This window comes from Sebastes fasciatus, chromosome 12, assembly GCF_043250625.1.
Source record: "Sebastes fasciatus isolate fSebFas1 chromosome 12, fSebFas1.pri, whole genome shotgun sequence".
NCBI classification, from domain to species: Eukaryota; Metazoa; Chordata; class Actinopteri; order Perciformes; family Sebastidae; genus Sebastes; species Sebastes fasciatus.
In genome coordinates, this window is record NC_133806.1 from 26,206,719 (window position 1) to 26,278,807 (window position 72,089).

General features: G+C 38.4%; 2 protein-coding genes and 1 pseudogene across 2 annotated transcripts; all 3 read left to right on the forward strand.

Moving 5' to 3' along the window:
* Nucleotides 1-2,565: 2,565 nt before the first annotated feature.
* On the forward strand, nucleotides 2,566-17,390 carry LOC141779553 (N-acetylglucosamine-1-phosphodiester alpha-N-acetylglucosaminidase-like; annotated as a pseudogene).
* Nucleotides 17,391-20,523: 3,133 nt separating this feature from the next.
* Nucleotides 20,524-42,290, forward strand: LOC141779554 (N-acetylglucosamine-1-phosphodiester alpha-N-acetylglucosaminidase-like). The gene is made up of 12 exons (XM_074654437.1): nucleotides 20,524-20,696; nucleotides 24,080-24,285; nucleotides 24,616-24,883; nucleotides 30,309-30,448; nucleotides 31,967-32,075; nucleotides 34,292-34,420; nucleotides 34,528-34,733; nucleotides 34,897-34,944; nucleotides 36,197-36,325; nucleotides 36,522-36,653; nucleotides 37,876-37,957; nucleotides 40,223-42,290. Exons 1-12 carry the CDS (start codon nucleotides 20,614-20,616, stop codon nucleotides 40,458-40,460), a joined length of 1,770 nt encoding a protein of 589 aa, XP_074510538.1. The 5' UTR covers nucleotides 20,524-20,613; the 3' UTR covers nucleotides 40,461-42,290.
* Nucleotides 42,291-61,599: 19,309 nt separating this feature from the next.
* On the forward strand, nucleotides 61,600-69,223 carry tp53inp1 (tumor protein p53 inducible nuclear protein 1). Its single transcript, XM_074654439.1, is given in 4 exon segments — nucleotides 61,600-61,803; nucleotides 61,806-61,976; nucleotides 67,764-68,283; nucleotides 68,853-69,223. Coding segments are annotated over 4 exon segments (969 nt in total). The 5' UTR covers nucleotides 61,600-61,751; the 3' UTR covers nucleotides 69,079-69,223.
* The last annotated feature ends 2,866 nt before the right edge of the window (nucleotides 69,224-72,089 follow it).

Below are 72,089 nucleotides of genomic sequence, written 5' to 3' on the forward strand. Positions count from 1 at the left end.
TTTTGATTTTAGGTTATTTGTGTTTATAATTCTTGAAATATAATAATAGATAAAACATGTAAAAATACTGATATGAAGTGAACCTGCAAATAAATGTTCATACTGACATGTAATTTCCACTACATTACTAATTCAACTGAAATTATTAAAATTACATTTACATTCTGCATTAGTAAGTAGGCCTATACATCTGTGGTAAGTACAAAGCTATTCACTAAAGTGCTGCATTTCTATTTTGGGTTTGTCATTCCTATTTAAACATACATGAAAATGATGTTCACTGTTGTTCATTTTGGGACTTACCAAATTCAGCAATGTGGCTAAACTGTGACCTTTTCAGGAAACAACAGCAAACCTGTAAACACAAAGCAATAGGTGAGATTTCACATTTAATTTTTTGTTGGGATAGTTAGCATTGTCCATAATTGTCACTACAGACTCTAATTTATTAATTAGGCCTTAGACATACTGGTGGTATTACAGTATACTGCATTATACTGACAGATGAGAGCATGTGATATGAATTCTTCCTCTTTAATCGATACTCATTGTCTAGTACTCAATCCATTCTCATCATTTTTGATTATGCTTAAAAAGAGGAAAAGTAATATTCATACGAGTTCACAATATTTATATTACAACATGTTGTTTCAAGAGCAAAAAGAGCAAAGTCACCATATAAACTAACGTATTCCTCTTAGCAAAACGGTAACTCTGGATTAAAAAATGTGTAGGGCACAGAAAATTGTCAATCACCTGTCGTACTATCAATCCCTCCCTGTGTTGCTTATCTGAGCAGATTCACTGCTTGGAGGGTACCCTGATGGAGGGAGGTGGGGGTCTGGAGGGTACCCTGATAGAGGGAGGTGGGGGTCTGGAGGGTACCCTGATAGAGGGAGGTGGGGGTCTGGAGGGTACCCTGATAGAGGGAGGTGGGGGTCTGGGGGAGCTGCATGGTTTTTCTGGCCTTTTCAGACATGGGATACCTAACTTTTAAAATAAACGAGGTTCCATGCAGTAACCAGAGAGAGAGCTGAGGCTGTAAACAGACCGGCTGTGGATGAGAGACGGCCGGTGAACGTGCGTCACCTCTGTCAAATTACGTTTTGTTTGTTAAACACAAGTTTTAATAAATTGATTTCGTTTTTACTCCAAAGGTTTATGACACTTACAGTAACGTTCATTATGGTCGTCAATTCAGTAACGTTAAAGTGTCCGCGGAGTTTCACCTAGTCCTCCTCACCTGGCTCTGCTGCTGCTGCAGCTCTCTGTGTCTCTGTGTGTCTCTGTGTGAGAGCGGCGGAGGAGCCCAGCCCCGCCCTGGTAGAAACATGTCCAGACCCGCCGGCCCTCTACCCTTCTCCCGGTCTCCCGGTATAACAGCCATGCCTCTCCCGAGCACTTTTCTCATGTGGAGAAAATAACTGTAGCTAACAACATTAGCTCCAGTATTGACTTTGCACGTGTGAAACGTTGGTAAAGAAAGGTTTCTCTCTACATGACACATTAAAGCAGATAACCTGGTTTAGCTAGTGTTAGCTAACAACCGCGCAAAATACAAGAGACAGTGTAAAATAGTTGTCCATCCTGCCACTAACCATAAATGTACACGGAAAACACATGTGCCCCTAAAAACAACACAATTTCTTATTCTTACCTTGTTTAAAAGAGTCTTCTTGAACAGCAGTCGTCCTCTCTGTTGAAGCGAGGTAATGGCAGACAGCAAACTTCACGAAGGAGCGAGCTGATGTGACGTCATGTGGTCACGTGACATGAAAATCTCTGGTTTGAAGTGAAAATACTATTTGAGTTAAATTATTGCTTTACTTTACTCCAGGGGGAGTATTATTTGCTTTAAAGCAAAGTGAAAAAAACTGGTTTAAACCAGAAAGCATGATTTTCAATCAGACCAATATAGAAATGCACTTTAAATGAATGACACAGGTGATTGACTTTTTTCAGTGTGTCCTTCGCATATCCACCTCAGACATTCAGACAGATTTCAATGCACTTGTTCAAGCCCAGAGCAGGCTGGATTTTTCCCACTGAACAAGTAAAATGAACTGTAAAACATTAAAAGCATTTATTGCTTTTTGCATCAAGTTGACAATTGCCTATCTTTAACATACTGTAAAACACCTATTCAGTATTTGGGAAGATTAACATGTTAAAAATAAAATGAAACACTGATGCAATTATTGTTTTTACTGTTTGTTACTTCTATAGGAGTATTTTCCTATATGACCTACACCACAATTTCATATATTTATATAAATATTTACAGAATATCCTTATTCTTCTGATTACCAGTAGCAACTAATCAAAAATATATAATTTAATGCTTTTTACAATGGGGAAAATTAATACTGAGCAGAATTAAGTTCAAGTTATTGTTGGTTCGGCCCTCCAACACAACTCAGGTTTCTCATGTGGCCCCTTGTAAAAATGAATTGCCCACCCCTGTTCTATACCATGCTTGCAGGTGGGTGGAGACTTGTGATTTAACACTTGCAGATGCCATTAGGAGCACCTCATGATTTTTTTTCCAGATTACCTGTCTCATGCATTACTGTCAGGACATAGTGACCATTTTATAAAAAAAAATCCTCCATTTCTGCCCACTGCTGCTTTAATACATATTAAAACGTTGATTAATAACCTGCCTCAGGCAAGATTAGACAGTAAATGTGATAGCTGTGGGATGATTTGCGTATGTCTTCAGTCATGGTTGAGGAATGTGGAAGGGAACCGGATCAACGAGAATCCACTGGTGCAGCTTCATTCATGTACCTGTCTACACGGAGAGGACACAAGGACACACCGTCCAGCACACCGACCCCAATATCCATGGCAACAAGCATCCAGTGTGTGGGGCTCGTGGTGATGTGTCTCAGGATCTGGCTGTTGGAGAGCGAGGCAGCGAGGTGAGACGTCAGCAGGTTTAATTAAGTTACCTAGAGAGGTAGACGGAGAATAGAGGGGTGATAGTGCGTAAAAGTGCTCCAAGTGGGCCGAGAGGCTGTACGGGGGCGAGGGGTACAGCTGTCCCCGGGCCCACGGCCAGGGGGACCAAGGCACCAGCAGAGTATCCAACCGGGTCCGACCGGGATCCTTCCACACCGGGCGATCAAATCAATACACGGGCTAAATAAGACCTGGGATCCTTAAAGTAACCGTGTTTATTTCCATTGAATAAGAGAGAATTTATACATTAACCATCATTGTGGCATGTCTTGATAAACACAGTGAAGGTGTCAATAATTAAATAATAAATACGGTCTATGACTCTAAATTAGAAAAGTTCTGATCTGTCAGGAATAGGCGTGGTTTTAAATATTAATAACTATTTACAGACTGGGCTATAACACACTAGAAGCCTGATTCTCCTTTACAATAATTCACTACATGTTTACAATCAGGCAGGCAAACTCATTAAAATACATAATAATTAAGATAAGTGTATATGATGGAATAGTAGCATTAGAATGTACCAGAGGTCACCAAATTTGGGCTTTTATAAAAAAAAAATCTCCGTGGGGGCCTCATGCCCCCGGACCCCCGGGATGGCTACTGTTTCCCTGTGGCTGGCTACTGTTTCCCCCTGGCTGGATACTCCATATCCTTGTGGAAAGCCCTGATTGGGGCCTCAACAAAATAAAAGCCAGGGTAAGAGAACCAGAAAATGAAAGGATTCCGAGAGACAATGACCAGATTTTTGGAGAAGCAGCAGCTATAACAGGCAGTGCCAGCGTTTTTGCGCCACACCTCATAAATCGCATGCAAGTAAGAATCTGGAGGCTGTAATTTATCAAAACAATGTTCACATTCTTTTTGTAGAATAATGAGTAAACTGTTCCGTCATCATTTTTTTTTATTTTACAGACATGCCCACTTTATGATAATCACATGCAGTTTGGGGAAAGTCAGAGTCAAGTCAGCACACTGACACACTGACAGCTGTTGTTGCCTGTTGGGCTGCAGTTTGCCATGTTATGATTTGAGCATGTTTTTATGCTAAATGCAGTACCTGTGAGGGTTTCTGGACAATATTTGTTCATTGTTTTGTGTTGTTAATTAATTTCCAATACTTAAAGGGACTGTTTGTAAGAATCAGGAATGCTTGTTAACACCTGTGGCCGTTAAGTCTACGAAAGTCAGCGTTGGGCTCGCACTTGCTCGCTCTACATAGACATGAACGAGCATCGCTCAAAACAATGAGGCGACACACGTCAGCTAAAACCACAATATCACTCTATATTTCAGCTGCTTGGCAGTAATACTAGCTGACCAGACTAAAGCCGTGGGCACACTGCCCGCATGAGGCTCGCGTGACGGCAGCGTGGCGTCGTGGCAGCGTGGCGTCGTGGCTGAGTGATACATACCTAGGCGTGTCTGCTACCTGTCAGCTGTGTTTTTGCTGCTGCTGACAGCCCTTTCTTTCTACATAGAGTTTGCCTTTTAATGGCCATTTAACTTCATGATAAATATAATTTATATTTATTTTAGACAGAGAAAGGTTCAGAAACGTGTGGTAATTAGTAAATAATAGTAATAATCCACAATTAAAACTCAGTACTGTATTCATTTATGATGCTTTCCAAGTCACTGCTTGTTCCACATCACTGTCCGGCACATATTTCAGAATAAAAGCCTCGTGTTAACAAATGAAGGAATTCTGTGCAAAGAAAACCCGCTTTAGGGCTTTTATTTCGAAATGAAAGCAGGAAGTGTTGATTTAAACCCCAAACTTTATCAATTCTTGGAGGTCTCAAAGTGACTGTGTTCCACAGCACTGACTGCTCATATTTCAGAATAAAAGCCTCGTGTTAACAAATGAAGGGATTCTGACTATAGAAAAAACGCCTGAGGGCTTTTATTTTGAAATGAAAGCAAGAAGTGTTGATTTAAAAACAAGTTTACTTAACTTTACTTTTTTTTCATCTCCGTAACATATTCTACAGATAAACCTCGAAACTGTAGTAAAGTCTTGCTGGTATGAAGTTAATATACAGTCACTAGATCACTTTCACTGTCTGTGACATATTCTACAGATGTCTAGACATGGAAACTGTAGTAAAGTCTTGCTGGTATGATGTTCATATACAGTCAATAGATCACTTTCACTGTCTGTGACATATTCTACAGATGTCCAGACATGTAAACTGCAGTAAAGTCTTGCTGGTATGATGTTAATATACAGTCACTAGATCCCTTTCACTGTCTGTGACATATTCTACAGATGTCTAGACATGTAAACTGTATTATGTAGCTGATATGATGTCCATATACTGTCAATAGATCACCTTCACTGTCTGTTGCTGCTGGGACACGCAGCTGAGACGCGAGAGGCTCGCGTGTAAAATAGGCGAGCCTTCTATTCTATAAAATAGACGCGCGTCAGACGCGTGTCTCAGGCGGGCAGTGTGTCCACCACTTAAGGTCTCTCCATGAATCACTGCTGATCCTAGAAAAACGTTATCGTCTCCGACTGCGCCCGCAGGGAGACACCGGCACCCGGTCGGAGAGGATAAAGCTTCTTGCTGCGGAGCCCAGTCACTTCACATGATACGGAAAACCTCTGTTGATCTGGAGGAGCTGCAGCATTTATTTCTGCACAAACGTCCACTGTATATTCACTAGATATTGTCAGAGCTAAACTAACTCTTCTGCAGTGTGTAGTGTGCGCGCATGAACATTTAGAGGTGGAGCGAGAACGAGCGCGGTGTGTGACTAAAGGCAAGCAGCGAAGCAGCGGAGGGAGCAGAGTACAGCAGAGACTCCGGCCCTGGAGACCAAAGCTACGGTCTTCCCCGCGTACTACGACCGCCGCCAACACTGTTTTGCAAGACGGGCTTCACTAGATATAACTTTGAGGTTTTGGTGCTTACGTGTAGTTTGTGTTGGAGTCTAATGGTACGTGTCCACAGAGAGTCTGAACAGCGTAGCCACACGCGAGCGCGCATAGCGCGCATAGCGCGCATATGCGAGCGCGCATGGGAAACCGACCCGGTAGATTTATACCTGTAAAAAGTTACAAACAGTCCCTTTAATATATACATATATTTGCATAAAGCAGCATATTTGTCCACTACCATGTTGATACAGTATTAAATACTTGACAAGTCTCCCTTTAAGGTACAATTTGAACAGATAAGAAATGTGTGATTAATCGCAATTAACTATTTCAATGGATTGACAGCCCTACTAAAGATATATTCTTCCTCTGGATAAATATATTATTGTTTCTTATGTCAGGCAATAATGAAAAATGACAATTTCCTCGTCTAAGGTGGTGTCTTCCAATGTTTTGTCCGACCAACAGTCCAAAACTCCACAGAGATTGGGTTTGCAAAGAACTAAAGCAGCAAATATTCACATTGGAGGAGCTGGAACCAGAAAATATTAGCATTTTTGCTTAAGATTGTGATGTAAACGTAAATTATTATTAGGGCTGTCAATTGATCAAAATATTTAATCGCAAATTAATCTCACATTTTTTATCTGATCAAAATGTACCTTAAAGGGAGATTTGTCCAATATTTAATACTCTTATTAACATGGGAGTGGACAAATATGCTGTTTTATGCAAATGTATGTATATATTTATTATTGGAAATCAATTAAAAACACAAAACAATGACAGCTATTGTCCAGAAACCCTCACAGGTACTGCATTTAGCATAAAACATATGCTCAAATCATAACATGGCAAACTGCAGCCCAACAGGCAACACCAGCTGTCAGTGTGTCAGTGTGCTGACTTGACTATGATTTGCCCCAAACTGCATGTGATTATCATAAAGTGGGCATTTCTGTAAAGGGGAGACTCGTGGGTACCCATAGAACCCATTTACATTCACATATCTGGAGGTCAGAGGTCAAGGGACCCCTTTGAAAATGGCCATGCCAGTTTTTCCTCGTCAAAAATGTAGCATTAGTTTGGAGCGTTATTTGACCTCCTTCATGACAAGCCAGTATGACATGGTTGGTACCAATGGATCCTCTAGGTTTTCTAGTTTCATACAATACCAGTATCATCATTTAACTTTAAAACTGAGCCCTCTACAACCTCTGTTAAACCTCTGTTAAAGAAATTAGTGGCGTTAAAACAAATTTGCGTAAACGCGTTATTATCACGTTATCTTTGACAGCTCTAAAAACTAGAAAAGCAGCAAATATTCACATTGGAAAAGCTGGAACCAGAATATATTTGCATTTTTGTAAAAATCTAATTATTATCCAAATAAGTTGTTGTGTGCTGAATCAGTCCAGAGACCTGTTTGCATTTACATTTGATATAAATTTATCTCCTTCACAGTATCTCTATGGAAGACGACATTCTGCAGCCGTACACCAAAGAACACGGTCCATCCCACTCTCATCGCCAAGTTAGGGACTACCAGTCTGAAACCCACGGCAGCACCACGTATGAGATCTGGCCTTCCAGTAGCCACGACGCACTCCCAGTGGCCGAGTCGACCGTCTTCATATCAGAGACGCCAGGCAGCGTGGGCGCGTCCCGCTGGCTCTACGGTCAGTGATGGTGTCAGCAGTAATGGTGTGTTTTCCCCGCTGGTATAAGTGGATCAAGTGTTTGAGTGCCATCTCATCTTGAAGCATCATTGTCTCTAGGTCACCTGACGGTGGTTCACGACCCGCTGAGGACGTTGTCGGTGTTGGAGCCGGGCGGCCCAGGCGGCTGTGAGAAGAGACCCAGGGTGACAGTGGAGGAGACGGCCATGCCTGCCGGGTGTCTGTACGCCCAGAACGCCGGCTTCTTCAACACCACCTCGGATCGGTGTCTAGGCAACTTGGTGAGCGACGGCAGGATGGTGCAGGACAGCAATGGAGTGCAAAACGCCCAGTTTGGCATCAGGAAGGATGGCAGCCTGGTGTTTGGGTAAGGGAAGTATTGACAAAAAAGCTGCACAAAAACTTTTTTCTGAATAGTTTCTAAAAAAAGAGGCCTTAACGCGACTAAAGTAACACTCCAAGTGTATTTGGTCCAAACAATGTTTGTTTGGCAAAGATTTCAATATTTTAGTTACAAAATCAACGCACAAGAAATTGTATTTTTACTGTATAATATTTTTTACCTTTTTTATATTGAATGTACATACATGACTTTGGATTTTTGATTTTTTATCTTATTTACATTGTTATTGATCTTATTTGTTATTATCTAGGTTTAACTTGATCATATTTCATTATCATAATAAAACTACTCCATTTGGAGTCAAAATTATACAATTTAGTTGTTTTTTATTGATTTTATACTGTGCACAATGGTAGAATGTGATGATGCACAGGGTAAATGTCATGGCCAAAGTCTCCATCGTGTGCACATGGCCTCCTGTAGTGGATATCAGTAGTATTTTATAGCCAGATTCCCTTTCAAAAGGTAGAAAACCAAAGTGGCCAAATGGAGAGTCAGCCTGGTCCTATCCTGACTTAAACCTTTGTAGAATCTATGTGCTTTGTATTATTTATATCTGCTTTTGCATATTCGTAGTCAAGGAGTTGCTGAATGAATTCAGTGGCATCTCTGTGCATGGCATCATTGCTATAATGGTGTTATCCACAGTCTAATCTAGGAAACATTTTGGCGAGGATAAAATGTACATTTTTGCTTTAGTTCATCACAATTTACTCAGGCATAGTAACAGTCACAATGTTACTGACACTGGGGATGAATTCTCTGAGGTCTTACCTATCCATAGAGACCAAGATCATGCATATAGACCTGGTAGTTGTGGATCTATTCTTGATTTATTTTGGGTATGTTTGTCTAGGCAAACCACACCTTCCAGCACCCTAGGGCTTAAGAGGTTAACATAATAAAACCTTACTTATCCAAAGTCAGTGTACCTACAGTCGATGCTGGTCGGCACTTCAAAACTATCCTTTTACCGTCCCTCCAGGTATCTGTGACAGGAAGACGTCTTGGACCAGTCCAACCCATTCGTCCAGCTGGTCAGTGGTGCGGTGTGGCTGTTGAGGAATGGCGAGAACTACATCAATCAGAGCCTGAAGGCCGAGTGCGATAAGACAGTCGACACGGGTAAAGCAGCCGACAAAATGTGCATGGTCCAAAAAGGTTTTTGTAGTTTGTGTGTAAAGTCTCATGTTAAAAAGTGGGCAACATGTAGGCAGCCGATTAGACTGTATCGCTCAGAAGGAATGGAAGAAGAAAAGTTTTGCGGGGAACACAATATTTATTGCCAGAGAATGCAAAAGTAGTCCTCAAAAAAATTATTGCTGTGTCTCTTAAGGGTCTCCGTATAACCCTACTATAATTAGAAAGAAATTGAATGTGAAGATTTTTGAGGATCATTTTTTGAATATTTGTCTTTCCTTTGTTTTAGTGTTGATAAAAACATTTCTTTTATATTCTGACAGAGGTGTTCCGCGATTTTGTGGACGTGCTGGCAGCAAGGACGGTAGTGGGTCACGACGCCAGTGGCAACGTGGTCCTGTTTCATGTGGACGGACAGACCCTTAAAAGAGGGTAACATTTATTTATAATGAGCCTCACGGGGCTGCTAGCATGACTGTAGACTAGTAGTTATTTTACTACACTGGAGCAGCATGTAAAACATGCTTGGTGTTGACAAGTGAATAACTCCCTTTCCTGTTAGTAACCATGATGAGGTGTTTAGTGGTAATAATTCTCTGAACACGTTAGTTAACGCTGGCTAGCATGTATTGTTGGCTTGTTTTTTTTAACACTAACTGAAGAAAATAGTAGTTTCTCTCAATATGTTCTGTCACTCACTCTCCAGGATCACAAGTGTTAGTTAAGAACGTTAACATTAACCAATGAGACCAGATTAGCCGACCCCTACACCGCTGGAGACTCCTTCAGGAGGAGTAGACGGCTGGCTAACGTTAGTTAACTAGCTAGATTGTCTGTCTCTGGAACTGGCTAGTTAGCTAGCTTGCTTGTCCGGAGACTGAAGAGCTAGCTAGCTAACGCCTGGTCTCCACCCGGTGAAGTAGTCTCCTGGCGGCGAGGAGTGAGGCAGAGGGACCGTGACCCAGCACTGTGCGCTGTTGGGCTCATTTTCTGGAGCATTGTGGAATTATGGTAGCTAGCTAACTAGCCAGTCATTAAATGAGTCAAATTCAACAACTTATTGCTTCATCCACACACTCTTGTCACAGTGTAGGAAAGCACAGTGCTATCGCCAGATGAGTGACAACTTTGTTCGCTTCATTGCACTCAGCAGAAGCATTACAGCCCAGAATGAAATTCATGGCACTTGTGTGTTTGTTCATATTTGAGCAGTATGAATCTTTGGGAGGTGGCAGAGTTCCTGAAGAATAACGGGGTGATCAATGCTATCAATCTGGACGGAGGCAGATCTTCCACCTTCTTGATCAACGGCACATTGGCCAGCTACCCACCTGACATATGGTGAGCTAATTAAAGTTGAATTGTATTGTTTTGACAGGAAACCCTCAGAAAAGACAGGATTTCAATTGAGGCGTTTCAGGTGCAGTGTTTCTGTTGGGGAGAGTAACTCCCTTTGCCCTGGACTTTGGGCTTTGCAGACCTTTTACCTACACAAAAAAAGATATAACACACTAAAGGAAAGAGAAAAAGCACAAAAGCATAATGGGTCCTCTTTAAATCTCCATTCAGATGCTATTGAATAAAGTTTATTATCCTGGAGAGTATTTTGTAAACTTGTACAAACTTGTACATTGAAATAAATAAAAAAAAAAAATTGCAGGCTAGTAAATAGGCTAACGTTTATAGTAATATCTTCATTTTGTCTCCACATACTCTCCGGCCCTCGTTCTCTGGTCCCAGTTCATCAGACAGCAGGTGGCGCTGTGCTCGGGCCGTCTCCACCATCTTGTGTGTTCACCAGCGGCGCTGCCAGCCAGCAGACTGCAACGGACACGGAGACTGTGAGAACGGACGCTGTCGGTGTCAGGAGGGCTGGCAGGGCGCCGCCTGTGACTCTCTGGTGTGTCAGCCGCCAGCCTGCGCCCCTCATGGTGTCTGCACCGCCAGTAAGTGTGAAGGTGGAGCTCAGCTGCAGCAGGTTAAAACAAGTATCTCTATGTCAAGTGCTTTGTTCCCTCAAGGATGGGAATGACTTGAATCTTGTAAAGGCAAAAATGGAAAGTCAGCAGTGTCAGCACCTGGCACAAGTTAGTTCAGTCTCCTGAAAATACATCAACCAAAATCTGAATTATTGTCTTTTTAAAGACCCCTCCCATGTATTTTGGCATGTTTATGATATTTCATATTTATTTGAGTCATTTCCTGACTAAGTTGATTAGCCACTTAATTTTGTGCTCAAAGTAAAAAAAGAAAAGAAGGTTCTTTTTAAAATGGGAATATGACGTCTTACTATTATAGAAGCTGCGGTCAAAGGTCATCCTCCAAGCTGCAGGTGCACTCGTTTGAGTCTGAACAGAAAACTGATAAATCTGTTTAGCTGTTCTAGTTAGTTAGCTAGTTAGGTGTAGTTAACTAGCCCAACTTGTTGCATTAGCTAACTGAGGGTTTTCATTTAATTTTTTAGTTTCCTCCACCTTAGTTTAGTGTGTTGTTTATTTTCACCATGGCATTTGTGTGTACGGTGAAATCAACACAGTGAATTAGACAAAATCCCACCATCAGAATTAACACAACACAGTGATTGTCTCTCTCTCTCGCTCTCTTCTTGACTGTCTCCTCCTCCTGATTAAATTAACGGAAAGCCGATACCGGAGGTTTGTGGGCCTCTAACAGGTCCGGACGACGGGGAGCACAACTTTCAACCCAAGAGAAAAAACAGAGAAAAGTCCCATGTAACATCTAAAGTCTTCATCTAACAGCTCACTGTGGCTGCTCCTTCTTCTTCCCTGACATATTTCAAACTGATACGCTGCTAGAAAATGACCAAAATGACCGTTGTCTTGTTTTGTAGATGCATTATTGGTGAACGACAGCGGTCAGTGTCAAGCTCACTGCAAACACATTGCATTTCATGTGACTACTCCATAATAAAAGTCAATATAATTATTGCAATAGAGTGCTACAGGAATGAGTCTGAAAACCTGGAAATGAGTTGAGCATTTTAGGACTTCCTGTTCCCTTGTCTGGAAGTCAATGGGTTTTTAGTTAGATGCCTGAAATAAGGTCTGTTAACACAAGCAACGTTTTGTTCTACGACATAAAATGCATGTCCTCTGGTTGCAGATGGCTGTCTCTGTGTTGCTGGATGGAGAGGAAAGTATTGCAATAAAGGTAATCAGGAGCATCATCTGGTCAATCACACACACACACACACACACACACACACACACACACACACACAATTTTACTATTGTGGCCAGTGTGGTTTCCACATCATAAATAAACTGATCAAATCTTCATGTCATATCCATTTTGAAATTTGGATTTAGAACTCTTTGGGAAATTTTGTAATTTGGATGTAGATTTTTGGAATTTTGAAATATTGATGTAGATTATTTTGGAGATTTTGTATTTTGGATGTAGACTTTCTAATTTGGATGTAGAATTTTTGGGAGATTTTGTAATTGAAGGTAGATTATTTTGGAGATTTTGTCATTTTGATGTAGATTTTTTTGGGGGGGAGAATTTGAAATTTGGATGTAGTTTATGTTGTAGATTTTTGTAATTTGGATGTCGATTTGTTTTGGGAGATAGATTTTGAAATTTGGATGTAGATTTTTTGGGAGATGTTGAAATTTAGAGGAATATATATATTTTTTGCCAATATCACCTCGGCAGGCGATGGTCACTCGCCTGCATACGAGCATTCGACCATGCCTTAAATCATCTTTAATCAGTATTACAATTACCATTTTACAATTGTAATTTCTTGTCACTACTTTTAGCCAACTCTGAAAGGATTTATCTGATAATCTGTTAAATCTCCATAATAATATCCCATTTTAATGGCGAAGACACCAAGCATACATCTAATTATGTCTAATCCAACATTGTTCAGTTGTTGTTTCTCCTTGATAAAGCATGCTTGCCAGGTTACTATGGCGACAGCTGCAGACACACCTGCATATGCTTTAATGGAGCTTCCTGTAACCACATCAACGGACGCTGCTCGTGTCCCCCGGGTTTCTACGGCAACTTCTGTGAACAAGGTAGGAAAGCCCGACACCAGGCAGGAAATAATACAAATATTTTGATTTCTTTCTTAACGAAGTGATCTAGAGCAATATAGTTATTTACTGTTTCATTATCAGGGCTTTTTTTATGAAAGAGTTTTTGCATTTAAAAAAATCTTTGTGTCTCCATCAGTGTGTCCTCCAGGTTTTTACGGTCAGTCCTGTGTTGAGTGAAGAGCAGTGTCCATGTGACCCAGTGACAGGAAGCTGTGCCTCTGTCAGCAACGGCATATTAAACAGCGGTACTGAACTTTTTACTACGCCACGTCTATAGGTACTTTTGAGATTATTTTATTTATGGTGCCATTCTTCTTTCCTCCACAGCGGGTCTATGTTTGGCTAAACGGATGTTTAAATCATGGCGACCTGAGGAGGTGTACAGAGACGAACCATATCTAACAGAGTAAGTGTCAAAGGTCCCGTCAAATTCATATGCTTGTCGCTCTATTTGATGAATCAAATGTCTTCAGTCCACCATGTCTGCCCCCAACACTTAGGCATTTAGGTAGGTTTTTTTTTTGAGAATTTGAAATTCAGATTTAGATTATTTTGGGAGATATTGAAATGTGGATGTAGATTTTGTATTTTTTTGTGTTTGGATGCACATTCTTTTGGAGATTTTGAAATTTGGATGTAGATTTTTGGGAGATTTTGTAATTTGGATGTTGATTTTTGGGAGATTTAGATATTTTGATTGTAGATTTTGTAATTTGGATGTCGATTTTCGGGGAGATTTTGTAATTTGGATGTGGATTATTTTGGAGATTTTAAAATTTTGATGTAGATTATTTTGGAGATTTTGTAATTTGGATGTAGTCTAGCCAGTGCATTTATTTAGAACGGCGAACAGACAGTTTGTAGGTGTCCATTATCAGGAATTAATGGACACCCTGCAGCCAATCAGAATGGAGTATTCACCTAGACCATGGTATATTACGGATCAATAGATCCTTGTAAATATATCACAGAGCTTGTATCATGGGGCAGACAATACTGACTGATCAGAGTTACTATTTTAATATGATAACATCATTGAAATGCTGGCACAAGTTTTAGTTTGTACAAAAATGAGACAGTCCTGCTGGCAGAGTATATGTTTTCTGCGTGCAGGACCTCATTTATACTGTGACGGAGGGTGTGCCGGCTCTTTTGGCTGCTGTGCTGGCTGCTTGTCTTTTTGTCTTTTGTGTTGCAGATGCCAGTAGGTGTGGTCGGGTCGTCGTTTAGGCTATTGGGAACACTTGGGTCCGGTGTTCCCAGCCCTATTGGGCCCACCTCACCTGTTCCATGTGGGAGAGAGTAAGGGGAACATCTGCTCCCTACACTCCACGCTCCCCATCCTTGTCTTCTCCTTTTACCACACAACACTCCACTCGCTATTCTACACACAGAACAGCAACACTGACTGACTGACTGCCACACCTCATAACCTTTTGACATTTCTAGTTGTTTGTGTTAGTTTCAAATAATGGCTGGCTAACGTTAGGTAGCTAGCTAAATTGTCTGTCTCTGGAACTGGCTAGTTAGCCAGCTAGCTTGTCTGCAGACTGACAAACTAGCTAGCTAACGCCTGCTCTGGCCAAAATACCAAATTCAAGGCTTCAAAATGGCAGTCCACAAACCAATGGGTGACGTTAGTTCATCAACATAATAACCAGTAATAAATTAGTAAATTAGTCCAAAATGTGGATCCAAATTTTTTTTTTTATAGCAAAGCACTGTTACAATGTTTTTAATGACTTATGACTGACACATTAAGGCAAAATTGAGATTATTGTAACTTCTTTCTTTTCTTTTGGATAATAATCCAATTTCAACCTTGATTACTTAATTATGTTTAGTAATTAGCCAAAGCAAATCAAACTACAGTATTCCCTCGGTCTGATTATTTATAGCAACCATGTTGTAGTTTATATACAGTATATACTGTATGTCAGAATCATGTTTTTTGTCTTTGTCAATATTGTTAAACACCTGCATCTTCTAGAACAGATGACCTACTCCATATGAGAAAAATTGTGTGTTTATTTAGCCAATGAGACAGATCTTTTATAATTATTGTATGTACTGTGTGCAATATTTTATTTAAAAAAAAATTATTTTTAAATTTGCCTTGATTTACTGATCATCCCATGACCCCCTGTTTGTTTTGTTTTTTGTTTCATATTTGCTTTTTTCCCACTGTTCTTGTAAAGTGAAATTTGTCATAAATAAAAAGCAAAAAATATTAAACTTCCCCCTCTCTCCACAGACGAACATGGCTGACAATCACCATCACTCTGGCCACTCTGCTGTTGATCCGGCAGCTGCATCACCTCATGCGGGCGAGTCGGAGACGGCTTCTTTTGTTTCTTCAATTTTCTCCATACAAGCAGCTCAACGGCACCTTGATTCAACTTGACTGATACCATAAAAGGATGTCCTCCTTCTATGCTAAATAGGAAACACAAATATACAAAAATATCTGGGAGGAGTACCCAACAAATGAAAAGGGGGAATTGAATGTTTTATGTGCTCATGCATTAGATGAAATGCTGAGTGACAAAACTTTTGAGTGGAAAAACCGGTAGGAGCAAAGATGTGGACTGGAAGCACATGACTGGGATTCAGGATTTGAATGCGATGACTTTAGAGCATTGACAGATCATGAGACATCCTGTACGGGATCAAGACGGACTGAACAAGACACAACAGCAAAAACTGCACTTGAACTTCAGTATTTTGTTGACACTGGACATGAAGAGAGGCTGCAGATCAAGAGATATTATACTGAATACTACAGCAACACTACAAAATACTCAACACAGTCTCAGGGCAGTTCGTGAAATAGTCCCGAAATTTTATCTATTTGATCCGTGTACATAGACACAAATTTCCCATTTTTTTTGTGACGCTCAGCATGAATTTCAACAACATATTTTTGTGCTTTATCCCACTTCCTCCTATGTCCAGCAACATGTGACGCACGTGTTAATTTCCACTCCAGTCTTTTCAAAACAAAAATACGTAGTTGGGCTTAGGAAAATATCGAGTTGGTTAGGCTTAGGCAACAAACTACTTAGTTAGCTTTAGGAAAAGATTGCGGTTTGGGTTTAAATAACACCGGAAGTGCTGTAACTTAAGTACGGAAGTTACGTGATAAAAACGACTTAGTTAGCTTTCGGAAAAGATCTCGATTTGGGTTAAAATAACTCTGGAAGTGCCGTAACTTAATTACATAAGTTACCAGACAAAAACTACTTAGTTAGCTTTAGGAAAGGATCGCAGTTTGGGTTAAAATAATTCAGGATGTGACGTAACTTAAGCGTGGAAATTACGAGACAAAAACTACCTAGTTAGCTTTAGGAAAAGATCGCGGTTTGGGTTTAAATAACTCTGGAAGTGCTGTAACTTAAGTACAGAAGTTATGTGACAATATTTCACAAACTGTTGTTCAACTGGGCTGAAATATTATAGGACACCATCAAAGAAAGTCTGATATGCAGGTAATATTTCCTTGCAGAAGTGCCTCGGCGTCGATCTTCTACGTGCATAATGGCGCATGAGGCCTTTAAAGCAAAGCTGCTATCAAACGTATTTAAATTGTGTACTAATGTTACTGTATTCTAATGAAATGTCTCATCAAGCTGTAATGTTTGGTTAGCAGATGCGCAATATTTGTTTAGTTTATTTGGCCAAGGTGTTACAAAACGCTCCCTGAAATACATCAAAACAAACACAGGGCATGCAGTTTAAATGTTGGAAAATGACGGTGGTTAAAAGCACTAGAAGCAGTAGTGACATTTATACATATAACATGAGATTGCAAACAAGCAGGGCATATAGAGAGAAGCAGCGAAAAGAGAGTTTAGTGCTGACATATTAAAAGACTGATTAGTATTATTACAAAATAACTATGATCAGGATATCCCTCTTTTTAACCGAGCTCTGATATTTAACAGATATTTTTAAATATTTTTTGGATCAGATCTTTTGGGGAAATTGCAGTCAGAAGTTGGAGATAGTGGGCAGGATTATACAAAGATGTTTCAATAGTAAAATAATTTCACAGATTATAACTTTAACGCGACAGTCGTCTGTGTTTACAGCCTTTACTTTGAATCTAGTGATGAAAGGAAATCTGTCTTCATCCCAGTGTCACCACCAGTACCACACTGGTAGGATTTTCATCTTGTTGCTATGTGGAGGAATCTAACTATAGTACATTTACTCAAGTATTTAAATACAATCACTTTTTAATGTTTTAATGTCTTTATACTACAATTCAGAGGGAAATATTATACTTTTTACTTCACTACATTTATCTGACACCTTAGTTACTTTACAGATTCATAAAATCATATTACAGATTATAAAAAAATGATGCTTTGTTATAAATTTAACTCCATGTATGGAGGAGAGAGCCTGCCAAAATCAGAAATAAATAAATAAATGACTCGATAAATAAATGTCATTAAATGTAGCAAAAATAATGTTAAAAATAAATGTAGCCCTTAATTAACTGATAAAATGTGACATAAATTGATATTTCTGTTTTAATTTGCTTCTTTATGTATTTATATTTGTATTAATTATAATATAAATGATTTTTATTGGTGCATAAATAAATAAATAAATACATATATAAATTTAAATATAAATATTAAATAAATCAAAATAAATGCAAAAAAAATAGTACAAATCAAAAATAAACGAATAAATAAAAAGAAATGCAAAGATAAATAAATACATTTAAAATTAATAAAATAAATACAGAAATAAATAAAAGAGAAAATTAGTAAGGGGATTAATAGAAAGATAGATAAATAAAGAAGCAAATTAAAACAGAAATATCAATTTATGTCACATTTTATCAATTGATTAATGGCTGCATTTATTTTTAATATTTTGCGACATTTGATGACATATTTATTTATTCATTGAGTTATTTATGATTGATGGCAGGTTCTGTCCTCCATAAAAATGAATGTGAACCAATTTGGTATATGGTTCCAGATTTAATAATGTTAATAATATTAATGTATTAGTAATAATGTTAATGATGTAATGTGATAATAATTTAATGGTAATAATGTTGAGATTTGCACTAAACAAACATTGTGAAGGTGTCACCTAGGGCTCTGGGTCATTGTGACGCCATTTCTCACTATTTTCACTGTTTTTATAAACCAAACAATCAATCGATAAATGGAGAAAATAATTAGCAGATTAATCCAAAAATAATCATTAATTAATAGTGAGAAATGAGCTCAACCAACCACAACGGTAAAGTCCTGCTTTTACATTAAAGCATGAGTAATAGGGGATATTTTACTGCAATACTTTTCTTTTAGTAAGATTTGAAATGCATGACTTGTAATGGAGTATTTTTATGGTGTGGTATTAGTACATGTGTTTGATTATAACTGTATGTATTATTTTGCATTTATACTTTGTATAAAATAAAAGAGTAAAACCAAAGTTTAGTGGAAATGTGTTCTTTCCTGATACTGTTTATTCACAAGTCAGATAGACTTACAGTATATACAGAGGTTACAACACACAGCCACACAACAGTCAGGAGTTGATGACAGTCATGTGACCTCACTGTGTCAAGTTACTATATCAGGACAAAAATACCGGAAGATGCTTATATTTCTTTCAAAATAAAAGTAAAACGTTGAAAGAAAAATCTATGATTGAAAAAAAATCTAATATCTATGTTTCATCTCTGATTTCACTGTAGAATGCCCTTTCAGTTGTTATATATTGAATGAATTCACATGTATTTCTTTTAACCTTAAACAGAGCTGAACAGGAAGGAAAGTGCCAAAATTAAAAATAAATGAATAAATAAATAAATTGATAAATAAATAAATATGTCATTAAATATAGCAAAAATCATATAAAAAATAAATGTAGCCATTAATTAATTGATAAAATGTGACATAGATTGATATTTCTGTTTTAATTTTCTTCTTTATTTATTTATCTTTCTATTTATTCCCTTATTTATTTACCTTCTATTTATTTATGTTTTTATTTTTATGAATTTTAAAATGTATTTTTTATATATATATTTATTTATCTATTTAAATGTATTTTATATTTATTTTTAAATTTGTGTATTTGTTTGTATTTGTCTTATTTGTTTACCTTCTGTTTAATTTTCTTTTATTTATTTATGTATTTATTTTTATGAATTTTAAAATGTATTTATTTATTTTTGTATTTATTTATTTAAATATTTCATATTTATTTTTTAAATTTGTGTATTCATTTATTTATTCATGCACGATTTTCCCCATTGCATTTCACCCCTTTAGAAAAATTATGGAAAAAAATATGAAATTATCATTGCATTGTTTAACAGTAAAATAACTATTAAGTTATTAAGATGGTTATTGTAAAGTGTTACCAGTATTTGTATTTTCATAATGACTAACCAATATCTTTTCATAACCTGGCCGAAATGGGCTCATTTAAAGGCTTTGAAAAAGAAATTAGAGTTTATAATTCAAAAAAATATAGGATAATATCTACATTATATCAGTGCATAATGGAGAGGAGGGGAAATACAACATCGTATGTAAAGCTGAAATGGGAAAAAGAACTAGGTGTCCCTATTACAGAAGATGAATGGTTGCATATCTGGAGAACACAACAGTCTACAACATCTTCACGTACATGGAGAGAAGACTGTTGGAAGAAAGTAATTAGATTTTTTATAACACCCCAAATTACAAACAAATACTTGTCTGTAGCACAACCATGGCGGAGAAGATGTGGGGCCATAAATGTAGACCATTCAAATATATTTTGGCTTTGCCCTGATGTTGCACAGTTTTGGGGAAATGTTCATAAGGTTATTTGCAAAATTCTGGGCTATGATATACCCAAGTCATGTATAGTACTATATTTCGGTAATATGACTGGAAATACTGTGTTAAGAGAAGACAGATACCTGCTGAAAGTGTTGTTGGCGGCCTGTCAGAAGGCCATTACGAAGAGATGGTGTAAGGCAGAACCACCTACACAAGATGGATGGCTGAAAATTGTGAATGAAATATATGATATGGAACTGTTAACCCATAGGATAAGAACACAAGAGGAGCAATGTCGAGTGAAGTGGGAGAAATGGACAATGTTTACATGTCAACGACAAGATGAGGAAATGAACCAGTGAATATGTCATATCAATAAGAAAACTTTGTAGAGGCAGGGCAATCTACATATCCTTTCATGTTTTTTGTTTTGTTTTATTGTTCTATGTGTATGTTGTTTTTGGAAATGTAATGGAAAAACATAAAAAATAAAGTATAAAAATCAAATTGTTGATTTGGCTCAGACTGGTGGGCTTTTATTTTGTAGAGGAAGTGGAAGCTGTGTGTTATTTGTTTACGTTGGTGCTGAGTGCTAGCTGGAGGATGGTGGGACCAGCAGGAGGAGGAGAGGAAAGTTCAGCAGGATAGTCTCCCACCTCATATGGCAGCAGCGTGGCTCAAATATCCCTCTGTGTGGCTGCTGTTGTGGCTCTGCGTCCGGCTGTCCGAGACCAACAACACCCGGTAAGAACCGCCGGTTCCTCTTCTAGCTAGCCGCTAATGTTAGCCTGATAGCTGTTAGCCTGCTCGCTGTTAGCCTAGCCTGCAGACTGATACAGCCTGTCACAACTTGGTTCATTTCCTTTTAAGTGACAGTGGAGTCAGCTGGATAAAAAGGATATATTTTGGTAACATTAATGAACTTATACGCTAACACACCAAGTAGACACATTCATGCTAACCCAACTGTTGTGCAACAGCATCCAGTATTTAGTATTTCACTTTTAAGTTCTTATCAGTTGTTGAGTACAAAGTTCACACATTTGTCAGACTGACTTCAAACACGACGAGGCCTTTAGTCCCCTCTTTTCACTAAACACACAGAGAAGTAGGCCTAATTTAAATGTATTTAAATTATATAAATATAACAACTGTGACTGGTTTTATTACATCTGTCACATTGATCTGTGCAATATATACACCTCAAGTGCAACTACCTTTGTTTACATTTTATTTATTACATCTATACCTATTTTACAAGTGCAATTTCCTCTGTTTACATTACATCTATTTTTATATTTTAGTGTAACACTTCTGTTTACATTTATTTATTACATCTACTTTACCTGTTTTATTTGCTTTATAACTGTGTGTGTGTTTTACCTGTTATAAGTTTTATCTGCCTCGTTTAGTCTTGTCAAGTGTTTGTTTTAAAGCACTGACCAGAAGTGGCAATTGTAAATCTCGTTGTATTTAATACAATGACAATAAAGGTTTCTATTCTATTCTATTCTAGCTTTCAGTAAAATTTGATCTGTGTCATGAGGATTTTAACGCCACAGCAGATAACAGCTTTTAGTCACAAGACCTGTCATCACCTTTTAGTTTCATTTCTCAAGGAAACTGACAGTTTAAAAAAAGGAAACTGTGAAAATGTGGCTGCAGTTGGACACTTTGGCCACAAGATGACGCTGTTGGATCAGAGTTACTCTAACAAAGCCTGAAAGCCCAAATAATGTTTATGTATATTTATTTGCACACACATAAAACTTCATAAAATCCAGATAAAAATAAGAAATGTAACAGGAGAGGTAAATACAATACAACACACCTCCACTCAGCATAAGGAGAAAAACAAAAAAGAAAAGAAAATTAAGCTTAATAACCTAATTAAAAGCAAATACAAAAAAGACAATAAAAGCACACAAATTAAGCAGAAAAAGTAACCAATCAATAGACAACAATTCATTAAAAACAGGAAAAAAAATCAAAGATGGGAAATTTTATTCTAAGATGAGATAAAATTCTCACAGGTACTGCATTTAGCATAAAAAATATCCTCAAATCATAACATGGCAAACTGCAGCCCAACAGGCAACAACAGCTGTCAGTGTGTCAGTGTGTCAGTGTGCTGACTTGACTATGACTTGCCTCAAACTGCATGTGATTATCACAAAGTGTGCATGTCTGTAAAGGGGAGACTCGTGGGTACCCAGAGAACCCATTTTCATTCACATATCTGGAGGTCAAGGGACCCCTTTGAAAATGGCCATGACAGTTTTTCCTCGCCAAAATTTAGTGTAAATTTGGAGCGTTATTTAGCTTCATTCTCTACAAGCTAGTATGACATGGTTGGTACCGATGGATTAATTAGTTTTTTTCTAATATCATATGATGCCAGTATCTTCCCTCTAGCTTTAACACTGAGCCCACGACAACCTAAACATCGTAAATTGCGTTAATGTGTTACAGAAATTAGTTGTGTTAAAACAAATTTGCTTTAACCCGTTATTATCATGTTAAATTTGAAAGCCCTGATTTTCAAAGACTGATCAGCCTTAAAGGGACTATTTGTAACTATCAGAAATGCTTGTTAACAGCGATACCTGTGGCCTTGAAATCAACGAAAGTCAGCGTCGAGCTCGTGCTTGCTCGCCCTAAATAGACATGAACGAGCCTCGCTCAAAACAGTGAGGCGACACACGTCAGCTAAAACCACAATATCACTCTATATTTCAGCTGCTTGGCAGTAATGTTAGCTGACCAGACGAAGGTCTCTCCATGAATCACTGCTGATCCTAGTGTTGGCTTTTCCTGCCTCAGCGCAGGCTCAGGCAGCGGGGATCCTCAACGAGTTACGTTATCGCCTCCCGACCGCAGCCGGCAGCCGCAGGGAGACACCGGCACCCGGTCGGTAACGAGACGACAACTTAACACGTGGAGGAGCTCCGTCACTTCACAAGACATGGAAAACCTCTGTTGGTCTGGAGGAGCTGCAGCATTTATTTCTGCACAAACGTCCCCTGTGCATTCACTAGATATTCTCAGAGCTAAACTAACTCTTCTGCAGTGTGGAGTGAGCGAGCGTTCACGTCTAGTAGAGGTGTAGCGAGTACGCGAGAACGCGCGCTCTGTCTGAGTGAAGGTAAGCAGGCAGCGGAGACGAGGCTCCGGCCAAACGCTAGCGCGCATATGCGAACGCGCATGTGTGGCGACCCGCTACATTTATACGCTTAAAAAGTTACAAACAGTCCCTTTTAAAGGGACTGTTTGTAACTTTCAGAAATGCTTGTTAACAGCGACACATGTGGCCGTTAAGTCAACGAAAGTCAGCGTCGGGCTCGCGCTTGCTCGCTCTAAATATACCTGAACGAGCATCACTCAAAACAGTGAGGCGACACACGTCAGCTAAAACCACAATATCACTCTATATTTCACCTGCTTAGCAGTAATGTTAGCTGACCAGACCAAGGTCTCTCCATGAATCAATGCTGATCCTAGTGTTGGCTTTTCCTGCTTCAGCAAAAGCTGGTCGGTGCCGGGGCTGAAGCAGGAAGAGAAACGTTATCGTCTCTCGACTGCGCCCGCAGGGAGACACCGGCACCCGGTCGGACACGATAACGTTTCTGCCCTGTTGTGTGCCAAGTGTGTAGGTGAACTATGGTGGCATTCAGGTAATGTAAAAAACGTGAATGTTCCTATCTAGTGCCAGTGTTTAGTTTGTCCGTTCTGGGCTACTGTAGAAACATGGAGGAGCAACATGGAGGACTCCATGAAGAGGACCCGCTCCTTATGAAGATATGAAGGGCTCATTCTAAGCTAACAAAAACACAACGATTCTTATTTTCAAATGATTATACACTAATGAAAACACAGTTATGATATTATATTATATTTCTGCCAATAGACCCCCCTAAATGTTACACACTGGTCTTTTAATTGTAGCCAGACTCTCTCTGTCGTCTTATCCCAGACTGTCAAAGCAATAAGTGGAGTGGACTTTCACAAGTATACTGGTGTCACAAGTTACCGGGTGCAACTCAGAACTGAGGACAAACCAACCGACATGCATTTTCAGTTTTAGTTTATCTCTTGAACATGTTTTACTTCATTTTCTCTCCTCGTAGAGTCTCTATGGACGATGACCTCCTGCTGCCGTACGCCCACGGCCACGGCCCCTCCCACTCTCACCGGCATGTCAGAGACTGTCAGCCCGTCATTCATGGCAACATCACCTACGAGAGCCGGCCTGCCAGCAACCACAGCGGGCTGCCGGTGGCAGAGTCCACGCTGTTTGTTTCGGATGTGCCGGGAGGCTCCAGATGGGTTTACGGTCAGTGATGGAGTCACAAGTTACAGGGACATAAAATAACTTTATTGGCCAAGTGCAGGGAGTTTAAACTGATTTGATCTCTGTGCTGAATCTGGATCTTTGTTTGATGAACCTCTGGTTTATTGATCTCTCTATTTATTTATTTACTCCCTGACCTTTTATCCATTTAACCAAACTGACAGAAAAAGTGTTTACAAGAAACGATGGTGCATCGTCTGGGTTGAAAGTAGCAGAGGAGAAGTCATGTCATTAAGTGACAATGCACAACAGTAACTCAGAAGATGCTGATACAGTAGTAGAATCTATTTCATCTCATCTCGTTGTCTCCAGGTCACATGACGGTGGTCCACGACCCGCTGAGGACGGTGTCGGTACTGGAGCCGGGTGGGCCGGGCGGCTGCGAGATGAATCAGAGGGCCTCAGTGGAGGAAACAGCCAAGGCCGCCGGGTGTCTGTACGCCCAGAACGCCGGCTTCTTCAACACGACATCAGGCCAGTGTCTGGGCAACGTGGTGAGCGACGGCAGGGCGGTGCAGGACAGCGGCGGGTTGCAGAACGCACAGTTTGGCATCAGGAGGGACGGCACCCTGGTGTTCGGGTAAGAGATCCAGCTATGACACTGACAAATCTCTGACAGGGATTTTTGAAGCTCAAATAATTGGACCCCAGCTCCAACTCCAGCCATGGTCCCAAAGTTAGTCCCAAAGGGTCAGTTCACCCAGATTATAGAAAACATGTTGTCTTAGGGGCCGTATGCACCATAGTGTTTTTTCCCCAGCTGAAAACGCCAGACTCCCTTCTGTAAACGCCCAGCTTGAGAGCACTTTGGAGGTTCAGCGTTTTTTCAGCTGAGATCTCTTGGTTGCGTCTAGTTGCTATGATACGGAATATCTGCAGAAGTAAAACTGTCGGCTGAAGGAGAGGAGAGAGGACGGACCTGCCAGTCTATGTGGGTTCATGAGATTAAATTTAATTTTCAATTTACCCTCCATTGTTCTTCAGCACTTGTAGCTACATGTAGGATGTGACCGTTGGTCTTTGTGGTATTTGTCCCGCCCCTCCTGCACTGTGATTGGACGGCTGGGTAACAAGTGAAACTGATGAGCGCAGCGTTTTACCCAAAGTTGAACATTTTATAACTCGGCGACCAGAAGAAAAACGCCAAACGTGTAGCGCTCAGCGCAGAATAGACGCTCAGCACCTCGTCACGCTGCTGCTGTTTGTAGCATAACATAAATACACAGCACTCCCATTGCAAAGAATAAAAAAAAAATATGCTGGCCTCAGGATAAAAATGCTTTGGCAGACACAGCCCCTAAATTACCAAAAACTATCTGCATGATTCAATACCACTAGAGGTAAGTAAGAAAATATGTTAAAGCTTCAGTAGGCAGAATATTTTTGGCATCGATAACCTTTCAACATATTGTAATTCAAGCGTTCTGAGAGATAACTAGACTTCTCCACCTCCTCATGGCTCTGTTTTTAGGCTTTAAAGAATCTAGACTTTGACCAATCACAGGTCATTTCAGAGAGAGCGTTCCTATTGGCTGTGCTCCGGCTGGTGGGCGGTGCTTGGTATTTCCTCAAGTGATCTCAACATGGCTGCAGGGTCACAAACTTTCTCATTTTACAGCTAAACAGTACACTACAAGATGTTTCTGAGAAACATTTGAGCGCTGCCTAGTTTGACCGTTTGATCGGAGTTCGTGAGTGATTGACAGCTGCTCAGAGACGGCAAGGCTCCAGCTCGGCTCTGATTGGTTGTTTTCCTCCGTTCTGTAAAATCCTGCAGATGCCATTAGGAGCACCGGAGGACACAGAGGAACATGATTTTTTTCCCGATTACCTGTCTCATGCACTACTGTCAGGATATAGTGACCGTTTTATAAAAATTTATTTTTTTAATCATATTTGCTCCAATTAAACCCACTGCAGCTTTAATTCATTAGATCAGTAATATTCAGTGTTTTCATGGTGACAGTAGACTGATACAGTTTGGTCTAAGATGCTGACAGATCATTTTTTCTAAAAGATCATTTCACAAAGTTAGTTTACAAATATTAGGCACAAATAATTCCCAGGAATGCAAGGAGTTTTGCACAGAAACTGCCAGATAACAACATTCGGCATACCAATAGCTTTTATTTTGATAAGGCACAGGCCGCCATTCTTCATGAGAGTGTTGGAACGCGTCTGTTAAACCTTCAGAAACTACGTTTTGCATAAACTCAAACTACTTTCCTTCCTGTCTCTCTGCTTCTCTGCACCTGATCTCAAGTTTCTCAAATATCATCTCTCCTCTCGTTCAACCAAATTTGCAATTTAGTGACTTCCTGTTTGTCATGGCCCTTTGACTTATAACGTGTGGTTCAGTACAATGAAAAACAATCCACAGATAACGATATGTGTGTTCGTGGCAACATGACTTTTGCACCAGTCCAAAGATATTTACCCGCTTGCATATTGACTGATGAAACACAAGTAATTCCTCGAATCCTTCCCAAGGATAGAACTGGATGTTTCTAATGCCACTGCAAGGTCAACACTTACCCACCACGCAAACAAACACACATGCACTCACATTTATCTATAAACCATGAAAAAGTAAATTTAACTTGTTTGTTTGATACCTGAGGTCAGTAATCTCCAGATTTCTTGCATGATGCAACAGTCTGAAGCTCAAATAAGATAAAATAAACATTTATACACCTCACACAGCAAACCAAAAACTTGACACAACCAGTCATTTGTTGTCCTGAACCTGTCAGTCAGGCTAATAACAAACCTAAACCTCTCATTTAAAATAGATAATATTGCTTCATCCACATAATGCCAATGTGTAATGCAACAGCTTATTTACACCTCCTGGTAACAGTGAGCCATTCACATGTGGCGCAGGTCAGATATGATATTGTTATCTAAACCCACAGCTTGACTTTAACTCAGCAGCAGTGTCTCTTTGTGGAAAAAATGTGTTCGTTAATGTCCTTTTACGTAGAGCTCGTCACAAATAAACGGCACAACCCGCTGCAGCTTTGATCTGCTGAGATGAATCCTGTCCAGAGTCAGAAAATCTACTCAGCAGGCAAACAATCAGTTGAGTTTTCACCATACAAACAGTTAGCAGTTAGCTACTGCATCAATATCTGAGTGTGTTTTTATGGGCTTTATCAAAGAGCACGGTCCGCTGCAAAACATAAATAAGGTGATGTTTTTTATTATTAAGTAGTTATGAGAATGTATATACAGTCATATCATTTCAATTTAATAAAGAAAGAAAAAAATATGATAATAAAAATAGAAAATAAGACAAAAATAAGAATAATTTTGGTGACAGACTTCTTCAGACGCGCAAACATCTCTGAGTAAATTTTAGCTACTGACATGTGTTTGTTACAAATTGAAGAGACTCTAATTGACATTGAATTTGATAGAAAACACATGTAATAAATAATATTATAATATAATAACATGATTAATAGCTGCGCTCCATTTAGGTGTGTCAGTGTCAGGACCCTGAAACCAAAGAGTATAGAAGCAAAGACACAAAACTCTGGTGCTTTTTTAGCCCCTAGATGGCGCTGCGGTAGTGCTGCCGCCATTTTGTATTGAAAACGACCAATGAGTCTGTGTCCATGGATGTATACGGAGACGTCTAAACCAGAGGATACTTTTTTTTTAGGTAAATCAACTTCCCAGAAGGAACACTTACATATCCCTCATTTAAATTATCATGTCCTAAAAGTTGTAAAATGAACCAACATCTGAATCCAGAGTTATTTTCCTCGCCATAATGAACGTGCATCAGACCCACGGGACTGCACCGCGCTGCACGCTCATATGACATATCCGGTTCTGCCAGCTTCCTGCTATTGGCTGTAATTCATCACTTTTATTATCTTCTAATACACCCATGGGCTGTATGCTGTAAGCCTGTACCGTGGTGGATGTATTAACGTCTCTGTTCCCAAACAACCGGCTATCGGCCAGTAGCTAGTGGTGCTAGTAGCATGACATCAACAGAATTTAATGGAGTTGTAGGCTATTTACTAACACGCAGGGTAAAAGCACAGGACACAACCTCTTCTACATCCATGGTCTGTGGTCTATTGGACCCTCCTCTACATCCATGGTCTTTGGTCTATTGGACCCTCCTCTACATCCATGGTCTGTGGTCTATTGGACCCTCCTCTACATCCATGGTCTTTGGTCTATTGGACCCTCCTCTACATCCATGGTCTGTGGTCTATTGGACCCTCTTCTACATCCATGGTCTGTGGTCTATTGGACCCTCTTCTACATCCATGGTCTGTGGTCTATTGGACCCTCTTCTACATCCATGGTCTGTGGTCTATTGGACCCTCTTCTACATCCATGGTCTGTGGTCTATTGGACCCTCCTCTACATCCATGGTCTTTGGTCTATTGGACCCTCCTCTACATCCATGGTCTGTGGTCTATTGGACCCTCTTCTACATCCATGGTCTGTGGTCTATTGGACCCTCTTCTACATCCATGGTCTGTGGTCTATTGGACCCTCTTCTACATCCATGGTCTGTGGTCTATTGGACCCTCTTCTACATCCATGGTCTGTGGTCTATTGGACTCCATTTTGGATCCTTGACATGAAAAAGTTTGAGATTTCTCTCAAATTCCCGTGTGCTGGATTCTTTAAACTTCCATTTGTGTCCATCGCTCACTTTATGTTCCTCTGGGAAGCAGCCGGGCTAAAAGTTTAATAAATAAATAAGTAAGTAAGTAAATAGTTATAATAGTATGCATATTTATAATATTGTTATTGTTCAACACGGGACATTTCAGTAGAGACATTAAGTATGACAAAAGCTCTGCTGCTGGGCGCTGATGTTGCAATGGAACGAACAATTGACACTTCTTAGCAATATACGTTCTTTGCTGAAACTCTCCATGTTGGCTCGCTGACACGACTTACATGGACACTACAGTGGAGCAAAAAGCGCCGTTAGTGTTATTGGCTCCACCTGCGCTATTCCTGGTACGATGATTCATAATGGCTGCTGTGAGAAAGCTGGTTACCTTAAGTTTAGTGTCAGTTCGGGTGATAGCGAGATAAAAACTGAGCTTTCTGGAACAACCCAAAGTTGTTGAGCAAAGGTCTACGTATATGTCAGGCCAGGACACTCATTTTAACTCACTTCAGGTTGTAAACATGTCATTGATAAAACATATACATAAAATACCATCAATACCAGTTTACCAGCTAGTTTCACTATTTCACCAGATACAGACGTAGGCAAAGTTGTTGGTACTCTTCCGTTAAAGAGAGAAAAACCCACAATGGTCACTGAAATAACTTGAAACTGACAAAAGTAATAATAAATAAAAATTTACTGAAAATGAACTAATGAAAATCAGATATTGTTTTTGAATTGTGGTTCAACAGAATCATTTTAAAAAACAAACTAATGAAACTGGCCAGGATAAAATACCATCAATACCAGTTTACCAGCTAGTTTCACTATTTCACCAGATATATACTGTAGTTGTTTTGAAATAGAAACATGTTTGGCTGTGTGATCCAGCTGGTAATTTAAGGTTAGGTAATATAAGGTAAGGTGAGCTGAGTTGAGTCACCCTGAGTTGAGGTAACATTATAGTAGTAAAAATAACCAGAGAGGTTACAGAGGTCAGCGTTGTGAAACTGCACCTGTGGCATCACGCCAGCTGTCAGTTTAAACAGCTGGATTTAGGTTAAAGTTGTCAGAATGATAAACACAAAGTTGTATTTAAACTGACTGAAGGAATACAGTTTTTATTACTGTGTTTTTTTATTAGAATTTGAAGGTGATTGTCTGCTGAGTAACGGGTATTACTGTTCATTCAGTTAGCTGCTCTCTTTAAGTGGTGGACTAATATTTCTGTCCATAGAGCCACAGTGCTAGCTCATTACTGAATTGCACCGTTAGTAGTTGTAGAAACATAAAATGCTGATAAGCAATCAGAAACTGTGACGACCTGATTTCCCCCCCTCCATCCCTCCAGGTATCTGTCACAGGAAGACGTCAAGGACCAGTCCAACCCGTTCGTCCAGCTGGTCAGCGGTGTGGGGTGGCTGATAAGGAACGGCGAGATCTACATCGACCAGAGCCTGAAGGCCGAGTGTGACAAGACACAGGAGACGGGTACGTACTGTACTTTCACATTTGCAGGGTAAACAATAAAACAGCTTTCTGTCAGCCTGCAGGGTTTTTAGTCTGGAAGAGTTGACAAGTTTTCTGGCCAATTGAACACTACAAGAGCCGATCATCTTTAACAAAGAGAGGGAAAAATTAATCAGAAAAATGAAAGATGGGGTTAAAGCAGGCAAACAGTTTTTTGACCGCAGTGAAAATGTTGTTTTTGAATGGCTAAAAGGCAACAAATATGTTTTGAAGCAGAATATTACATTAGTAACAAAATATATATATATTTTTAAATAGTTTTAGATACACACTTTTGTATAAATTATCCAGTAAGTGTGTTATTGTGATTTTAGTGAGCAAATCTAATTTTGACAACCTCAGCCACCAGACTCCTTTGACAAAAACAGTAATTTTACCTCTCGGAACACGGGAGTTGCTGGTGTACCGCTGTGTCGATCGGTTAGTTTGTTTGTGGTATTGTGTGACTTTGGTATTTTAAAAGGTTAGTTAAGATTCACCAAAGTCACACAATAACACTAAATAACTAACCGATCGAGGCAGCAGTAGACCAGCAACTCTTGTGTTCTGCGAGGTAAAATTCCTGTCTTTGTCAAAGGAGTCTGGTGGCTTTGAAGTTTCTTCAAACTGGAGGCGTGCCGACAGCCATCTACTGTAGGTAATACACTCACTATGGATAAATACCTCATACAACCACACTTCAAAACATCCAAACTATCCCTTTTAAATCAAGTTGACCTACTGTTTAAGAGGTTTGTTTCAGGGCATAAGCTGCCATCCCATAAACCTGGTTTATGGAACAGCAGCTTTCCAGAGATGATGACGGTTTCACCTGAGTTTCAGTTCAACTAAGACTGATTTACAATAACTCAATCTAGACCCCCCTCCCCTTCGTTCAGGATCAGTTCACCTGACCTCAGTCCAGCAACCAGATCAGCTTCACTTCGGCAGTGGTTAAGTGTAACTTTATCTCAGAGCGCCACCTTTCCGTGTTTGCATAACACAGAAACTCGTCTGTGACCTGGCGTGACTCCATCACGCCACCAAAACACAACACTTACAGGAACCAGAGTGAAACCAAAGTTCACATTAAGTTACTTAACTGCACACGCCCTTTATTGTTACACAAATCATGTTGTCAAATAAACAAGGATGAGTTTTGCCAGATCTGATCTGCCATTGTTTACATAATGATGAAACTTGACCTCTTTTTTTTCAGCTCATGGCCGCATTATAAAACTGTGTAGAGACATCCACCCACTTCTGACAGTCAGTCAACAAACAACATTGTATCCAAGTCTAAATGAAGATTACAATGTTTACCTTTATTTTCTGTGCTAACCCTAGACTAGAGGTTTAAACTGGGATTATGTTCAGTTGATATTCCAGTAGTGCTAACCCTAGACTAACCTTCTGTTTCTATTGTGAAGTATGAAGAAAGAGCTTTACTAAAGCCGCACGTTGCAGCTGTTAATTCCAGCTTGTTTCTTGTACTTTCAGGGAATATCCGCAATTTTGTCGACGTGGTGTCAGCCAGGACGGCGGTGGGCCACGACGCCGAGGGCAAACTGATCCTGTTTCAGATCGATGGGCAGACCAAAGTAAGGGGGTAAGAAAAGTTCTCTTCTAAACATCTACTCAGCTACATGAATGAAATGGAAGTAATATTTGTCATTTACCGCCCCCAGTATGTGGAGGTAAGAGAGCAGACACGAATGTAGATGAGAGAAAACATACAATGATATATTCCATTAACATAAAGTGACTCAAGGCCTTTGAGTCAATATAAAGTGCCCCGAAGTGGGAATTAAATATACAGGGTTTCCGAGCCAAACGTAGAGACAAAAAACAAGCTGTATGCACTTTAGATTTTCTTTTATCGCAGCAGCAGTAATAACAGTAAAACTGTCTGTGAGATGAGTGAAATGTGTCCACAAAGACATTTAACCTCTTTAGCCCTGGAAGGTGTGGTTCTCCTAGACAGACATACCCAAAATAAATCAGGAATAGCTCCACAACTACCAGGTCTATATGCATGATCTTGGTCTCTGTGGATAGGTAAGACCTCAGAGAATTCATCCACAGTGTCAGTAACATTGTAACATTGAGACTGTTACTATGCCTGAGTAAACTCTGATGAACCAAAGGAAAAATTTACATTTTTATCCATGCCTAAAATGTTTTCTAGATTAGACAGTGGATAACACCATTACAGCAATGATGCCATGCACAGAGATGCCACTGAATTCATTCAGCAACTCCTTGACTACAAATGTGCAAAAACAGATATAAATAATACAAAGCACATAGATACTACAAAGGTTTAAGTCAGGATAGGACCAGGCAGACTCTCCATTTGGCCACTTTGGTTTTCTACCTCTTGAAAGGGAATCTGGCTATAAAATACTACTGATATCCACTACAGGAGGCTATGTGCACACGATGGATCCTTTGGCCATGACATTTACCCTGTGCATCATCACATTCTACCATTGTGCAACAGTATGAAATCAATAAAAAGCAACTCAATTGTGTAATTTTGACTCCAAATGGAGTAGTTTTATTATAATGATGAAATATGATCAAGTCAAACTTAGATAATAACAAATAAGATCAATAACAATGTAAATAAAATATCAAAAAAGAATCCAAAGTCATGTATGTACATTCAATATAAAAATGGTCAAAAATATTATAAAGTAAAAATACAATTTCTCGTGCGTTGATTTTGTAACTAAAATATTGAAATCATTGCCAAACAAACATTGTTTGGACAAAATACACTTGGAGTGTTGTTTTAGTCGCGTTAAGGCCTCGTCTTTTAGAAACAATTCAGAAAAAAAGACCACCACAGCATTTTATGAGGTTTTTAAAGGCAGTGTTTTAACACACAGCTCAGCCGAACCCGGTACCGGGTCTGTCGGGTAAAAGAGGTTAATTACCGCAGACAAAATATTTTCCTACGTACAAAACACAACAGCTTCCAAGAAACAGCCAGCGATAGTAACGGTGTTGTAAATATCTTTAATACATAACAAGTGTGGGACAGAGATGCTGGTGGAGGTGAAGGAGAAAAAGCCAAAGATGGAGGGTAGAGAATAAAAAACAACCGGATGGTAAAAGTGATAAATGGGGGTGCAGTAAAAGGCGTTTTAACGTCTGACGGGGTTCATTTGTGAGATGAACTAACAGGACAGTTGCCTCAACCCACTAAGATCTCCCCACCGATCGATTGTATTGATCTGACTCTCTCTCAACCCTGGAGATTAATGTGTTGCTGTTAATGATCTGGCCTTGAAAAGCACAACAAGCTGTCTGAACTTGTCCACTGCGCTCTGTACATCTCCACTCAATATCAGGCCTCCACCCGCTCAATAAAACATGTAGAAGTCAGCTCGGCCCAAACAACGAACTCCCGCTCACAGACTGACTCTCTATATCCAATGAATAACAGACTACTGTCCTAAAAATGCTAAACATGTTTCTGTAATGAAACATTAAGAATACGAAAATAAATCTGGAAATATAAAGAGAAATAAATAAATGAATAGTTACGTAAATAAAAAAAATGGAAATATGAAGAGAAGTAAATAGATGAATAAATAATTAAATTAAAAATGTGGAAATATAAAGAAAAATATTTTCATTTATTTTCCCACTTATTTTTCATTAATTTCTTTATGTATATATGGCACTCCTTTGACTCTATACAGTCTGGTCTAATCTCCAGATTTTATTATTTCGATGTTTTACATGTTGCTGGCAAACTGTGTCAAACATCTGTACAACAGCAAACAACTCTTGTTATATTGTGTCTCTGTACAGTATGAATCTGTGGGAGCTGGCTGAGTCTCTGAAGAGCTACGGAGTCATCAACGCCATCAACTTGGATGGAGGCGGGTCTTCCACCTATGTGGCTGATGGCTCATTGGCCAGCTACCCTTCTGATCACTGGTGAGCTAATTAACCCTTCATACATGAGGAACAATTTATTCTCTACCATGTATACCTAATCTGGATCTTTCATCTGATGCTCTCCAACATTCATCCTCCCCTCACAGCATTCCAGACAGCAGGTGGCGCTGTGCTCGGGCCATCTCCACCGTCTTGTGCGTTCACCAGCGGCGCTGCCAGCCAGCAGACTGCAGCGGACACGGAGACTGTGTGGACGGACGCTGTCGGTGTCAGCGGGGCTGGCAGGGCGCCGCCTGTGACTCACTGGTGTGTCAGCCGCCAGCCTGCGGCCCTCATGGTGTCTGCACCGCCAGTAAGTGTGAAGGTGGAGCTCAGCTGCAGCAGGTGGAGGAGAACCAGGATTCATTTTTATTTTATTTTACTTAAGTAAAAGATCTGAGTACTTCACCCGCTGGTTGTTGTCTCAATGTGAATCTGCACTGTTTCATGTCATCGCCGTGTCCTCTCTGTTGCAGATGGTTGTGTCTGTGATGCTGGGTGGAGAGGAAAGAACTGCAGCCAAGGTAATAACACACGCACACACACGCACACACACACACACACACACACACACACACACACACACACACACACACACTAGCCCCTAAACCTAAAGGGTCACACAAGCATTTAAAACAGCAACATTTTGCTGCAAAATCAATTAATTTATATAGAATCACTGAAATCTGCAGAAATTTAACACGAGTTCAACTTTGGCGCACAAATTTGCACCGTCGACTAGTAGCTAGTTGTTTTAAACCCGAGGGAACGGAGTAGAGGTTGACCATTAGCATTTTTTTAAGGCTGATATAATAACGGTAGTATGGAGCAGGAAATCGGTCGATATCTTCTTTACATTTGCAGCAGCCTAGTCGGCTACTTCTGCATTTTTTGCATTTAATAAATATTTTTTTAGAGAATAGAGAATGTCCTGAAGTGTGATTTGGTGGATTACATCGTTGTAATATGTTTTATTTTATTTTAGGGCTGTCAAAGTTAGCGCGATAATAGCGCAATAACGTAAATTTGTTTTAACGACAATAATTTCTCTAACGCATTAACGCAACTAGTGATTTTTAAGTTGTAGCGGGCTCAGTTTTAAAGCTAGAGTGGAGATACTCTAGAACCATGCCATCGTAGCGCGTCAAGAACGAGGTTAAATAACGCTCCAAACTTACGCTACATTTTGGTGAGGAAAATGTCTTGGCCATTTTCAAAAGGGTCCCTTGATCTCTGACTTGAAGACATGTGATATATGATATTCTAGGATATGACACCAGTATCTTCACTCTAGCTTTAAAACTGAGCCCGCTACAACCTAAAAATCAGAAGTTGCGTTAATGCGTTAAAGAAATTAGTAAAAAAAAGAAAACGAATTTGCGTTAACGCGTTATTATCGCGTTAACTTGGACAGCCCTAGAATGAACGTATCATTATTCATATTAAAAATTAGGCATGTTTGAAAAGCTGGATTTTCATCAGCGGTGTCAAAATACCATATTTTTGTTCTTTTGTTTTATTTTGTGTTGCCTCTTTTGCTAGAAGATGTATTTGTCCACACATGCTAACATACTGAATGATAACACGGTAAACATTATGCCTGCTAAACATCAACATGTTAGCATTGTCACTGTCATTGTGAGTTTGTTTACATTTGTATCCTGGTTTTTATTTGGGATGTGATGTTTACATGGAACACATAAGATACTCCAAAGACCTGATCATAACCAGGATACTAGTGCGCCTGCCACCGTTGATTTCTCCTCTTATTTACAGAGTGCCTCCCGGGTTTCTATGGTGACGGCTGCAATCAAACCTGCGTCTGTGTTAACGGCGGTTCCTGCGACGCCGTTCACGGACGCTGTGCCTGTCTCTCTGGTTTCTACGGCAACACTTGTGAACTGGGTAGATCTACGTTTTACTATAGCATGACCAGTTACACCTCGTCTCTTTAGTCAAACAAGTTTAAATTTAAATTAGCCCGTTGAAAAATTTAATAATTCATCCTCTGAATAGGGAAGGTTTTTTTGTTTATATTTAATTATAAAAAAAACGTTGCTTCACTTCCTTTTCAAATGTTAAATATGTGTCTCTGTGTTAGTGTGTCCTCTGGGTTTCTTCGGTCCATCTTGTGTTCACGAGTGTCAGTGTGACAACCAGTGTCCATGTGACCCGCAGACAGGAAACTGTAACGCCACGCTGCGAGAAGAGACCAACTACACTTTACACAGAGGTACACACACACACACACACACACACACACACACACACACACACACACACACACAGAAGTGCTTCATCCTGCAGCATCTCAACTGCTTCCTCATCCTCACTTACCCATGCAACCGCTATCTGCCCCATGTCAAGGTCCCATTCACAAAACCTATTACAGCTAGGGCTGTCACAATAACCGCAATATTGCTATACTGCGCTTTTGACAAGCCAACTGCAGGGGATTATGGAGGACAGAACCTGACAAAATTAAAAAATAAATTAATAAATGACTCGATAAATAAATCTAAATAAATTTCTATTTCTGTTTAATTAGCTTTATTAATTATCTATCATTGTATTAATTCCCTTGTTTATTTACTCTTCTGTTTAATGTCCACTTTTATTTATTTATGTATTTATTTTTATGAAATTTTTAATCTATTTCTGCATTTATATGTTATTATTGATGTACTATGTTTACATTTATTATTTATTTATTTGTATTTATTTATTTATGCATTTATTTATTGTTTAAATGTACGTATTTATTTATGTGCTCAAGCATTTATTAATTTATTTCTGCATGATTTTTCCTTTGCTTTTCACCGCCTATTGATTTCCCCAAACTTATTTATCTCTGCATTCTTTTCTTTATACATTTATTCATACAACTGTTCTCACATTTCTTTATCATTTCTGCTTCATTATCCAAATGAGGTGGTGTTGTTTTCATGTATTGCATGTGTCATGCTTTCAGTCTTAGCAATGGAACTCAGAAAGGGCAGAGCAGGAAGGAAGTAAAATTTAGCTGGCACATGGGAGAAGTTTGCTTTCTCTCAGAAATCTCCTTAGGTTTTTTGTCATTTAAAAAGCAACAATATACCTAATAATACCCTAACAATAAAGATTATTTATATAGCACAAAAATTCAGAATAAATAAAGTAATTTGCGAAACAAAGGCAATAATATCGCATATCGCACTGTTGAGCCAATCATTATCACCGCAGGGGAAGTCCTTTCACCTCGACAGCCCTAGTAGCCCATATTTACACGTGTTGTGTTTACAAACCGCAAGCGACAACTGTTACATATTAAACTTTTAAAGCAAAAAACTGTCTATTGCCACTTTAAGTGTAAGAGGAAAATATAGACTAAGATTTAACTCTTGATAACTTGATAACAGTGACTTATTTACCCAGCTCTCTTCTTCTCCTCCTCCCTCTTCTTCTTCTCTCCACAGCTGGACATTGTCTTGCCAAACAGATGTTTACATTGTGGAGACGTGATGAAGAAGCTCACAAAGAGCAGCCTCATCTGACAGAGTAAGTGTCAAAGATCGAGTCACGTGACCTCTCACCCTTTCACCTCTGCTGTCCATCTTTCATGTCTGTTCACCTCAAGAAACAGGTTACAGTTTTGCTATGTTAGCATGTTTTAGCTCTTAGACACGTATTCCTGAGCGAGAAAAGGAAAACAGAGCTGACAAGAAAGAGTATAAAGGTTTATTTCTTGTGTCTTTAGTATTTTCTTGGTAGTTGGCAGATACACAGAGTCTGTGAGCTGAGGTGTGAAATCGTCCCATCTGGCAGCCAAATGTTGGTCAGTTTATCTTCCAGCCTCTGACACACACACTGTTAGTCTGTTTTCTGTCAGTGTGGCTTCAAGTTAAACCCACCAATTCATTTATAAAAACACGTTGAAAAATATGTCAAATGCTTTGAGGCTAATTTTAAACAGATGTTTTTACAAGATGATGAGAAATCACAAACAGCAGTGCTACATTTCACAGTTTGACGTGAGATATTCAACGAGGAATAATCACGTCTATAAACACAACAGTTCTGTCTTCTGCTCTGATCAATGAGTCCAGCTAAATAATGGCTTCTTGTCTCTCCTCTACATGTAAACAAGGCCGACGCTCTGAGGACGGGGCGCATTCATTAGCCTCCTTAGCTTTCACATGCAAGTTAGGAATTGTTAGCTGTTGCTATGGTTTCTGGGAAGTGCTTTGTGAAAGGGGTACTCTGGTCACAGATGGACTGTTTTTTTTTTTTTTTAAACCCTTATTTGACCAAAAGAGGGAAACATTTTAATTTAAACCAGTCCCTGGCAGTCTTAGAGATGAGACAACAGAGGGTTAAAGTTGGGGTAGGCAGTTTTCTGGAAGGGGAGGGACACAAGAAATCTGAAAATACAGCCCTCCTCCTGCAGCTCTCCTCTCTGTCTGAAGCATAGACTGTATATAAGAAGTGGACGTAGTCACTGTGACGTCACCCATTGGTTTGTGGACTACGGTTTTGAAGCCATGAGTTTGGCATTTTGGCCGTCGCCATCATGGTTTTTTGGAACCAGAAATGAGCCTATTTGGCTTCATTTTTCAGACCCAAAGGGTGCCACTTGGTCCTAAGGCAGGGTCCATTTGAGCACGGGCATATGCACACACTTCATACAGTAACCTGTACGAGTACTAGTGATTAATTTCAAACATCATACCGATCGTGATTGTGATCCCGATGCTGTTATAAAGCGGCAGTTCTATGAGAATTACCGTCCTGTTTTCTTTGCAAACTTGTGGGTCTAGCCAGCTGCATAGCCATAGCCGGGAGCCAAGGCTAAACTATTAGTAACATTTTCTCTCCAGCTCTGAAATGCTCCGTCGATATTGTACAACTCTCTTTTTGATAAGACCATCTTCCTTTGTTTGGGTTGCTTTTAGGGCTGTCAGAGTTAGTGTTAACATTAAGTTAGTTAATAACACGTCAACGCAAATTCGTTTTGACTAAACTATCTATAAAAAGTTTATTATTGCACACATAATAACATTTTATATTAATAATATTTTATATTAAGTATTTGTTAATGAATACTAAATGATTTGTAAACCTTTAAGAAATAATTGTTAAAACATCTATAAACATCATATAGATAGAGGCCAGAAAGCAATTATTAACCATTGACAAAGTGTTAACTATCGATCTAAATAATGTTTAAAGATGGTTTACAAACAATTTCTTTAAGGTTTACAAATTATTTCTTTAAGGTTTACAAATTATTTCATAATCATTAACAAATACTTAATATAGTATATCAAATTATATAATGCGTGCAAGAATAAACTGTTAAATTAACAAATTATAGCATTACTAATAATTAGTAAACATTATTAATTATCGTTTCATTATTTGTTACAGTAGAATAACTATTAATTAAGTTTAATTAACTACCATTTATAAATTATGGTTATTATAAAGTTTTACCAATGCTTTTCTTTGCCACATATGATGAATATATTTCACTATATTCTGACATTTGATACTAATGATTAAGATGAATTAATTTAATTAAATTATGATTAAATACATTTTTAATTGCAGCACTAAGTTGAGACATATTCACACTGTAAGGAAAATCAGCTTACTGCCATTACAGTTAGATGTACAATAACCTGCATACTTAATAACTTGATATTTTTCCCTTAACATTATCTGAGTTTCAGTACTGATACACCTGACGTAAAACTCTTTGCTTTATTTGACGTCCTCCATGTTTTTAATGGAATCAGTCTAACCTTGTCTGTCTCTCCTCAGGCGTACCTGGTTGCTGATCACCGTCACCCTGGCCTCTCTGCTGTCAGCCAGCCTGCTGCTTCACCTCGTACGGGCATGTCGCGGCTCAGTGGCAGCTCGCTTCCTTGACCGCAGAGACTACTCCTCCGTCCCGCTGACCGATATCAACGGAGCTGACTCCAGGAGGATTGGGAAATCCGGTTTCGACTCGGACTCTCAGGATGATATCTGGTCTCCGTCCGGCTCGGGGAGGTCGTAGCTGTCAGGAGGACGTAGAGTGATGACGCTCTGCTATTGGACAAATAGAAACAACTGAAACGCAGTGTTCCTCTGCTTAATTTAATCTTCTAATTTTGTCAAAATTTCCAACGACAATCTCGCTGAAATGAGAAGGAAGTGCACGTTTGTTACATCCTTTGTCACTCTGCTGACATCAAACTGTATCTGGCAGCTGGTCCGCTCTCATTTTTTTGTTTACAGCCGAGGCTTTTTAATCTGATGATGAAAGAAAAGAGGTCAAAGCTTTATCGGGAATCTGCACGTCTCAATCCCAGCTCCAGGTAGGATGAGCTTTTCATCTTGTTGCCATTGAAACTTTGAAACCAGGGGCCTGGATCACAAAGCGAGATTTAGTGTGTTGTCCAGCTATCTTTAAGCTTAACTCAGGTGTTTCTGGTATCACAAAGCTGGTTAATCACCATCATTATTCCCACAGGAACCTCATACAACAGTGTTGTATTTCTCCATAGTCAGTGTATTACCCACAGTAGATGGAGTTTGGAGAAACAGACAGGAGTACCAGCACGGGAGCAAAGCAATGTACTGATGTAGACGGGGGCATCTATGTAGGATGGAACCTGGCAAAATCAAAAATAAATTAATAAATTACTCGATAAATAAATAAATATGTCATTAAATGTTGCAAAAATAATATTAAAAATAAATGAAGTAATTTATTAATTGATCAAATGTGACGCAAAAACAAATAAATAAATAAAAAATTAATAAAAATAATTACATAAATGAATCAAAGGGAAAATTAAACAGACGAGTGAATAAATATCAATTTATGTCACATTTTTATCAATTAATGGCTGTATTTATTTTTTATATTATTTTTGCTGCATTTAATGACGTATTTATTTATTTATCGAGTCAGTTATTTATTTACTCATTAAATTTTTATTTTGGCAGGTTCCGTCCTCCATAGGCAGCAGCAAAACGTTATCCCTTAGCCTTTATTGATGCTCTCTTCAAAGCCACTTTGGTGTTTCGGATTCACCAAAGTCACACATTAACACATCCAAACTAACCGATCAAGGCATCGTGGCTTTGAAGAGAGCATAGATAACAGCTTCAGTTCCGCGTCAGAAAGGGGACAGCGAGGTAAAAAGGTGAAAATATTCTAAATAAAGCGTACACTTAAACTGATATTGATATATTTACTATTAAACTTTATTTGGATATTAATCCTTTGACAGCTTCTTATTTTATTCTAGTTGTGTGCCACTGATTGGCCTCGCTAATGATCTCATCTCTAGTCATATCGAGTGCTTGTACGCGCTTGTAGCTCGATTGGTAACCAGCTTCATGATCCCAGTTCTCCAGGATCACCGGTGTTATGCTCTGTTTAGAGAGCCGGACGAACTTGAACTTCAGGCTCCTGGTATGATGACGTCTTCACCTTGTTGCCACGTAAACAGATGAACTTTGAACTCCTACCATGACATTCAAAACAAACAGTTACTGAGGTTTTTTATCAGACAGTTTCTTATCAACTCGAGGATTTTTAGATGTTTGGTCAGAATGCACTGAGTTCCATCTGAATGTAAAATAACTATGAGGTTAATGTGCACATTCATATCAGATTAAAAAAAAATAAAGCACAATTTTCTTCAAGATGACACAAATATTTGCTCAGTTTAAACTTTGTATGTTATCCAGATTTCTTACTGCTCGCTGTAAAACATTCTTTATAATGTCATTTGTAAATGTCACCAAATTCCTGATATGTACTTAACGGGTTATTTTTGCCTGTTTTAAACATATAAATAAATATAAATATCAGGACTCAGTTTGACCACTACAAGATGAATCTGTGTCTGATGTGTTTTTGCATTCACACGTGTCAGAGCTCACTAACTCTGATTTTTAGAGATTTGAGATTTTAGTTGATCATGCAAGAGGGCGTCCAATTTAATACATTACATAGGCACTTTCAGGGGAATTTAAAATGTAAAAGCTTGCTTTTCTACCTTTAGATCCTTGGCTAACTTAGCATGTCAGCATGCTTGCAGGTATCATGTTAACATATTAGCATTTAGCTAATGGTACTTATGACAAACAAAAGCACTAGCATGGTAGCACATCGATACTATTGTTAGCAAAACATGCTTGACCTTGGAAACAGTAAAAAGAAATGAAAGAAACTTAACTGAATGTCTAATAATTAGGGCTGTCGATTGATTAAAATATTTAATCATGATTAATCACATATTTTTTATCTGTTTCAAATGTAACTTAAAGGGAGTTTTGTCAAGTATTTAATACTCTTATCAACATGAGAGTGGGCAAATATGCTCAATTCATAACAGGGCAAACTGCAGCCCAGCAGACAACAACAGCTGTCAGTGTGTCAGTGTGCTGACTTGACTATGACTTGCCCCAAACTGCATGTGATTATCATAAAGTGGGCATGTCTGTAAAGGGGAGACTCGTCGGTACCCATAGAACCCATTTTCATTCACATATCTTGAGGTCAGAGGTCAAGGGACCCCTTTGAAAATGGCCATGACAGTTTTTGCTCGCCAAAATGAAACGTGAGTTTGGAGCGTTATTTAACCTCCTTCATGACAAGCTAAAATCACGACTTTCTGCAGGACTGTAAACAAATATACCAAAAACAGAGAACAAAACATTTTTGCCGCAGATCTAATCTTCTGAGTAAATCCATCAGTGATCCTGTTTGTACTGATCGTGTGTGAGCTTAAATAAGAGAACCAGTGAACTGTTTAGATGTTTGAGAACTCATCATTCTGCCTGGTTCTGTTTTTTTGTTTTGACTTCACGTTTCTGCCAAATAAAAGAACAGGGCCATGCAGAATGATGATGATTTGGCAGAAATGTGAAGTCACAACAAAAGTGAGTGTGTCCAGTTTATCTATAACATCCTGTCTGTCTTCTTCTCTGGTGTTTACATGAACAAACAGTTGAAAGAGCCTCTATTTTATCAGTTTTACATACATGTAAAAAAAAAAGTGGTTGTGTTTGAATTGCAATTTACGGCAACTGAAAAGTGACGCCGAGGGGTCTGACAAAGCTTCAGTATATGACCAGTTGGAATGAGAACATATATGTATATACAGTATATATGTATATACACAGAGGTGTAAGTAGTTGTAAAACAGTAGTAAAAGTAAAGGTCGACAAAAGAAGAAATACATAAAAGAATAAAATACAATGATTCAAACTATTTTTACCAGTAGAGTTAACAGAGAAAATAGTTTTTAGACCATCATGTAAACAAAAACTGCTGAATGAATTAAACATGGAAAAATATTTAACATGTATAAAAACTTTTAGAAAAGTTTTTGGGGTGGAGTATTTCTAGAAGGATACATAATACTTTCTCTGAACACAGGTTGTGTGTTGCAGGGTTTTTCGTCAGCTTGCATTTCATATGTAGGAGGAAGTGATCTCATCCTGCAAACATCAGCTCTCTGGATGAAACTGTGAAGCAGATTGTAGGTGACACACTAACGGCGACTGATGCAGAGAATGTTTCCTGACAGGTTTTTGTCGTACAGATGTCTGTCGGTGTTTCAGAGAAGAATATCTGACCTGATTCTTCAGCTGCTGCTGGAACGACTCTCACATATCTGAGCTGCAGGGAAAACCAGTCTGAATGCATCACTGTGTGTGTTTACATGTCTGTTGCACCACACACAGGAGTGTTTTCAAGCCTGGAGGTTTGTTTTGAAGCTCGCCAACATCTTTGTTAGTGGGTCCCTTGACCTTTGACCTCCAGATATGTGAATGAAAATGGGTTCTATGGGTACCCACGAGTCTCCCCTTTACAGACATGCTCACTTTATTATAATCACATGCGGTTTGGGGCAAGTCATAGTCAAGTCAGCACACTGACACACTGACAGCTGTTGTTCTCATTGATTCTTGTACTTTCTGAGGCTTTTTTCATCAAGCTGCCTGCTGCCCAAACAATCATCAGCATTTCTGCTTTATTTGAACCTTGTTTATACCAATTAAGAACGTCCCTCACTGATAAAGCACATGTGGTCATACTGAGTGAAACCAATAAGAATGGAAATTAGAAAAATGCTAATTAATTTAGAAAGGCGTGTTAATACCAGTCATAAGAACATTTAATGGCTTCTGTGCATTTAAATCCATAATTATAATAATACATACAGTATAAACAACCACAACTGGAAATAATAATAATAATAAGAAACTTTATTTATAGAGCACTTTACAAGAGATGTAGCTCAAACTGCTTCACAATAAAAAAAATATGCAACACATTTAAACAAGGGCAAACAATAAAAAACAATCTGAGCCTGTCAGCGGCAAAAGTAGGGGGTTAGGTGGGAAAATTCTTGCTCTCCTAAAATCACATACATGGACGTATTTTAAGAGTATGCACAAATAACCAATGGTGGCGAATCCTAAAAACATCTGTATTTAACCCTAAATGAAATCCTGTCTTATTGTGTGGAGATCGCCTGAAACTAACTGTTCAATTAAATAGAATGTAAACATTTAAAGAACAGCGGTCACTGTGGAACTCTGCATGAGTCAGATAAAATGGAACTGTTTCCACAATGTTTATGTTTGATGTCATATTTTAGTCAATATAAGATTGAAAATATCATGCTGTATATAAAAAAAAAAGAATATTCATAAAAAAAAAACTGGTGATGAACCAACTTTCCTGCACTTTATTAATTAATTCAAACAGCATAGCACCATCTAACCTAATGTTAAAAACAAAAAAGCCAGTAAGACCTTTAAGTGATTAAATGAAATATGATGCATGTAACTGGTATGTTATTATTATTTTTTATCTTTTTTCTTATTGTTTATGTATGTTAATACTAATGTATATGAACATGTGTACAGTAAAGAAAGTGTATATAAAATGTTCAGAGTGCTTTGATGACATCATCGAATGTTCCAATCGTTTGATGACATCATCAATTGCTACAAGTACAATGCTTCCCCAACTTGGCTTCATGACATCATCGAATGCTACAAGTGCTTTGTGATGTCGTAAAGCCAAGTTGTGGAAGTTTACATGTGTCCCTCAAGACAGAACAAACCATTGAACTCAGACTCGAACTCAAGATCACACCTTTGTGATAGAGAGAGAGAATTTTCAATTGAGGCAAACCACAGATAGAGACGGAACTGTTCATCAGTGACAGACTGCATCTACACAAGAACAATGTCCCAGCAACAAATCTACGAGGACCTCACAGTGATCAGCTGTCAACAGCTCTCTGCAGAGCTCCAGGCTGAAAAAGATACACATTATTCTCTTCAGCTGCAACTAGAGAAGCTGAAAGCTTCACATGAGATCGACCTGAGCTGTCAGGAGGAGAAGGTGAAGCACCTTATCAATGAAGTGGTCAGCAAGATCTTCCAAAACGGGTCCCTCCAGAAACAAAATGACAACTTGAATAAGCTCCTGGACGAGAAAGAGAGCACCCTGCAGGGGAAAAAACACGTCCTGCAGGATGAGGTGACGGCTCTCAAAGTGGTTCACAAAACCAGCCAAGAAAAGCTCCAAGCTGAGCAGGAGGACCTCAGCGACTTTCAGGACGTGGAGCTGAAGAAGCTTACCACCGAGCTGGAGAAAGGCAAGATCCAAACCGAGTCTCTCCAGAAACAAGTGGACCACTTGAATAAGCCCCTGGAGGAGAAAGACAGCACCCTGCAGGAGGAAAATAGCACCCTGCGGGAAGAAAACCGCAAACTGCAGGATGAAGTGCTCGTCCAAACGGGGTCCCTCCAGAGACAAGTGGAGAAAACTACGCTGCTTCAGAAGGAAAATAGCACCCTGAAAGAGGAAAACCGCTTCCTTGTGGAGAAATACTGCATCCTTCAGAAGAAAGACAGCGACCTGCAAGAGGAAAATAACACCCTGCGGGAGAAAAACCTCTTCTTTGCGGACAAATACCGCAGCCTTCAGAAGAAAGACAGCCACCTGCAACATGAAGTGAGGGATCTCAAAGTGGCTCACAAAAACAGCCTAAAAGAGCTCCAAGCTGAGCAGGCGGTCAATCAGACTCTCCGAACTGAACTCAAGGTCGTCCGCGACTTTCACGCTGTGGAGCTGAAGATCCTTACCATCAAGCTGGAGGAAAGTAAGATCCAAGCCGAGCCGCTCCAGAAACAAGTGGACAACTTGAATAAACTCCTGGAGGAGAAAGACAGCACCCTACAGGAGGAAAATAGCACCCTGCAGGAGGAAAATAGCACCCTGCAGGAGAAAAACCGCACTCTGAAGGATGATGTGCTTGTTAAAACGGGGTTCATCCAGAAACAAATCAAGAAAACTGCACTTGTTCAGGAGGAAATGAAAAGCACCCTGCAGGAGGCAATCCGCACCTTGCAGGAGATATAGTGTAATATGCATATATATATGTATAGTGTAATGTGTATATATGTATATAGTGTAATATGCATATATATATGTATAGTGTAATGTGTATATATGTATATAGTGTAATATGCATATATATGTATGGAGTGCAATGTGTTTATATATATATGTATATAGTGGAGTATGCATATATATATGTATAGTGTAATGTGTATATATGTATATAGTGTAATAAGCATATATATATGTATAGTGTAATGTGTATATATGTATATAGTGTAATATGCATATATATGTATAGTGTAATGTGTATATATGTATATAGTGTAATATGCATATATATATGTATAGTGTAATGTGTATATATGTATATAGTGTAATAAGCATATATATATATGTATAGTGTAATGTGTATATATGTATATAGTGTAATATGCATATATATATATAGTGTAATGTGTATATATGTATATAGTGTAATATGCATATATATATGTATAGTGTAATGTGTATATATGTATATAGTGTAATATGCATATATATATGTATAGTGTAATGTGTATATATGTATATAGTGTAATATGCATATATATATGTATAGTGTAATGTGTATATATGTATATAGTGTAATATGCATATATATGTATGGAGTGCAATGTGTTTATATATATATGTATATAGTGGAGTATGCATATATATATGTATAGTGTAATGTGTATATATGTATATAGTGTAATAAGCATATATATATGTATAGTGTAATGTGTATATATGTATATAGTGTAATATGCATATATATATGTATAGTGTAATGTGTATATATGTATATAGTGTAATATGCATATATATATGTATAGTGTAATGTGTATATATGTATATAGTGTAATATGCATATATATATGTATAGTGTAATGTGTATATATGTATATAGTGTAATATGCATATATATATGTATAGTGTAATGTGTATATATGTATATAGTGTAATAAGCATATATATATGTATAGTGTAATGTGTGTATATGTATATAGTGTAATATGCATATATATATAGTGTAATGTGTATATATGTATATAGTGTAATATGCATATATATATATGTATAGTGTAATGTGTATATATGTATATAGTGTAATATGCATATATATGTATGGAGTGCAATGTGTGTATATATATATGTATATAGTGGAGTATGCATATATATATGTATAGTGTAATGTGTATATATGTATATAGTGTAATATGCATATATATATGTATAGTGTAATGTGTATATATGTATATAGTGTAATATGCATACATATATGTATAGTGTAATGTGTATATATGTATATAGTGTAATATGCATATATATATGTATAGTGTAATGTGTATATATGTATATAGTGTAATAAGCATATATATATATATGTATAGTGTAATGTGTATATATGTATATAGTGTAATATGCATATATATATATAGTGTAATGTGTATATATGTATATAGTGTAATATGCATATATATATGTATAGTGTAATGTGTATATATGTATATAGTGTAATATGCATATATATATGTATAGTGTAATGTGTATATATGTATATAGTGTAATATGCATATATATATGTATAGTGTAATGTGTATATATGTATATAGTGTAATATGCATATATATATGTATAGTGTAATGTGTATATATGTATATAGTGTAATATGCATATATATGTATGGAGTGCAATGTGTGTATATATGTATATAGTGGAGTATGCATATATATATGTATAGTGTAATGTGTATATATGTATATAGTGTAATATGCATATATATATGTATAGTGTAATGTGTATATATGTATATAGTGTAATATGCATACATATATGTATAGTGTAATGTGTATATATGTATATAGTGTAATATGCATATATATATGTATAGTGTAATGTGTATATATGTATATAGTGTAATAAGCATATATATATGTATAGTGTAATGTGTATATATGTATATAGTGTAATATGCATATATATATGTATAGTGTAATGTGTATATATGTATATAGTGTAATATGCATATATATATGTATAGTGTAATGTGTATATATGTATATAGTGTAATATGCATATATATATGTATAGTGTAATGTGTATATATGTATATAGTGTAATATGCATATATATGTATGGAGTGCAATGTGTGTATATATATATGTATATAGTGGAGTATGCATATATATATATACAAAAAAATAATTAATTAATTAATTAAATAAAAATAAAATAAAAAAAATACTAATGATCATCATCGTCATTTGAAGTTCAATAAGTCCTCAGACCTAAATACATTGACACAAGACATATGAAATAGGGTTGTCAAAGTTAACATGATAATTAACGCGTTAGCGCGAATTTGTTAATTTCTTTTACGCATTAACGCAAGTTTCAATTTTTAGATTGTAGCAGGCTCAGTTTTAAAGCTAGAATGAAGATACAAATACTACTAAGAGGTTAAATAACACTCCAAACTTGCGCTAAGTTTTGATGAGGAAAAAACTGGCATGTCCATTTCCAAAGGGGTCCCTTGACCTCTGACCTCCAGATATGTGAATGAAAATGGGTTCTATGGGTACCCACGAGTCTCTCCTTTACAAACATGCCCACTTCATGATAATCACATGCAGTTTGGAACAAGTCATAGTGAAGTCAGCACACTGACACACTGACAGCTGTTGTTGCCTGTTGGGCTGCAGTTTGCCATGTTATAATTTGAGCATATTTTTATGCTAAATGCAGCACCTGTGAGGGTTTCTGGAAAATATTTGTAATTTTTTTGTGTTGTTAATTGATTTCCAATAATAAATATATACATACATTTGCGTAAAGCAGCATATTTGCCCACTCCCATGTTGATAAGAGTATTAAATAAATACTTATACTTACTTATATACAAATCTCCTTTTAAAGTGTATTTTGAACAGATAAAATACATGCGACATACATACATTTTAATCGATTGGCAGCCCTAATATATAGATATGTCTTTGTCTCTTTCAGTTTTCAGTCTGGTTGAATCATTGGACAGCATTTTGTTCTCCATGTACAAAACTAAATACCATCTATTAGTAAAGAGGACTTTCTACCATTCAGACTTACAGAGTAGCCCTCTCACACATCTGACTGAACATAATCAAGCTCTGTGGCAGCAGATTATTAACTTTTCAACAGTTTTGCTGGTCGATGAAATTGTAAACTGTAACTTCAAATACCTCGAAACTTGTTTCTTTCATAGAAACTCATTCTGCATTCTGAGCAGCCAAACTGAAAATAACTATAAGTCACTCCTAACAACATGTAAATAAAGAGTGAAAATGCACCATTATATAATCATTATGTTCACTTGCAGCCAGACTGTTTTTGTTCCTCTAATTTATTTTGATGGAGAAAGGAAACTTTTTATGACTTCACCGCTATTATTAACTGACTTTATGAGCAGAGGGCTGGAGGGCAGCTAGTTCACAGAGGTGACTGACGGGACAGTGAGAGCCAATGAGCTGACGGTTTTCGACGGTATGTCCCGCCTCCCGCCTCAGCTGATGCAACTCAGCAGGAGGATGTCACTCTTCAGTCTGTGCTGCAGACTTCAGGCTGTTTTCTGCTGAAACAACATGTCTGATGTCATGAATACAGCTTGTTTCAAACTCTCACGCTGCATTTCTCTCCTGGGTGTGATCGAATGTTTGTGGTGGTGAATGTAAAAGCTTATCGTTGGTCCATCACACTCCCCCACCCTTTAGTTTCCTCCTTGATGAAGAGGAACAGCTTGAAATCAGTCAGTTACAACAGATTGAAACAGGTTTAACAAAGACAGTATCTCATCAGTCATCAGTGTGACTGTGTACATACAACACAGTCTCACAGCAGTTCCTGAAATAGTCACGAAATGTATTCTATTTCTAGTATTTTCAAAATAAAACTACATAGGTTTAGGAAAAGATGAACTTGGTTAGGCTTGGGCAACAAACTACTTAGTTTGGTTTAGGGATAGATCAGGGTTTGGGTTAAAATAACTCCAGAAGTGTCTCTTTTCAGCTGTTTTGCATAAATTTGTAGTTGTTTTGGTCTTTTTGTGGTAATTTTATTTTTTTATACATTTTTTATACCCATTTGTAGTTGTTTTGTGTCTCTTTGTTGTCATTTTGTGTCTCTTTGTAGTTGTTTTGTGTCTCTTTATGGTTGTCTTGTGTCTCTTTGTGATTGTTTTTTGTTTCTTTGTAGTCACAGATCATCTCTGTTCTTTTAACAAAAAGGTTTGTCTTCCCGTTTACTGTTTTTAGATCACTGAAACATCTCCAGCTGCCAAAATCAAACTGGAGATATTTGGTTGATATAGTTGTTATTCTTTAGACTGGGAGTGAATGAAGGTCAGTGGAGACTCCTCATGTGTTCAGGCCTGTGACCTTTCCACCACAGAGGTCAGTGTGTTACTCGCAGCCCGGACAACATTCCTTGCTGCATGTTTACGCCCTGAATGACGAGACAAACCGGCCCACTGACATAATAATTATCACCACAACAACAGCCAACAGCTGGAGGAGACGCTGAAACAGTCTGCGAGTGTTTACAACTCCAGAGACACCGAAGACAAAGTGATTACAATACAAAAATATAAAACTATGATACAAAATTTAAAAAATCCAATTTGAGGAAAAGTTTGCAATGTTTACTCGTCTAAAATTATTAATTTAGAGGGGAAAAAAACAGAAAAATCTGTAACAAAGTACATTTATTCAATTACTGCACTTTTTGAGGTACTAATAAATGATGTATTATTATAAATTAAACTACCAGCAGTATATAAAGTCATTAAAATAAGCTCCATCTTTACCAACTGCAACATTAAAATGATGAACACATTAATGCATCAATACCTATAATACAATAATATAATACATAGTATTTTGCATAATGAGTATTTTACTTTTGGTACTTTAACTGTACAATAATTTGTGCAATAATTCAACTGTGCAATACTCTGTCATTAATACTGTACATATCAAGAAATACTCTTATTTATATGGTTGTGGCATTTATATTTAACACACGAATAGATCCAGCTTTTCAGCATTTTGTATTTACTTTTTTTGCGATGTGGTTATTTGTACATATTTCTTATATTCACATTTCTTATTTTTAATTATATTATTTACTTCTATTTCTAAACATGTTGTGTTTATACTGTAGCATTATGTATATAATTACATGTTACATGTCTCCTTTATTTATCTTTAGATTTCTTTATGTTTATACAAGAGCAACTGTAACGCCCGAGTTCTGATTCTGATTTAAGTATATTTTGATGCGAATATTTTTGTACTCAAGTAAAATTTTGAATGCAGGATTTTGACTTTGTACCAGAGTATTTCTACGCTGTGGTATTTCTACTTTTACTGAAGTAAAAGATCTGAATACTTCCTCCACTGCTGCAAATGTTACTACAGCTATGGTAAACATTACACCTGCTTCTTGAGAACAAACGGGAAGAATTTTTCATTACTCAATAAGTGTTCAGTGGCAACAACACCAGGTCGTTGACCCAGAGGACAGTATTGTGCAACACACACACACACACACACACAGTAAACATTAGCCAGGTTATGTAAAGACGCAGTAGAAGGAAGGCGGAGGTTCATTGTTGTGACAGTGAATGTGATGTCTAACAATGATCATTTATTATTGTGTTGTCAGACTGGACATTTTGTTCACAGAGTCCTGAACACCTTGTGTGCTAAATTGAACAGCTAATGAGGACGATATGACTCACATATGGGCGGATTATGAGACAGGATTATGGGGCAGCTGGGCACAGACATGCAAAAGGCCTCAACACCTCTCCTACATACTGTAGAAACAAAACACACAGACTTTACAGTAGTTCAGCCTCTTTTTGATGTTATTTTGTTTCTCTTTGTGGTTGTTTAGACACTTTCATACTCATTTTGTGTCTCTTTGAATCATTTTTTGTCTCTTTGTGGTTGTTTAGACACTTTTCATAGTAATTTTGTGTCTCTTTATAGCTGTTTTGTTTCTCTTTGTAATTATGTTGTGTCTCTTTGTGGTTGTTTTTTGTCCCTTTGTAGTCATTTTGTCTCTAGCTGTTTTGTGTCTATTTGTAGTCATGTTTGTCTCTTTGTGGTTGTTTTTGTCTCTTTGTAGTTGTTGTGTGTATCTTTGTAGTTGTTTTGTGTCTCTGTGGTCAATTTATGTGTCTTTGTAGCTGTTTTGTGTCTCTGTGTAGCTGTTTTGTGTCTCTTTGTAGTTGTTTTGCGTTTCTTTGTAGTCTTTTTGTGTCTATATGTAGTCATTTTTCGTCTATTTGTAATCTTTTTTGTCTCTTTGTGGTTGTTTTGTGTCTCTCTGTAGTTGTCTTATGTCTCTATTGTCACCTTTGTCTCTTTGTAGTTGTGTTATGTCTCTTTGTAGTTGCTTTGTGTCTCTTTGTGATCATTTTGAGTCTCTGACCGTTTGGACCCCTGGGCCTGTGCCTGGTAGGCCTGTTCAGTAATCCATCCATGGACTCACGTGAGTCTCAATTTATATAAAACTAGAAGGACACTCTGCGCGCGCAGACCGCCGCCGAGGCCAAACGATCTATGTCACAATGTAAACGAAGGTGAACAATAATTACTTTATCCGCCCTGTTGAGTGATAAAAAATACCTGTTCTAGTTTAAGACTACAGGTTAGCGTATACAGTGGAGGTGAAGCTTCTGTGATGCAACACACTGCAGAAAGGGAAAAGAACCAAAACAGGAAGGGGAGTGGTGAAGGACTTGTTATCAGTGTTGTGATGTCAGAACAGTTCAGGTGTGACCTTGTTATGTGGGAATGGAAAAATCTAGAGTAACATGTTGTCCCAGTGTCCTGCTTCTCTGTGTGTTTTTCCCACATGGAATTTTTGTTCTGTTTTGTTAGCTGGAATGATTCACACTTTCTACCGTTGAGGAAGGACGAGCACCAGGAGTGGTGACACTGCTGAGGTTAGAGGTTCAATTCCCCGCGTATCTCTGGAGGTGGAGAGGTCAAAAACATCAAGGACAGCTTCCTAAATTAAGCTCAACCTACACACTTTTTGGACAATCCACATTAAACTTAAAAATCCCTCCCTTTCCTGTGTGAATAGTAGAGATTTAATAACATGAAACAATACAAATATAAAGCTTTTATTTGAACGAGTCACTTCATCTCGTTACTGTCCTTCAGTGAGAAACTATTTTTGCAGCACTTAGAATGTTAAAACAGTATAAACATAAGATATAATAATAAAACACTGACAGGGAACATTTTACCGCATTAATACTTTTACTTTAACTACTTTAACTACATTTAGCTGATTACATACTATTACTGAAGTAAAGTTTTGAATGCTGGACTTTTACTTGTAGTGGAGTATTTTCAAAGTGTGGTATTAGTACTTTTACTGCAGTAAAGGATCTGATTACTTCTTCCACCGCTGTGAGTATAGAGGACGGAACCTGCCAAAATGAAAATAAATAAATAAGTGATTCGATAAATGAATCATTAAAAGTAGCAAAAATAGTATAAAAAATAAATGTAGCCATTAATTAATTGTGACATAAATTGATATTTCGGTTTTGCTTCTCTATTTATTTATCTTTGTATTAATTCCCTTATTTATTTACTCTGCTGTTTAATTTTCCCTTTTATGTATTTATTGACTGCCCCCTCATTTGCATAATGAGGGAGAAATACATAAGAAATGTATCAAAAAAAGAATACAGAAATAAATAAGTTTGGGAAAATAAATAAGGGATGAAATGCAAAGGGAAAATCGCGAATAAATAAATAAATACATTCATAAATAAATATAAAATAAATAAAAAATAAGTGAAAATGAGTAAATAAATTAAAAATAAACGAATAAATAACAAATAAATGCAAAAATAAATACTTAAAAAAATGAATGAAAATAAATACATAAATAAATAAAAGGGGAAATTTAACAGAAGGGTAAATAAATAAGGGAATTAATACAAAGATGAATAACTAAAGAAGCAAATTAAAACAGAAATATCAATTTATGCAACATTTATCAATTAAATAATGACTAAATTTATTTTTATATTATTTTTGCTACATTTAATGACATTTTTATTTATTTATCAAGTCATTTATTTATTTATTCATTTATTTTTTATAGGTTTATAGGTTCCATCCTCCATATGTGAGTATTAGACTGTCTGAATACTTAAGAGCACGATGCAGCATTCCTCCGGCATTACAGTTTAACGTTCAGTCGTCATGTTATTATCATTAACATCAACAGACTGAGACAAGAACCCGCAGAGAGTGAACCTGTCTGTCTGCTTCCCGTGTTTTATAACACATATCATCGTCTTATGTAGGGACACCCGCCAACATGCCGATTAGAGGCAGCAGTTCATGTTCTACATTTTAGATTTTTAGCTGAATGCTGTCATCCAGAGCGACTTTAGTCTGCTTTGATCCGAGTATCTGGCTGTTTAGAGGTCAGAGGTCAACAAACCAACAAACAAGAACAGGAAGTCCTGAGCTGCTCTCTAAAAATAGAGAACAGAATAACCTGCACAATTTAAGATCAATAAAAAACAATCTACATGGTTTGATGGAGAAGAGAACATTTTTTTTACTTTGAACATTTCTTACAGTTTGAGATGGTAAACTTTGAATAAAAGCAGAACATCTTGAGTGTTTGAATGAAGAATAACGTGTATATGAAATTTGGAGACTAGAGAACATCTTTAAAGTTCAAGATCAACAAGAAAGAACATTGTCACAGCTTGAAGAAAAGAACAGAAAATATTTCTATTTTGACGATTAAGAATGTAGAAAATCTTGAAACATCTCTATGGAGGACGGAACCTACCAAAATAAAAATTAAATTAATGAATAAATAAATGACTCAATAAATAAATTCAAGAAGTTTGAAGAATATCTTTATAGTTTAACAGCTCAGCTTATGCCGACACTAATGATGTTTTTCATCCACATTACAGTAGAGAGACTTTCTACTGTAAGAAACAGACAGATATTAAGAGGTTATGTTGCGTTATTGAATGTTTACGATGATTTAAAAAAAAGTTATAATTATTACTTTTATTTTATAAATTCAATAATGTATACACTTATTTTTAATCATATTTTTGTTAAATTTAATGACTTATTTATTTATTTATTTATTTATCGAGTCGTTTATTTATTCATTCATTTATTTTATAATTTTGGCAGGTTCCATCCTCCATAACAGTGGAGTATTTGTACAGTGTTATATTAGTACTTTTACTTAACTAGAATACTTCCTCCACCACCATGGAGGACGAAACCTGCCAAAATCAAAAATAAATTAATAAATAAATACACAAACTGATAAATAAATATGTCATTAAATGTGACAAAAATAATATTAAAAATAAATGTAGCCATTAATTAATTGATAAAATGTGACATCAATTGATATTTATATTTTATTTTGCTTCTTTATTTATTTATTATTATTATTATTATCTTTTTTCAATTCCGTTATTTACTTTTCCGTTTAATTTTTACCTTTTATTTATTTATGTATTTATTTTTATTCATTTTTAAATGTATTTCTTTCTTTCTTATTTATTCATGTATTTATTTATTTCTGCATGATTTTCCCTTTGTTTTCCACCCCTTACTTATTTCCCCAAACGTATTTATTTCTGTATTCCTTTCTTTATACATTTCTTCATGCATTTCTGCCTCATTATGCAAATGACGGGGCTACATAAATAAATAAAAGGGAAAATTAAACAGAAGAGTAAATAAATAAGGGAATTAATACAAAGATAAATAAATAAAGAAGCTAATTAAATCAGAAATATAAATTTATGTCACATTTTATCAATTAATTAATGGCTACATTTATTTTTAATATTATTTTACTACATTTAATGACAAATTCATTTATTTATTTATCGAGTATTTACAAGTTTGGCAGGTTTCATCCTCCATACAGTTAAGTATTAGTACAGTGTTATATAAGTACTTTTACTTAACTATGTTTTTCCTGTGTTTTTTTCATTGTTCTTCTTCTTTGAGGTATTTATTTGTTTTGTCTTATCTTTTATTTTCTTTGTTTTCTTTGTTAGATATGTGAAATACATGAAAGGTCATGTCTCTCTTTCTTTGATTACTGTGGAAATTCTGACTAAACATTTCATTGTATAATTTAATTATCAATATTGTTAGTCTGTCTGTATGTGTATATATGTATATATGTTTATATGTAAAATTCAATAAAAAATATTGTTTAAAAAAAACAAAAGTTTTTCCTCATGCATATATGCTGACCGTACTTACATAACTATGTTTGAATGATGTCCTTGTGAGAGTTAAATGCAATAAAATTCAACCTAAGTCTGGTCAGAGGTGTTTTGCAAAAAGCTCCACATTTATTGTTTTTGTTTATGACTCAAACTTTATAATAGTTTTCCACTTCAGGGTCGACATTTTTCGGGTGTGCGGATACTTAGAAAACAGGAAACCCTGCAGCACGACCCGGATGTTCTGCTTATGTAATATATTTCTGTTTTTTTGGAAGAAAAAGCCCAGATTTATTCCTGCTCCTCCTCCCAACCAGGAGAGCTTTACCCAGCCATGCCCTTACCAGGAGAAGGAGGAGTCACGTGTGTTAGTGACAGCTTGTAACGCGGCCTGTGATTGGCTGAGCCGCTGAAGGCCCGACCCCTCCGATAGGCTGCTCTAAGTGTGACGTCAGGGCGATCAGCTGTTGGAGCTCCACAACAACAACAAAAGAAGGAGCAGTCTGGAGGAGACGGACTGAAGAAGAAGAAGAAGAAGAAGAAGAAGAAGAAGAAGAAGAAGAAGAAGAAGAAGAAGAAGAAGAAGAAGAAGAAGGGAGAAAAGAAAGAAAACAAAGAAAACAAAGAAAACCGAGCCGCACTATAACTCCCCATGTACAGACGTTAAAGTAACCTTTTTTATAACTTTATTTCTTCTGCGAAGAAACCTCAAGTTTTTCTATTTTGCGAAAAGTAACTTGTCTACCTCAGTTTTAAGGATTGTTATAATCAACTGTTTACATCCTCCTCCATCTGCCGCAGGTGAGCTCTTTGTTTATCTCCACGGTGACCGTTAACGGCTCCAGCGCCTCTTATTCGCACTTTAATCATCCTTTTCATACTCATTACACTAAAGACACTTTCTATTATCAAAAACAGACACATTTAAACAAGTTACGTCGCGTTATTTAATGTTTTTAATGCATTTTTATTCGGCTAACGCAGATTAGCTTTTAAGCTAGCTGGCCTGTTTTCATGCTAGCTTCGCTCTGCGGATGTTTCTCCCTCGACTCAACTAGAGGAAGTTCTTTGTGTGTTCTGGGAAATATTTTCATAATATATTTCAGGAGATACAAGTTTAACAGACAGGCCCATCTGGTGTAGAGTTACAGCCTCCTCCTCTTCTCCTTTGTGACCAACATACAGGCTGCTTACTGCTGCAGACTGTTGTTATGGGACCAGTCTGTCTTTTTGTCCCACAGACTGGTTGGGGAATCGCATTAGGGCTGAAATTGTTAGCCGATTAGTCTTTCAGTCCCTCGACGTGAGAATTAATCGATAACCATTTTGATAAATTGGTCATTTATCACTAAAGTCGAACATTGCACTGTTTTTTAGCTTTATCTAAATGAGGATTTGCTGCTTCTCATGTTGTTTTAAAGTCAGGTTTTTAGAACAAAACAAGGCTCTAAGAGCTTGTGATTGTAATCTTTCACTGTTTTCTGATGTTTTATAAACCAACCACTTGGTTAATTAACAAAATAAGAAACACAAATATGCTTATTAAACGGAGAATAGATGTTAGTTGCAGCCCTCTTTTCTAGCAAAAATATCCAACCTAATCAATATTCTTTAATTGGAGAATTCACTGCATTCCTCTGTTTTGTGTCATTGTTGTGTAAATTAATTATTTTGGGGGGGTTGGGACTGTTGCCTCTTGACAAAAGCAAGACATTTGTCATTTTATCATAAACTAGCTGGTAATAATTGTTGCTTTTGCAGCCCCAAATTAGCTCAAAAACATCTTAATCACGACGGATCCCACTTGATATTGAAATTTACTGTCATATATCTCTGTTTCTGCTTACATAGATAACTATATAAGCTCTTGTTTGCAAACTAAAATGTGTTTTTTATCCATGTCTACATAGATGTGTAATCTTGCAATCTATAATCTGTATTTACATCAGATTTAAGCGTTTATTTTACACTTGGATGAATAAATAATGCTGTAATGAGGGCATTCATTGCGTTGTCGTGACTCACTGACCCATTTACCGACATTAATCGCCTATAAAACACGCCCAGAGGAGCTTTCCTTTGTGCTCGGCGGTTATTATGATGATCTTAATACATATTTAGTATTTAGATGAGATGTGCTGGTAGGGTGGAGGAGGAACAGGTGCAGCAGATTAGCAGCCTGTTGTCCTTCAGTTAAAACCTTTCTTTCTATTCTCTGTCCCTCTCTCGATGTTTACAGAGTTTCGGGTTTTGTTTTGCAGAAGAAGTAATGAATAAGCGAGAAATACGAGCCGGCACACAGGGGTTTAAACGCATCACAACCGGGATTATGCACTCAGTTTGAATATAGGGTGCTTCCAGGTGTTGGTTGAAAAAATCCGACATTTGGGTTTCTCCAAATTGTAGGCTGATGCGTTCATGCCAGTTTGAATTTCAGGGGAAAAAGCCTACCAAAGCTATCTTAAATTTTAGAAGAATTATTGGTAGAGATGCAACATTATATTAATAAGTATCAGAATCAGAAATACTTTATTGATTCCAGAGGGGAAATTGGGACATTACAGTTGCTTTTGTTTAAACATAAAGAAGTTTAAATAGAAATAGAGGAGTTTAGAACATGTAAATTATATACATAATGCTACAATATAAAACAATATATATGTAAAGAAATATAATTAAGTACTCACATTAAAAATGAGAATCTAAGAAATATGTACAAATATTTGCATTAAGACGTGCAATATATGACAAATAACCACGGTGCAAATAAGTAAATACAAAATGCTGATAAGTGGGATCATTAAGTGTGTTAAATATAAATGCCAGAATGGTGTAAATAACAATTAAATTAGAGTATTTCTTGAAATGTACAGTATAAAAGCGTATTAATGATAGTTGAATTATTGCACAAATTATTTTACAGTTAAAGTAAAATACTCATTATGTAAAATACTATTTATTGTATTATAATTATTGATGCATTTATGAGTTGCAGCTGGTAAAGGTGGAGCTCATTTTAATGACATTATATACTGCTGGTAGTTTAATCTATAATTATACATCATCATTTATTAATACCTCAAAACATACGTAAATGCAGTACTTGAATAACGCCTTATGACGTCCCGTCAGAAAGTCTAGCATGTTTGATTTTTTTGTCTTCCACGTTGTGTTCTGTGTCACGTTTTCATGTCAGCCACCGTAGTTTTCAGACAGGATTGGCACATAAGAGAAGTTTCAGTTGGTTGCAATCTGCAACCTCACCGCTAGATGCCGTCACATCCTACACACTTCATCTTTTAAAGGTACAATCTGTAATTCAAACCAAAGGGTTGCCCTAACAAGATGAAAAATGCAGTATTGAAATCTTCCATCACTCTCAAATCGATTAACAGACCTTCTAATACACATTTAATAATAGACACCACATAAAGATGCATTTTCTGATGCTGTTACATGTTTGTTTACATCTGTCTTATTGTACACAAAGACAATTTTCAGTTAATCCATTAAGTGTCTTGTGATTTTATAATTTAATTTGTTGATTGTTGATTTTATTTATATATAGATATAGATATCTATATCTATATATAGATATAGATATCTATATCTATATATAGATATAGATATAGATATAGATATCTATATATATATATATATATATAAATGCACAGTCCCGCTCTGAGCTGGTGTCTGTATCAGCAGAACTCCCTTAAAAAAACAAGGAAAATAAGAGCGCAGCTTTAATTACCGATCAAATGTACCGATAACATAATATTATTCCATTACTTGTCCTGATGTTTTAGATTTTTGCCGTGGTATCGTATCCGCATTAGGCAGGGTATCGTATCAGTCATAATTTTGGTATTGTGACAACACTAGTTGTGTGTAGCCTCAGAGGCAAAACACGGGGCAGTGAAGGCCACACGGCACCGTTGGCTTTCATCCAGTAATATTGTGCCAAAAGGAGCCTCCGTCCCCTCCCTTCCCCTTTTATACAGCAGCTGCAGTGGGACAGCGACACTGATCACTTCTTATTCTGTCCACTAATACGTCCCCATCCATGAAAGACTGTACTGAGACCAGCAGACCGGCTGCCAGCCAGCTGTGTCCCTGAATACAGCACATCTCTTTATTTACTGTTGGATAAAACACTGTCAGCAGCACGGCGTCTTTCTGCGCAATAGCTGTAGACACTGCAGCTGCTGCTCGCCACCATCAGGCCTGACAGGAAGTTAATCCTTCCTCGGTGATGGTGACAACTTTACCGCCTCATATGAACCAAATCTGGAGATGTTTCTACTATCAGTCTGCAGGGTTAAAGTCTTCTTATGTGTGTAGTTTTAAAACTCAAACTTGTCTCAGTTGACTTGGAAAAGCATCTCTACTTTTAGTGTTACTGAATCCTGTCCTGAATCATAACAAAGTCTCTTTCTTTTCTCCTCTCAGGGCTCGTTTTGTACTTTTGCACTCGGCGAAGCGATCCTGACGTTGAGCGATGTCCAGCCTGTGTCTGCTGGCCCGCAGATGATCCATGACCACACCTTATTGATGCACTTTAGCACCTTTCCGGAGCCTTCCCCCAGCCGTGAACCCCGCAGCTGATGACCAAAGTGCGCGCCACGCCTCCCCGCCGTCGCCCCGAGCCACGCGCCTCCTCCAGCCCCTCCCTCAGCCTCGCGCCCCCGCAGGACGTTCAGGGATGTTCCAGAGGTTCGCCAGCGCTCTGTTCGGGGACGACGTCGAGGAGCTGAGTCAATGCAGCAGACCTGGAGACGACAAGGAGGAAGAGGAGGACGACGAAGACTGGATCCTGGTCAACTACCTTGGTAAGAACCACCGCACTCTCCCGTGATTACCTGGTGTGTTAAAACCATTCAAATCTGAACATGAACATGATGCAGGCAAAAACCTGCAACCAGATAACACGAAACGCACACAGTGGCGATGTAACACAAAGCAAATACAGTTTATAATCCAGCTCACAAGTTTATACAGATACGACACAGTCAGTAGCTGCTGACATGCAGCTGTCTGGTTGGTAATAACTTTGAGATAAACCGGAGCTGGATCGTCTACAAGAAACATCCATGTTCAACTAATTTCAGCTGTCAGCTGATGTGTGCTTCAACGCTGTAAAGTCTGCATTCAGTTCCGCCTCAGGGGGCAACTGCATGTAAACATACTGCAGACACACCAGTATCTCCCCAGGCCTTCAGGAAATATATAACTCTCCTGACATTTTGTGGCTCTGCAGCTTTATGGTCACACATGTTCTGTAGATTGTTGACAGAAATATTTCTAGTTAAATCCCACAAAAGTCGTGAATACCTTCTGAAATATTAGCACACGTTGTGTAGAGGGTGCTGTTTGAGTTCAGGAGTAAAGTTTGGGTCCTTGACTCCTTCTGTCCACATGCCTCTGGATATTTTCAGAGAAAATTTAATTAATGAGTCTTAAAATTACAGAAAAAAACACATTTAATTTAAATTTATGTGCAAAACTGTGCAAATGTTTTTTAATTACTTTTTTTACAATTAAAAATTGGAAAAATTAAATAAATGGGACTTAAAATTACAGGGAAAAGACTTCAAATATGTGCACAAAACTAAATTGGAAAAAATGAATAAATGAAACTAAAAATTACAGAAAAACACATTTACCTTCTGTGCACAGAACTGTTAATGTATTTTTTTTTTTAAAACATAAGAAATTAGAAAAATTCAATAAATGGGACTTAAAATTACAGAAAAAAAATTACTTCAAATTTGTGCACAAAACTATATAAATGCAGTTTTTAAAAAATTGGACCACTTTAAGAAAGAGTTACACAAAACCTACCCACTGATAAAGGCCATGACATCAGTTGAAAACTGACAAAATAACTCAACATCTGCTGACTAGCTTTTCCCAAACTAAGAGAGGGTAGAGTTTCTGCACAGAGAGAAAATAAACCAACAGGCATCAGGTCAGAGAGGAAGATACTGTATAACTTTAGACTGTTTTAATGGCAGGTCAAAGTCGAGCCAAGTTTCCTGAGCTGTCTGGGTTCAAAAAAAGATCCCAGTCAAAACATATTGGGACACACACACACACGCACACGCACTGTACACAGAAACATGACACACTGCAGTGACTTCCAGAAGGCTCAGAGTGTAGCTCACAGCTTTGATTTGGCCCACCGTTCACCCGGCGCCGGTCCTGACCCGTCTCCAGTTCTGGGGGGAGGTGGCAGAGGTGGCAGAGGCAGGCTGACCCACTTCAGGCCGGGGGGCATCAGGCAGTTTATGGTAGTCAACCTGTAAACACGCCAAACAAAAGCGCCTTGGGGACCAGAGGAGGTAAAAATAGATGGAGGTGGACATGTATGGGCACAGAGCAGCCGCACACACACCTGGACACGGTGTTGTGTTTCTCCAAGGTGCATCATAAAGTTATAAACTCTTCATGAAGTCTGGCTGAGCTCGACTTTATGTTGAGTGTTGATGGAGCAGCTGTATAGCCTGGCACTGATCCATCCAAACTCCATTCAGAAAACATGCATTTTAAAAGTTTTTGCTTGTCGTCTTGCGGACAGACCTGACAAAGCATGAATTCAGACTTTTTACAAATCACCATCATTATGTACTTATTTCGGCATAGTTTTGATCTGTTTGCGATTTAATTGCAAAAATCTGTTTATTTTGGGTTCATGCCGCAGTGGCGACGTGTGGCTGCTAGATACAGTCAGTGCAATGGCACTGTATGTGAATACAGCTCACCGCTGGGGGATGTTATGAACCCAGACACGACGGCGTTTGGAGACAAGCTTCTTCTCTCATTCGTCTAGCGCGAATGAACATAAATGATATCGGAGGTCCAAGTCACGCGGATAAAGAGAGGCGAAAATTTCCTTCGCTCTTGGTGTGAATCTGACAGTTATGTTTCAATTTCCCACCAAAATTGATGAATACTTAAACCAGACACCCTACAATGACTAATATTAAAGTATCATAGTGTCGTTACTTAGAATATTGTAGTTTAATTCAACACATATTGTGTATTAGCTGCACAAAACATCATATACTTAATATATTTTTTATTAAAGCAATAGATAAAGGGATAAAGGCCTGATAGGTCGGGGTGTTCGTGTCTGTAGCTCAGAAGGGTGACAACTGTCGAGGACCAAAAACTGGCATCAAATGTCTGGTCAGATTTATAATTTTGTTTACTTATTCTTAATGTTTTCTTTGCCAATTTTAGACTATTTTATGTTTGAAAAATTCTCATTGGCTGCATGTTTAGACTAAAGTTAACATTTGAGAGCTTTGGTTTCTTTGTTAATGAAAGAAAAGAACACGTTTATATTTTCCATAGTTTGTTATTGAAGGCCAGGTTTGTTTTTAACAGCAGCCTTTACAGATCAGATTATACTAACTGTCTGCTCATCCATCTTGCAGACATCTGCAGAATTTATGACCGTGAACACCAGCTGCACAGGTGTGAAAACGTCCGCCTGTCTGTAGACAGACATCAGAGCTGCATGTCTATGTGTTGGACGGTATCGTGGCCTTGAGGCCTGCGAGCCGGGTGCCTGTTAACAGAAATGATTCGGGAGTCACTGCTCACACAAACGGTGGCGGCAGAAAACATTCGACGCTCTTAAATTGCAGATACATTTGCAAGTCCTGCAGGGCTCTCACGTGTTCATGCACGTGTCAACAAGTATGCAGTTTGTGAAACGTGTCAACATTTAAAAAGGTTGCATGGCTTGCAAATTTGCTGAAATGGCTGATTTGTGACTTGAGTCTGGTTGAGAGTGAAATCTGTTTGCGTGTACCCTGCAGACTCTGAGCCTTCGTGTTTCGTAGAGGACACAGTGGAAGGTCAGCCGGTTCGTTCATAATCCACACTGACCCCATTAACCCAACACGCAGCCCGCCAAAGTCTCCCAAACACTGCTGGTCCTAGCTGACAACAGTCCCTGCTGCCGTGTAGACCTGTAGTTCAGCTGATACCACACAGCTGAACCTCCTCAGTTTCCTGCAGGAGGAAGAGGTCAGCTGCTGATGGACTTGGGTAGCGGGGGTTGTCCCGCTGCTGAGAGGATAAAGTGTTCAGATCAGCTGGCAGGCGCTGAGTCAGCACTCAAGCCTGTTGTGGGTAAACAAGGATTCCTCTGTGAACTCCTGGGAGCATACTCGCCAGCCTTGAGACCTTAAAAATAGGGAGGATTTCAAAACCAAAGCAGAGACTTTGTTTCCTGCTTTCTGGTGACTTTAATACAATGAAAATAATAAGTACACTACAACATAGGCCAGTTTGAACTTTACGGTTGGGGGTTCACAAAAAGAAAATCTAGAGGGAATGTAATGTTCAACACAGAGAGGTCTAATGTATTGGGATGCATGTAGCCTACATATTACACCCTCCAAACTGAATGCAACACGAGCAAACGCCAGTGACAAAATCAGTTTGATTATATTGTTTTCTATTGGAATGAACTAACTGGCCGCGAGCGACGAAGCGCTGCACAGCGTGACTTTATGAGCTGAACTTTTGTCAGACGTCCTGTTTCTATTTATTCCTTATTCCAACGGATGAGGAAAAGCTGTTTGGTGAAGTTGAAATGAGGAGTTGTCTGTACAACACCTCCTCATTTCACTACAAACACCTAAATAAGGTGACAGCTGGCTAGAGGGAGATCACCAGGAGCCTGAACGTTTACTGAGGCTACTGTTGGCTGTATTGTGTCATTTTCAGTAAATATCGCAGTATAAAACCTGTGTTTTCTGTTTTTAAAAACACAAACGTCGGAAGAGAGAGAGTACTATTCACTCACCTATTAAGTGGTTACGTCTCTAGTCTGATCTTGACCGCACAGCTGATGGGTACGTAAGTCTGCTCCTGTAGGACCCAGACGTTTATTTGTAGTTTCCCTCACTCACTAATTCTGAGGGAGTTGACCTCATGTTGTCTGTATTTGGCTGGTTATCCACAAAAATAAAATCACCACATCACCACGCCGGCCGCTATGGCGAGCGCAGCTCAAACATGAGCTCAAACTGCACTGTGTTGTGAGCATAGATGGCTCTCTTCTGCCGGGAAACGACAATAGCTGTATTGTCGTCCAGGTGGAAACAGTAGGGATTATAGACGCTATACAGCGCCAGAAACGGGTTTAAGTGTGAAAATTTGCCATAAATCGGGAGAAATGCGGGAGAATTGTGACCGCGGGAGGAAACCTGGAGAGGGCAATGAAAAACGGGAGTCTCCCGGTAGGGTTGGCTAGTATGATTGGGAGTCAGAGCCACCGGTTGGCGTTTATGAGCTCCAAACAATGGCTCTCTTGCACGGCAACAAGCAAGTTAAATGCACACTGCACACAGGTCATTTAGTCCAAGCAGTTATTAAAGGAGAAAAACAGCAGGTCCTTAAACAGAACTGAAATCAGAAGGAGACGTCTGCTTAGTCGACTCTGTTATTTTTAGTTTCCAGTCTGCCAGCTGGAGATCATGTTTCCTTTCATAACTTCCTGCGTCTCTGTGAACCATTAGAAGCTGATGTTGGATCAAAACAACAGCCTGACTCACAGACTTTGGCGAATAGCAGAGTTCGATGTGCAGCAGTGCAGCACAATGATTAGTGTGTGAGCAAACGTGCAGCGGTTGTTTCTGTAGCTTCATGCACGGAGAGGAAGGATCAGGTGAGCAGATTAGGCAGCTCTGTAAACGTGAGGCGGGTTTAGCGGGCGTGTTTACAGACACATTAACAGAAAACATGCGTGCAGGTTGTGGTTTCAGTTGGACATGTGATGCTGAGCTGGCAGGTTGGCCCGCCTGCAGCTCTCTGGCTGCTCTGCATCAACAAAATGACTGTTTACATCTGACGGCTGCTGCTGCTTCTCAGACAGGTCACAGCGCCGCCTGCTGGCACACTGAAGATATTACACTGGAGTTTCACCTCTACCAGCAAAACAACAGCTGTTTCACATCGATCCCTTGAATTTGTTTTTTTAAAGAATGGTGACCAAAATCGTTACAGAGTGAGTTTATTTTTACATTGTAAAATGTCCTGCTCAGAATAGGAGACACTGACTTCAAACATAACATTTCATATTTCTTGACGGCAATTTTTTGTGTACACCGATACTGATATCTGTGATAATAAGCTAATATGGAGCACTAGAAACACATTAACGTTACTCTGGATCATCTTCACTTGGAACTACTTTTTAAATAGTCCCTATGGAAATGAGTAACAGTAAGATTTATTCTTTATCCAGAAAAAGGTAAACGGAGTTTCCTCTTGCCCTTTAAAATGTGTCAGCTGCAGTTGTCTGCACATGCACTGTGTCAGATTTATGATTTATGATGGATGACACCTAGTGTAGTGTGTACAGAGCCTTTTGCATGTCCAGGTTGGGGTATATATTAGGGGTTTAATGGGTAGACTGAGTTTTTTTAGATGTAATTTTGCAATCCTGTGAGCACCAGGAACTAATCTACATTTGCCTCAATTGTATTTGAGAGTATTTCAACATGTTGGCACACAGAACTGAAATACTGCAGACAAAGGCGCCACTCACAGTAGAATTCTTAAGTAAAAATGAATTCCCGTTGTTTGTGTCTCTGCAGCTGAAGCCTGCTCCAGTCAGTGTGGTGACAGCCTCTCTGGATCCAATGTTGGACCTGAGGAAGAGGAGGAGGACGACGAGGACGACCTGGTGATGATCCCCTCCCCAATGGCAAGCCCCCCGATCCGTTACGCCTCCTGCACCTCCCTCAACTCCACGGCTGACACCGACCCAGATGGCGGGGCGGATGAGGACGACGAAGAGGCCGAAGAGGAGAACGGGTTCCTCCGTCTGGACGCCTGCTCTCTGGAGGAGAGCTGGTTCGTCACGCCGCCGCCCTGCTTCACCGGCCGCCGCAGCCAGCCCGGCCTGCTGGAGACCAGCCCTCTGGAGAACTTGCTGATCGAGCACCCCAGCATGTCCGTCTACGCCCACCGCAGCCCCCCCAGGCTGACCCTCGACCCCCTGCCGCGCTCCCTCGACCTGGAGCTGGGCTTGTTGCCTGGAAACGTGCCCGCCGCCCTGACACCCTCCGCTGGGAAGGAGAAGGGGAGACGCTCTCTGGACGGCCCTCGACACAGGTAACGTCCTGAGAAAATTAAACACACCATCAACCTCTCTACTCAAGATTTCACCTTTTTTCTTGGTAGATGACACGAACAATTAATCGATTAGCAAATAAATTCTAGAGCTAGGACGATTCACCTATCTCCTGATTCATTACTATCACAATACTTTGGTGCTGATTCGACATGTATTGCGATTTTTAAGTATTGTGATTCAATATTACGATTTTATTGCGATTTTTGTTAACTTTTTTAACTCTAGACCATGGGTCAAAGTTGAATCATACACTTTTAGGGACTTTTATTTTGGACAATATCTAAATTAATACACTAAAAATGTTTGATTTTCAGAATGTATAACGTTTCCTGTCCATGACAGAGTTAGCATGCAGCTTTACCCATGATGTCTATCTCTGCTTTTCCTGCAATGTGTGAAACCCAAAGTGTTTCCATACTTTACTGGATGTGTAGTGTTGACCACTTTGGATTTCAAAATCGTAAAAAAAAAATTCTTTCAATCAATTAAGTACCAGAACACATTCACCAGCTCCATCTAACGCTCCTCTCCTTCTGTCTCCTTGCAGGCCGGAGGTGGCAGTCGTCCCCCGTCGCTCCAGCCTCCACTCAGCCTGCTATGCTGCGGCGCTCTCCGCCCGCGCCGGCCTCCTGCAGCAGCGGGCGGGCAACGCCACCAGCCAACGCAACCAGCCGCTGTCCCGCAAGGCCCTGCGACGCCTCAACCTGCTGCGCCCCCCGAAGGCCAGCTCCGTGCACCTGCACCAGCCCAGCCAGAGACACCTCAACTTCTGAGGCGTCCTTCATCATCCTCATCATCAACCTCCATCCTTTAAAGCAGTATGGGAAACCGACACTGGCCACCAACACCAGCAACATGTCATCAGCCATCAGTTACACCCCGATCTGTTCTGAAATCTGATTGGACGGTGAAATAGGGAACGTGGCTGGTGATTTTTATTTAGTTTTATCAGCTCATGTGGCCAGTGGATGAAGTTTTTCCTCTTCTTCATCATCCATCCATCCTTCATATTGATGATATGAAAAGAAAAGGTCATCAAGTTCCTCTCCTCTTCCTATCATCCATGTTTTATTCTCTCTCCGTTGGACCAGTTTGTCCAATCACAGAGAAGAAGAAGAGTTGTCACGGTGACATCTTCTCTCTCTCTTTTTTTTTTCTTCTTTTTCTTCTTGTTCTTTACGGACAACTTAATGTGTAGAATCAATGCTGTAGGTCACTTTACTCAGCGGCAGGTTCACAGCGTGGCGGGATGACGCTCAGGTGATGTCATAACCTCTACAACTTTTTGGGCAACTTCCCAGGACATTTTCAGGAGACATTTCAGATCCCGAATCACTTGAACAGGAGCAGTGCAGCAGCACAGCGGTGCCATTTAGTTAGTACAGGAGAGTTGTGATTGTTGCCCTAAAAAGTTGCCAGGATTGAAGTCGTGCTCGTCGATATTCGGCAGGAAAGTTGTCAAAACCTTAAAGATAAAATCCCCTCAAATAATCCGACACTGTTAGAATCAGCAATCTGTAGTTGTTGTGGTTACTTTTTTATCATTCCTACATTTCCCAGAATGCCTTCTGACAACCGCCACAACAGAACAGGTCAATTAAAGGGATTGATTTAACCTGTCGGTGTACTCTTTATGACGAGTACTACTCACAGTTGTATGATGTATCCTGTGAGCTTGGAGACAACACATTTATTTATAACAGAAAGGCTCCAATGAAAATATTCTGTCAAGTTGCATTATGGGAAATGTAGGATCCAGTGTTTTTGACCCATAGACGTGGCTAATGCAGTGTTCAAACAAAGAGCGAAGCAAAGTTTCACCTTTTGCGAGTTGGACCGCCGGTATCATTTGTGTTCATTCGCGATAAACGCGCCGGAGAGGAGAAGTAGCTTGTCTCCATAGATACCAACAACTTTTCTTTCCTCCATTTCCTCCATCAACTATGGAAGAAATAACCACTGTTGCTGCTTTGTACATGTTGTGGAAGTCCCAGATATGTCAGAAAACCAAACGCCGTCGTGTCTGGGTTCATAATATCACCCGGCGGCGAGCTGTATTCACATACAGTGCCATTGCACTGTCTGTATCTAGCAAGACGCACGTCGCTACTGCGTTATGAACCCAAAATTAACATATTGTGCTGTGATTTAATTGCAATAAATGGATCAAAATGATGCTGAAATAACTACATATTGATGCTGATTTGTAAAAAGTCTCAATTCAGGCTTTGTCAGGTCTGTCCGCAAGACGACAAGCAAACAGCTTTTAAAATACTTGTTTGCTTGGATCTGTGGTTTATACACATCCATTTAATCACAGAGTTTGGTCCGGTCTCTGCACAGATATGATGTACAGATATGATGTACTATTGTAGCTCTGGGTGACCACAGACACATACAAGATTTATTTCCTCCATTTCTGATTCAACAACGTCAGGACGTCAGTGGCGACAGGAGGACAATCTCAACGTCAATAGGCTTTCACGACACAGCGTCACGGGAATTTCTCGCTCGAATGACTCAAATTTTGCGTGTTTGTGTTGCGTTATTTTTTTGTCTATTCGCCTCTTTGCATTGACTTTGTATGTAATCGCACCACACAAAAAATTTGCTTCGCTCTCGTGAATGCGCCATAAAAGTCAGGATATCTTGCCGTTCTTTTTTTAATCTATCTCTTGTCAGTCCCACTTTAAATAGAAAACATCTAAACCTTTTGTTTTCAGTGTTTTTATTTAAATATAGAGAAACAGAAACTAGTTCATTTCTTGCCAGTATGGCATCTAATACCAGCAGTTTGCCATGAGACATTTACATTTAAATGCAAAAGTTTGGTGACATTTTGGCAGAATTAAACATGAACATGCTGCATTTAGATTTTTTTTCTGTGAAACTGGCAAGTGTAGTAACCGAAAACTGAGAAACAGAACAGAGAGTTTCATGAGAAACTTCTGCTTTGCCTTTCTGCTCCTGTAGATATAGACATTGATTTTTAGTTTCCCTCACTCACTAATTCTGATGGAGCTGACCTCATGTTGTCTATATTTGGCCGGTTATCCACACAAATAAAATCACCACCTGCCTTTTTCCACTTTGTTGGAGCATTTTGATGGGATTCTTCCTTTTACTTTCCTGTCTTGAAGTTTGTAAATTCAGTGATCTTGTTGTCGTTGTTGATGCGACGCCGCCTCTTTGCTTGTCCCGCAGCGCCGGCTGAACCTGCCTCTGACTTTGTAATTCAGTACTTTTCACAATATTTTTTTGAAAAGAAAAAAAAAAGAAAAAATGACTGGGTTAAATATCACTAAACGCCTTGTTTTAACGGTAGCTTTGAGATGAATAGAAATGTAAAAAAAACAAAAATTTATTTAAAAAAAAACTTCCAAAATATTTTTTTGAAAAGAAAAAAACAGATTACATATCAGTATGAAGTTGGTATATATGCGTATATGGTTTCTTGCTTAGGTATGTTTGATTATGTTAGTGTGCAATCTGTTGCATGGTTGTAGAGTTGTGTTAGTGTGACGACAGTGGAGAAAAAAAGAAAATGGAAAAATATTTTTTTTGTTTGTGTTCTTAAATGAATCTGCAGTCTACTTCTCAGGGTCACAACCAATCACCTTTACTCTTTAGGAAAATGCAGATTTACTTGACGGCTGATGATTCTTTGTGCGTGCTCGGACTTTTTCCAGCTCCGTCCCAGCGAGCTTTCCCTCGTGAAAATGTTTGTGAGAACTAATTGACTCTTAGTTTAGTTGATCTTGGTCCCAGGACTGTGAAAATGAAC

Excerpts from the sequence above, each read along its gene's own strand:
- LOC141779554 (XM_074654437.1), top strand. The coding sequence starts at position 20,614 with ATGGCAGCAGCGTGGCTCAAATATCCCTCTGTGTGGCTGCTGTTGTGG. Across the intron at positions 34,945-36,196 it reads AGGAAAGAACTGCAGCCAAG|AGTGCCTCCCGGGTTTCTAT; the intron begins GTAATAACACAC and ends TCTTATTTACAG. Across the intron at positions 36,654-37,875 it reads CAACTACACTTTACACAGAG|CTGGACATTGTCTTGCCAAA; the intron begins GTACACACACAC and ends TTCTCTCCACAG.